Genomic DNA, 72,089 nt, shown 5'->3' on the forward strand with positions numbered 1-72,089 from the left:
TATTGATAACTAAGTTTATAACACATTCACTTCCTTTCAATTAAACCCTGTACATGCCATATAAACCTTAAGATGCATAATAAAATTTATCGAAGTAATCTGGATAGTGTGCCCTGATGTGTTGATCCGATCCACTGATTTCACGTCAATCTACAAAGAACATTTAATACACAAGAGTAAACTTATGAAAGTTTAGTAAGCTCATAAGCATAGAAAAATAAATCTTACCAAATATTGCACATAATCATATAACATTTAATTTCACTAAATCCTCTTGTAAATCACAAAATCGTTAATAAACTCATTTGATTGATTTCAATGTCATTATTCACCAATTCTTGATCTTTTGGATTTCTCATTTACTTTCTTAGTCAAATTAGGTAACGATTATGAAATTGAGTACTTCGTTATCATAATGCCATAGTAAAACTATGGTCTTGCACATAATCACATATTACACACTGAAGTTATAGCCCAGCTATGGTCTTCCACAGATCACATATCACACTGATGCCATATCCCAGATATGGTCTTATACAGAAGAACATATCACACTGATGCCATATCTCAGATATAGTCTTATACGAAAGCACATAATCACATCTCTCCGATGCCATAGCCCAGCTATGGTCTTATATGGAAATCACATGATCACATCACACTGATTCCATATCCTGGCTATGGTCTTATACGAAAATTACATATCACATGTTACCATATGGTCTTTTCCGTCTATTCGTCTTAGCCACTGAACGAAAGTATTCAAATCCGTTGTTCTACTTAATTTGTACTTTTATTCAAATATCATTTTACAACTATCACAGTTTAATAACATTCATATGCAATAATATACTATATCATTCATAAAATTTTCATGTCAAAACATTAAATTTAGCCATATAAACTTACCTGGGTAAATTCGCAAAAGTCATACAAGTTCAGGGATTAATCGGCTATTTTTTCTTTTCCACGATTCACTTCGGGTTCTTGATCTATAATTGTAAAATCATTCATTTATTAGCATTAATTTCAATTTTACTCTACTTCACAGTTTATACCCTTTAATTCCTAAAATTACACTTTTGCCCCAAATTTTATAGTTTTTATGATTTAGTCCCTGCTCAATTAACCCATCAATCGAGCTAATTTTTCTCAATTATCATTTTATTTATTCATTCTAAGCTACTACAAAAACTTTGAAAATCAGAATTTCAGCACCAAACCTTAATTCACAACTTTTTCACAATTAGGTCCTAAAATTAATTTCTATCAAAATTACTTAATAAAATCATCATATAATAAAATAAGAACTTCAATTCCATAAAAGTTCACCATAATCATATAGCAATTATTCATGGTAACTTTTAAAGTCACCCATAAAATCAAAAACTAATGAATTAGATAGTTGGATCTAATTGTAAAAGTCACAAAAACATAAAAATTACTAAGAAAAAGTAAAAATTGAACTCACATATGTCAAAATGTGAAAAACCAGCAACTTCCAGACCTCCTATGGCATTTTTGCTGAAGAAAAAGGATGATATCTCTAGATTTTTCAATTTTGTCTTTATTTTATATGTTTAATTTATAAAATTTCCAATTTTGCCCTTGTTTCTCCTTGTCTTTTTGCTGATTTTCTTGCCCAAACCGTCCAAACCATAGAATTTGGGTCTAATTCCTTTTAAATCTCTCTTTATTAGTCACTTAAGCTATTTAATCACTTTACCAAATTTTAGACTATTTTCAATTTAGTCCTTTTTAATTAATTGACTAGCCAAACGTTAAAATTTTCTAACGAAAATTTAATACTAACTTAATAACACTCCATAAATATTTATAAAAATATTTATGGCTCGGTTTATGAATCTGACGTTTCGATACCTCATTTTAACCCGATTTACCTAATTAATTCTTTTAAATCACAAAATTCACTAAATAATACTTCTATAATCACAGTTGACGCGTAGATATTAATTTATTAAATTTTCAACTCACTCACCTGATTTAGTGATCCCAAATCACTGTTTCTGACACCACTAAAAATTAGGCTGTTACAACTCTATTCTATTCTAATATGTTGGAATGAAGTCGATGGTAAAAATTTATATTAGACTATTCTTATGTTTCTATTGATTATGATTTTTTTTATACATGCGGGAAATATATTATCTCTGTTATGATGGAAGTCCAGAGTCGGTAAGCAGTGTTTTGCTTCTGGCTTTCTCTGAGGAATTATTAAGATCTTTATTATCTTCTTATGAGTTAGATGTGCTAGTGATTGCACGACCGTTACATAATATTTTTGAATTCATGTTCAAATGTCTATTTGTTAGCAAGTAAGCTGAACATTAAGAGCATTCAGGATTATTGTAGTCAGTGATAATACTAGTGTGTTATGAGATAGAATGGGTATAGATTTCGAATTGGGATTGTCATTAACATCGGAAAGGAAAATGTTACTTAGTTTATGGTTGATCATTGACAAAGAAAGATCCGTATGATCATTTCAGTAGGTACAAAGTTTTTATTTGATAGATCAGCTAAGTATATGTGTTCCTGAAAGGGTAATTTAGAATTTTGACAGTATGTTCCAACATTGTGTTCTAGAGTTCAAAGGTAACTGGAAAAAGATATTCGAGGTTAAATCGAATTGTGATTGTGAGAAGTTAGTAAAAGTGTTTCATGAGTGTTGAAAGAAACTTCTTCTGATAAGATTTTCGGAGACGAAAATCCCTAAAAGGGGGGAGAGTTGTAATAGCCTAATTTTTAATGGTGTCAAAAATAGTGATTTGAGATCACTATATCTGACGAGTGAGTTGAAAATTTAATAAATTAATACCTATGCGCTAAGTGTGATTATAAAAGTATTTTTTTAGTGAATTTTGTGATTTTAAAAAATTAATTAGGTAAATCGGGATAAAAATAAGGTATCGAGACCTTGGATTCATAAATCGAGCCATAAATATTTTTATAAATATTTATGGAGTGTTATTAAGTTAGTATTAAATCTTCGTTGGAAAATTTTAACGTTTGGCTAGTCAATTAATTAAAATGGACTACATTGAAAATAGTGCAAAATTTGGTAAAGTGATTAAATAGCTTACGTGACTAATAAAGAGGGATTTAAAAGGCAATTAGACCCAAATTATATGGGCTGGACGGTTAGGGCAAGAAAATTAGCAAAAAGACAAGGAGAAATAAGGGCAAAATTGGAAATTTTATAAATTAAACATATAAAATAAAGACAAAATTGAAAAATCTAGAGATATCATCATTTTTCTTCAACAAAAATGCCATGAGAGGTCTAGAAGTTTTTGATTTTTCATATTTTGACATATGTGAGTTCAATTTTTACTTTTTCTTAGTAATTTTTATGTTTTTGTGACTTTTACATTTAGGTCCAGCTATCTAATTCATTAGTTTTTTATTTTATGGGTGACTTTAAAAGTTACCATGAATAATTACTGTATGATTATGGTGAATTATTATGGAATTGAAGTTCTTATTTTATTATATGATGATTTTATTAAGTAATTTTGATAGAAATTAATTTTAGGACCTAATTTTGAAAAAGTTGTTAATTAAGGTTTGGTTCTGAAATTATGATTTTCAAAGGTTTTTTAGTAGCTTAGAATGAATAAATAAAGTTTTAATTGAGAAAAATTAGCTCAATTGATGGGTTAATTGAGCAGGGACTAAATCGTAAAAATTGTAAAATTTAGGGCAAAAATGTAATTTTAAGAATTAACTGTGAAGCAAAGTAAAATTGAAATTAATGCTAATAAATGAATGATTTTACAATTATAGATCAAGAACCTGAAGTGAATCGTGGAAAAGAGAAAATAGTCGATTAATTCCTGAACTTGTATGACTTTTGCGAACTGACTCAGGTAAGTTTATATGGCTAAATTTAAAAATTAGGCTGTTACAACACAGGCGTGCGACAAGCCCGTGCTCACTACTCGTGGTCAAGACTGACAAAATAACACAGACGTAGACAACCATACACGGGCGTGGGAGAAGCGAACGAAGCAGAACCCGGCCGTACGACATGGCCGTATGCATTAACACGCCCAAAGAACATAGACGTGGGCCGAATTTCAGATGCGCCCAAATTTGGAAATCACAATACACACGGGCTAAAATTTGGGCACAAGGGTGTGCCCCACAGCCGTGTGCCCCAATATCTATGTAAACCCGTCACTGTTCATCATCCCCTTCCCTAAAAACTCTTAACCCTAGCCGCCGTAACCCCTCTCCTACCGTCGACCGACCATTTTAGCTTTCCTTCTTCCTTCAATTTTCTCCACTCTCTTTCCCTTTCCCCCTCTTCCCATCCTTGTATGAGTCACATGACCTCACTACCACGCCCGTGGCTATCCCCAAACACAGCACCACCACTGCACCATTGCCCCTCCAGCCACCAATTCTCCACTAACAGCTTTCTCTTCTATTTTACTCTCTTTTTATGCTTACTCTCATAATAATCTTAATTTTTTAGCCTATTATATGCATTTTACTACTAATTGGTTATCATAGGAATTGGTTCATTTACTTTGTTTTATTTTTAAACCATGCTTAGCTACTTTCATCTAGTTCATTTTTAACTTAGTCATGCTATCACTTTACTATTTGCCATACAATTTCTATAATTGAATTTGATTGTTATTGGTTGAATATTGGTAATGTTAGTAGTTTAGATTGCACTTGTTAGTTTAATACATGTTAATCCCTTTTCGAGTTCGTTAGGATTTTCTATTTTTTCTATTCATTAGGCTATAATACTAGTCCTCCTATAGGTATACCATGTCAACTTCATGTGGCAAGAAGACCGCAATCCTTGCTTCAAAAAAATGAAAGGGACTCGGAGCCACATCGGCAAGCGTATCAGCTAAAGTACGCGACCTCTTCTCCAGTTTCCCTTGGGGCCCCAAGAGGAACCTTTTCAGATACTTCGGGCCAGACTCCTAGGTGCGGGCTGCTGCATTGACTGGGCCGCACTTGAACAAATCTAACTGGCTGACGCTGTCCGAGCCCTTCTGACGATTGACCTATGAGGGCTTTTTTCGAGATCATCGAGCCGACGTACCTCGAGCTCACACTCGAACTCTGCTCGACCTTCTATCTTCAAGTAGTTTTGACAGAGGTTGATGATCCCAAAACAGGCCAATTCTGCCTCGGTGGGTTGGTTCGCCAGTTGAGCGTACTCGAGTTTGGAATTGCACTGGGGCTACACACGGAGGAGTTCACGGACGACAACGAACTGGATACCCTCCATCACCACATCCACTACTCTTCTTCAAAGTGCTAGAAGGCCCTCGCCCCTGCCTCAGCCACCTACGACCCTAGCCACTCCAAGGCATCGGCTCTTGCCCTATCCCTGAGGTACCTAAACGCCATCTTGGCCCACACTTTGACAGGACGGCAAGAGAGCACCGGCATCGTCAACATTCACGACGCCTACTTTTTATGGAGTTTGGTGAACGGGCATGTCTTCGACCTTTCCTATTTCATTGCCCTCGCCATTCGCCATTAGACGAAGCGGTATAGGAAGGGAGTCATATCCATCGGCCCTTATGTGACTTGCCTGGCACGGTATTTCGACCTCCTCAACACGGCGATGCAAACATCTTCCCTCACCCTCATTTGTCAGATGTCCCCACAGGGTATCTCGAGCATGCTACATATGAGGATGATCGAGCGTCGACGTAGAGTTGACCCACCCCAGTACTGCTTGGTCCAGTCTGCCGAGGAGGAGGACCCAGAGGATATTACTGATGATGTCCCTCCACATCATGAGGAGCTACCATCTCAGCCACCACCCATCCATCGTCCAGTTCATGCGACTACTTCATACTCTAATATCTCTGAGCGCCTTACTCGATTTGAGTAGCAGTGTTTTTAGTGCTTTGATCACATTGATGCTACTCTACATCAGATTTGTCAGCACCTTTACATCTCATCGCTACCACCACCTCGAAACCATCTGGCAATGACGATGTTTAAAGACTTTTTATTTTCACTTTTATCTTTATTTATCTTCTTTAAGTACTTTTTATTTTATTTTCATTTAATACTATTTCATTTTTAGGTTTTATAATTTTTCTTGAACAATTTATAATTTCGGCTATTTCATTATGAGTAATTATGCTTCTTCATATTTCCTAAAGAGTTCTTGATTTTATCACAGTTATAAAGAGCTCCAAAGCTCATCATCACTTAGGAACTCGAAACTCCACTGGAAAAGGTTCTCCATGACTGCCATGTCCTGCCCGACCACCACAATAACCTCTTCACTAGACACTGTGGTTGTGGAACCCAACCTCTACCACTACCGGAGTATCCTTCTCCAATCTTATCATTGCCTTGGTCGATTATTCTCCATACCTCCTATTCAAGGATTCTATTCAACATTCAGGAAGTTTCACTTCTCTCCCTCTCCCTTATGATATTATCTTTATATCACTATTATATATCTTTGTACATTGAGGACAATGTACATCTTAAGTGTGGGGGGGATATTTATATCATTATCAGAAAAGTCCCTAAATTTTGTCTTGTTTTCAAATAATCTTATCATATCATTATTAGAATGAATTTTGATTAATTTATGATTTTTATTGATATGTCTTGAATTAAAACATAGGCATTTATGCATTGACTGTTTAAACTTTAAAGGAATTAGAGAATCAAGCATGATAAGTTGATTTTTTGAGAATTAAAAAAAATTAGGTTGTTTCCCTAAGTTTAGGTATTATCTTGAGTTGAAATTCACAGGTTTAACATCAAAAAGCCATAATTTTTGTGAGATCTTGAGCCCTTAGAGCATATATTATTTCTTTCATGCTCACTTTTATTATTGCTTTGAGTGCATCAATATCGAATCGTTATTCTAGAACTTGCCTGATTATGCATGTTAAGACCACACCATTGAATTGATATGTTGAGATGATAAAGGCACTTAGGTTTAACCCACTTATTCCATAAAAGCCTACCCTTATAATTAACCCTTAGTGAACTCCTTTGAGCCTAAAAAGCCATTAATTGATTTACCCTCAATATTAACCCATAACCCAGTATTGTTGAAATCCCCTAAATTAATTTGATCCCTATTTTTGTCGAGATTTGATTTGAATAAATTGCTTAGCTATGTTTTATTTTTGATAGCTAGCCTATGTTATTTGACTTGTTCTAAAAAAAAACATACATACATACATATTAGTAGTAATTCTTTTTTTTTAGCTTAAGTATTTAAATTCTTTATCCCATGAAGAAAAGCTCAATTCTAGGATTTTCTAATTAGAAATGTAATTTATCAAGTTCTAGTATTTTTCTAGTTAGGTAATTTTTCAATTCAATCTCGATTCTAACCTTCTTTTTCAGCTTGTAACCACACCCCCAACCAAAGCCACGTTACAATCCTCTAAAGACCTTTTGATTGATGTATCATCTCAATATATAGCGGTGGAGAATTGATTTTCACGCAAGCCTATGATAATAACTTTTCATATTAACTGTTGAGTGTTAAATTTCTTGTCTTTAAACACCTCGAGTGATTTGAGTGAATCTTTAGTGAGGAGGTTAAACTTTATGACATTTTGAATCAAAGGTAATCACTTAGATAAGGGGAGACACCTATGTTTTCATGATAAAATGCTCAACTTGGAATGTTTGAAACTTTGATGTTCTTCTAGTTGAATTCTCAATGTGTGTTTACTTATGGTTTATTTTTAGATATTACTGATAGGGATTATAAGTTGAGAATAATTTATTTTGATTGTAAGTTGAGGATTTTGCTTGAGGACAAGAAAACACTTAAGTGCAGGGGTATTTGATAAACCATAATTTATACATATTTTTACCTCATGCTTAGCATATTTTTGGATTAATTATCCTTAGATTTGGTGAATTCAATGCTCTTAATCCTTTAATTTCATGTTTTATACTTAAGTGAGCATAGGAGAGTAAAAAGAGAGAGAAACAGGCTGAAAATGGAAAAAAATGGACCAACATAGGAAATCAACACGGACTGGACTTCCTCATACGGGTAAGCCACACGGCTGTTTCTATTTTCCAGAATTGAAGCACGACTTACATGGGTAGACCACACGCCCATGCCTATGTAACAGCCTTGAACACAGATTGAAGAAATCGCACACAGGTGTGTCACACGAAGGTGTCCCTATCGAGCCCAAGTTTAGTTCTATTTGGAAAAGGCCACTTTTGAGGGATTTTAGGCATTATAAAGCCTATTTAAACACTTGATGAGGCACTTAGAGGGGACACACGAAGTAGGAGGTAGGGAATTACTCAAAGAAAGCCGATTGATCCATCTCAGAAGCTAGTTTCACCTTCAAGATTGAAGATCTCCCTTCAATTCCCTTCAAGAGTTCTTGCGTTTTCTTTATGTTTTGTTATCATTATTCTGTTGAGATGTTTTCTTTCATAAATATGAACTAAGCCCCCTAAATACCTAAGAGGAATGAAACCTAAGAAGGATCTTTTTATGATTATCTAAATTGTATAATTAATATTTGTGTTGTTCTTAATTAATATTTGAGTAGCTTGGTTTGGTAAGCTGTTACCCCCAGTCCCAGGGTAAGCAAGCTCAATTACAGTACTACTTCCAGCAATCCACTTTCCTTTCCTGGTGGGGTCAGAACCTTTGAGCGTTTGATATGATCACAAGATTCAATTGAGTCCTCCTTATGAAGCATGCTTATCGAGGTAGCATCTTGTCTAGTAAGAGTAAGTGATTGCCTTGGTAAGTCACATACCCGACTTATGTTATCCATAAACCGAGTAGAAGTATAACTGAAGTCCCCATTCTTTGCCTCACTGGGAAGCGTGAAAAAGATCATTCATCCCTAAATCTCGCACTCAATCGAAAGCAGGTTTCCATATAGGGGTTCCCTACAAGGGTTCTGAGAGCTTGGGTAGGGCACTAGTTAGTTAGTTAGGTTAGTTAGCCATTCGTCATAATTTGGCAAAGACCTATTATCCATGGGAAAGCACCCCCCTATGCTTATGCATAGGAAATAATATTTGTGTTGTTCTTAATTATGAATTCTTAATTTTTGCTTTAATATTCAAGGATATTGATTCAGGTATTGATATGCTTATTCAGAGGAGAAAAAGTCTCTGTCTAAGAGTGGATCTAACATAATTAAGCGGAGTTGATTGCAAGCCTAGAGATACAAGATTTTTCCGGATTAGGGTGAAACCTAATAAGGGTATCCATAGATCGAGTTAATGCAACACTAGGGAGTTAATTAGAAAGAGATTTCAATTAATCAATCTAGGGTTAGACGTTGTTAGTCTCAAGAGAGATAATAATATAAATTAGGGATTTCTACGGATCAAGTCAAGTGAATAAATCGTCTGATTCAGAGTCAATAACAAGTGAAGTCTAAGTGGATTTTTTTCTTTAGGTATTGTCCAAATCATTCAGTTTTCCCAAAAGTTATTTCCCCAATTTACTTCCTGTGCATTCTTAGTTTAGTAATTAGTTTAGATAAAACAAACCCCTTAAGTTTTAGGCTAGATAATAAAAAGAGAGTTAATACTAGTATTTTTGGTTCCTTTGGGTTAACATCCCGGTCTTGCCATAACCTATACTATAGTTCGATAAGGTGCACATGCCTTTGTCATGATAATAGTTAGTTTTCAAGAAGGAACATTCATAAATTATAAAACTTATTGCACGTATCACATCACACGATTACCCCTCAACAAGGCAACTTATCGACGCAGCCGCTGGTGAAAATTTAAACAACAAAACACCCGAAGAGGCTTATGAATTTATTGAAGAGAAGTAACTGAATAACTATCAGTGGCAAGTCATGAGAACGAAGCCGACGAAAGCTGCTGGTGTTTTCAACCTCGATGAGGTTACTATGCTATCTAACCAGGTAGAACTTTTAAATAAAAAGATTAACGGTTTGTATGGTTCTACTCAGGTACATCCAGTAATGAGGTGTGATTCAAGTGGAGGAGGAGTACACACAGATTATCCAACATTCAACCCTAGCACCAAGGAGGAACAAGTTCAATACATGGGTAACAATAACTATAGACCTTAAAAAACCCATACAGTAACACTTACAATGCAGGTTGGAGGAACCATCCCAATTTCTAGTGGGGTGGTCAAGGAAATCAAAGGCCACAACATCCCTCAAGTTTCAACAACCACCTTACCAGTAGGAAAAGAAGCCGAACCTTGAGGAGATGCTAACAAAATTCATCTCGATGTCAGAAACTCATTTTTAGAATACTGAGACGGCTCTTAAAAATCAACACGCGTCGATTCAGGGACTCGAAACTCAAATAGGACATCTCACTAAGTTGATTTTCGAATGACCACAAGGTAGCTTGCCGAGTAATACTGAAACTAATCAAAGGGAACAGCTTAATGCAATTACTGTTCGAGATGAGGAAGGGTTAGTTGAACCTGAATTAGAACTGAGACAAGGAATTGTGATAAGTAAAGGTAAAGGTGAGGTGGACCACAGTGAGCAAAGATCGGTAAGTAGAGAATATAAACCTCGTGTGGCATACCCCAATGCGACAAAGAAAGACCACACAGACGAACAATTTAGTAAATTCCTTAAATTATTAAAGAAATTATATATTAACTTACTGTTTATTGAAGCTCTTTCGCAGATGCCGAGCGTAGTTAAATTTTTAAAGGAGCTTTTAGCAAATAAGCAGAAGTTGGATGAGGCGTCGCATGTAGAATTGAACGCAATATGCTTAGCCATTCTACAGAATAAGCTACCCAACAAATTGAAAGATCCAGGGAGTTTTACGATTCCTTGTTTAATAGGTAGTTTAAATGTTAACAATGTTTTGGCTGATTTAGGGGCAAGTATTAATGTCATGACCTATAAAATGTTTAAACTACTAAATCTTGGGAAACCCAAACAAGCTAGGATGAGCATTCAACTGGCAGATAAAACAATCAAATTTACTAGAGGCATTATTGAAGATGTGCTTGTTGAAATTGATGAATTTATATTCCCAATTGATTTTGTTGTTCTAGACATGGAAGAGGATAGTGATGTGCCTTTAATTTTAGGAAGGGTCTTTTTAGCAACTACTAGAACTATCATATATGTTGGCACAGGTGAATTGATATTCGTGTAAGCAATGACACGATTACTCTCCAAGCTCGTTATTCTACAAAAATATCTAGTAATCAAGATGATTCGGCTAATTTAAATAATATTACAACTCAGACATCTTTGCAGGTGTCCTCTAGGGAGAACGTGATGGAGCCTCATTCTAATCCATGCCACAAAAATAGAGTGACTTACGAAGAACGATGGCTTCAGATTGATGGACTAGATGAATGGCAAACATATGTCAAGGAGAATCCAAAAGTACATGAAAAATCAAAACAACACCACGATGATCATAGGGATGAAACAAAGCAAATTAAAGTTGGGGACAAAGTATTGTTAGATAAAATGACCCCTGAATTGTTACTTTAGAGCACAGTATGGACAGAGCAATCCCTTTCACGATAATGAACATCTTCCCACATGGTACAGTCGAGGTAACACGTACTGTATTCAGAACTTTTAAGGTAAATAATACTCGACTTAGACCTTATTTTAATTAAGTTAGGGAACCACACGGGCAAGGCACATGGCCATGTGTTCAGACACACGGGCATGTAAAGTACCACACGGGCGTGGGAGAAGCGAAGAACCTAGCACACGGGCGTGCGACGCGACCGTGTGCACAACACGGCTGGGACACACGGGAGTGTCTTTAGGCCGTGTGACGATTACTCATTCAAATTTCATGATAAACACGGGCTAGACACGAGCCATACGGGTATGTGACACGGCCGTGTGGTCCAACAGGGGTCTCACACGGCCGTGCCCCTTTTTAAACCCCTTCCCAAACCCTGATTTATTTTCCTCTTTTTCTTCCCCAACCCTTTCCCCTTTAGTGTCCAAGACCCCCACGACGCCTTTGTTTACGGTCACCAAGCATCACCAAATAGGACACCCTCCTCCCCTACCTCTCCCTTTTTCTTTCTCTCTTTCCCCCTTATTTCTTCCCTTTCCCTTCCATTCCTTTCCCCATTTCTCTCTTCACCACCACGCACCGCACGGTCTAGTCCCCACGCTTGTGCCACCCCAACATCGACCGTGTCCCACCCCTGCTACCCACCGTCGGCTCATCACCATCCATATCTTTGACCATAACCGTACTAGTCGGTTTCCTCTTATTCTTTATATCTTTTACTTTATTTTTTTCAGTTTAATTCATTTTCTGTATTTATTAATTCTTGAAACTTTTGTCATTTGCTATTGATATTTTTCTAGTTTTAGTCTTATTATTCTTATTTGTTCTTTTTATTTATTCTACTTCTTGTTATTCATAATCAATGCTTTTGGATATTTGTGGCTTTGGTTAGTAGTTGATTAAGCAAGGATATTTCCTTTTCGTTTGTCTTTTCAACACGTTCTATTCATTTAATATTTCCCTTACTATTGCTAATTAGCTTATTAGGATTCATGGGTGCATATTAGTGCATTTAGGAATAAATCATATAGATTAGCCAATTTTATCATACCCAAGCATATCATATTTTGTCTTCTACACATCTTATTCAAAGAAATCTTCGACATTTTTGCTTGGTACTATTCTTGTCTTTTCTTTACTGATATTTGAATAGTATACTTCTGCAGGCATATTATGACCAACTCACGAGGTAAAAATTCTGCAGTTCTCGCTTCGAAAAAGTGGAAGGGTCCTGGCGCAACTTCATCGAGTGCCTCGACCGATGCTCATCATCCACTGCTTCAATTCTTCTCCAGCCCACAGGATGACCTGTTTTAGCTACTACATGTACAAATATTGGGAGTGGGCCGCTATATTGACTAGGCTACTTTGGAACAGGTCCAACTTGCTCACCTCGTTCGCTTCCATCTCGATACTGTGCTATGGGATCGGTTCTTTGCAATCATCGAGCCCACCTATTCGGAGCTAACATTGGAGTTTTGCACTACCTTCCACCTACAGCACATGATGAACACACATGACGAGGCTGATACTATCGTTTTTTGACTTTGTGGACTTGTCAGGCATATGAGTATACCTGAATTTGGAGCTGTTTTGGGCCTCTACATAGAGGAGTTCATGTCTGCTGAAAACCTTCTCCAGTTTCACCGACACATTCATCATTCCCCTTCATGCTGTTGGACTGATCTTACAAGTGGCCAGATTATATATGATGTGAGTCGCTCGAAGGCAACTTCTCTCCCTCCAGCACTTTGCTACATTCATGCCATTTTGGCTCATACTTTGAGTGGGAGGAGAGAGAGCACTGGAGTGGTTAGCACCACCGACGCGTACTTCCTATGGAGCATGGCGACTAGCCATGTATTTGACTTGCCATATTTTATCGCCCTCACCTTTTGCCATCAGACGGATCGCCATAGGAGGGACCCCATCTGCCTTGGCCCTTACATGACTCGACTCTCTCGACATTTCGGCCTCTTTGACACTCTAGAGATGTCATCGACACTCACATTAGTTGGCGAGATGTCTCTGCAGGAAATTTCCAGTATTATCCACATGTGGATGATAGAGCGACGCTGTGGATTCGACCCCCTCAATACAGACTTGTCCAGTCTGATAAATAGGATGAGCCAGAGGACATTACTGATGATGTCCCTCTCCCTCACGAGGATCCACCACAGCTTCCACCATCGAGTCAACGTCACGCTCCTTCTACTGCCAACTTTTGAGGTGTGTCATTCGAGGAGTTTACTGATTTCCGTTAGTGCTGTGCTCAGAGGTTCGACATTATTGATGCAAGGTTTGACAGTATCGATGAGACTTTACGACAGATTTGCGAGCACCTCCGTATCGCTCCTCCAGCGCCACCTGCTCACGACACCGATGATGATGACCTTTGAGTCTATTTATTTTATTTCTATTTTTATTTTTATTTTTATTTTTATTTTCCTTCATTTATTTTTGAAGACTTATGTTTTATATTTTTAAACTCTGCTTATCTTTATGATTGTTATCACATTATCCCTTAATTCTCTTTTACAATGGTCTTTATTTTCTTATTAGTACCTCAGAATCATGCCTTTCATTCAGTTTTCTCTACAAATTTTTGCTCTCGTTACTCCAAGGATCTCATCTAAATATTCAGGGCAGTTTTGCTTCTCTCCCTCTCTTTTGATATTATGCCTATATTGTTATTAACTATCTTTGTACATTGAGGACAATGTACATCTTAAGTGTGGGGAGGTTATTTATGTGATTATCAGAAAATCCCTGAATTTTTATCATGTTCTCCAATAATTTTCTCATATCATTATTGGAGTAAATTTTGATTGATTTATGATTTTTATTGATATGTTTTGAATTAAATCATAGGTAATGTGCATTAATTGTTTAAACTTTAAGACATTAGAGAATCAAGTATGGTAAGTTGAAACTTTTGAGAATTAAAATTGCTAGGTTGTTTCCCTGAATTGAGGTACTATCTTGAAATTTTGAATTTACAGGTTTGATGTCAAATACCCATAATTTTTATGAGATTTTGAGCCTTATAGAGCATATATCCTTCTTGCTCACTGATTTTATTGGTTATGAGTGTGTCAACGTTGATTTGTTATTCTAGAACTTGTATTGATTATACATGTCGAGACCACACCTTTGATTTGATATACTAAAATGATAAAGGCACTTAGGTTTTAACCCATTTACCCCATAAAAAGCCTACCCACATAATTGACCCCTAGTGAACCCCTTTAGGCCTTAACTATTTTTTTTAATTTTCCCCTTAATAATAACCCACAACTTAACCCTTTTTGATTCATTGAGAATTTTTCCTAATTTATTGATTCCCTTTTTTTCGAGATTTGATTTGGTTAATTGTCTAACTATGTTTTTTTATTCGAATCATATAATTATCTCTTATTCTTGTACTTATCCTTATTCTTAAAAAAAATAACACATATACATACATATTAGTAGTAATTCTTTGTTTTTGAGCTTAAGTATTTAATTCCATATTCTAAGAAGAAGCTCACGTTTATTCAATTGATGATTAGTTATTTTTCCAGTTAGGTAATTTATCAAGTTAATCTCGATTCTAACCGTTTCTTTTTCAGCCATTATCCATGTCTTAACCCAAAGCCGTACTACAACCCTTCAAAGACCTTTTGATTAGTGTATCATCTCATTTATAGTTGTGGAGATTTGATTTTCATGCAAGCCTATGGTAATAACCTTTCATGTTTGACTAATGAGTGCTTAATTATTGAACCTTAAACACACTGAGTGATTTGTGTGAACCTTTAGTGAGGATGTCAACCATTGTTAATTTGGAATTAAAGATAATTACTTAGATAAAGGGGATGTAACACCCCAAACCCGGCCTAGATGTTATGGCCAGATCCAGCGTGTCACATTGAAGTGTTTTATCGAAAACCTTGTTTTCATCGAAAACCCTTCTTTAAAATAAAAACCTTGAGTAAAATCTAAGCTTGTATTTGTTGCTTTCAAAGTAAGGTGCATTTAAAAAAAAAAAACTATTCCTTCTTGTATGGTAATAATTACTTTGTAAAATCTCTTTTCAGTTGCGAAAGATTTATTTAAAATAGATAACCTATGAAAACTTGTCATTTAAAAATTGAGTTGCAGAAACGTAGTATTTAAAAATAGTTATGGTTTTAAGAAAACCATGTTCTACTTCTAGCAGATATAAAGCATAATAATAATAAATATAATCCTAATTTGAATAATAACCAGAGGAAAGGCCTTATTACATTCCAGACCGAAATAACTTTAAATACTAGAAATTATTGGCTTAAGAAAGCAAGTCCAAGTCGTCTTGCTAGCTAACCACCTCAGAGCCCCTCCAACCGTCGAACCACCTACTGAGGATCACCTGAGAAAAATAAAAGAGGGGTGAGTTTTCAAAAACTCAGTGTGTACAACCCTCGGCAAATAGAAAAGCATGCAATAGCAAGTCTTTTTGGGCCTGAGCCCAATTCAATATCAGAACAGATGTAAAGCAATCAAATATGCACGGATCCCACCCATATAACCACTACACGCCATCTCCATCCCTCAATACACACCATATGGGGATATAAATATCGACCCACCCATCTGATACACTCCAATGGTAGCCCGATTGTGGCACTACCCTCATTGCAGCAAGCTGCTAATCAAATATTGGGCTTAATAGCCATCAGTGGATCCACGATCGTCAAGCAACCATGCGGTCCTCATATACTTGCTCCGTTCCATAATTCCCAACCCATATGCAACCTAAATAGAATATCATATGAATGAAGCAGGTACACATGTAACATCCATAAATCTTACATTCCACACAAAGGGGTATTATAGTTATTTCCGCCCGTAGAGGTACTTTTGGTAATTCCTCTTTATTATGGGTTTATTACTTACCTTGGCCCGTTAACAAGTCCTCATTGGCTAAAGTGAATAGATACTATACACCAGGTAGGATTCCAAAGAAGTGGACGTGAGTCATCAAGACCGCCTAAGTACCAAGCTCTCTCTAGATCCAATCCTAGACATGCATATACCTATTACCACACTTTAACCTTATGTCTCGTCCATAGTTGTAATTAATTAATTATTTAATTTTTATGCCTGATTGGGTACTTACCAAAGACTGGGTCCACAACCCCTTACTAAACACTAACAGATCCATACTTATTCATTTGGCCCCTTTAGGCCCAATCTCATTCATATGGCCCATCGGGCCCAATCACTTTCATATGGCCCATCAGGCTCAATCACTTTCATATGGCCCGTCAGGCCCACTCACATTCATAGTCATGCAATCATATGATTTTTCATCATATAGTATCAAATTGCCAATTTTGCCTATTATGGGCCCTACAGCCCATCGGGCCTATTTAGCCCATTCTAGCCCGGTTGGCCAATACACGACTCAAGTCCATGGAATCGCTCATAGGGCCTCTGATAAGCTATCTGTTTCCCCCTAACGAGTGTTCGCGCACTCACAAGACTATTGTAGCCAAACTTCTGGCTTTTCAGCATTTTGGCTTTTCGGTATTTTTGCTCTTCGGCATTTCGGGATTTACCAATCTACTATGTGTGTGCAGTGTATGTACACACCAGGTACCAAACATGCTACGATCCCCTTAGCCACGAACCTAAAAATGATATCAGTCAACGATTAATCACACACTTATCAAATACGATCACCAAAAGCCGAAAATCTCACATTTGCCTTACCTTGAATGACAAGCCTTAACAGCCCTTCCTTGATCACTAATCACGAGTATTTCTTAAATCTGCATCAATCTTAATCATTAAGAACCAATGAACAAGTGACTCGCAATCATCTTAAGTCACTCTTAAATCATCCATGACCATTCGGCCAACCTTAACTAATAAAAGAGGAATACTTACTCAAAACCTTAAAACGCCTAAGGAGCAATTCGACAGAGATCTGAAATCTGAGATTCGATACTAATCCCAGAAGAATTGGGATAATTAGAGGGAGTAGTGGCGGCATAGAGGGTCTTTAGCCAAAGAGGTATTTGGCTTTTGAGATTTGTACGGTGAAAGGGCTTATTCGGCACAAATAATAAGAAGAGAAGAAGGAATCAGCTAAAACCAAAGGTGAATGAAAAGAGAATTTGAGAAGAGTAAGAATGGAAAATCGGTAAGCAAGGAACACGGAATTCGAATTCTGAGCACTTAGAGAGAAAAGTGTTTCGGCAACACAAAAAAAAATCAAGAATTCGTCTAAAGGAAGAGAAGCAATTTTGGCATTACCCTGGAATCCCCAAAATCGGTACCTATATATACTATAGCCGAATTTACCTATCCCAAAATTCCCTATTCTTCTCCACTTCTCTAGACCCCTCATCTCCTAAGTTTTCTCCCTGATAACTCCTTAATCCCTTCCTTAAATTTCTCCTCTGATCACTCCCTTCAGAGTTTACATCCAACACCTCTACCGGCCATTTATTGAGCAAAAATAAATCCTTCTTTTGAGTAAGGAGGGATTCGAACCCCAAACCTCCTTGCCATGCATGTGACGCCACCTCTAAGCCCCACATGTGACGCTACTTGTCACTTCAACACAAGGCTCCTTGTGTCCAGTTCCTCCTTCATTTATTTAAAACCCAAACTACTTGCCATCAAGGTTCTTTTAATTGTTAAACTATAATTTCCTTCACTCCAAAGTTCGAACTCTAAACTTAACCAAGGCCTATTATCACATAAATAACACTTGACTAGGAATATTTAGCACACCTTTTATCAAAACCATCATAGAAAGAAAGTTTAGGATTTTTGGGGTGTTACAACTCTACCCCTAAAAGAAATTTCATCCTCAAAATTTCCAACTATCAGTACAGCTGCATAACACAGACTACCACAGCACACTCCTACTGCATACTCTAATTCCAAACTAAGTAAATAGCACACTATGGGTAAAGTAAGAACCAGTATTCGCCTCTGGAACGTCTCCGTCCTCTCGAGACGTGCTGCTTAGACCAACGCTGGCTGTCTTACCTCAGTATGACCAGTACCTCTGCCCGGTGCTCCATAGCCCAAACCGTTTCCACTTTCAGCCTAACCATGGCCTCTAGGCAGCTGCTGACCACCCCTCGGTGGCTGTCCATTACCTCTACCAAAGACTTGCCTCTGATCGGGTCTTCTGGGACATTCTCTGAGACGATGCTCCATGGAACCACAACTCAAACAGTCTCCTGTTCTCCTTCAACACTCTTCTGCATGACTTTTTCCACAAGTAGCACAAGGTGGCACCCCTGGATTGACAGCAAGGGGCCCTGCTATAACTGGCCCATTAACTCTGGCCCTAGCCCCAAGCCTCTGTCCAACACCAGGAGTCTTAGCCTCCCTTTTATTCTTACCCCTTTCTTTTTCCTAATTCAGGCGCTAAGCGTGCTTTACCTCCTCTACTATCTTTGCTTTCTTTACCAACTCCGAGAAAACTCGCTTCCTTTGTGGAGCTATCAATACTCTGAGGCTATCCTTAAGACAATCCTCAAACCTAGCGCAACGATCATGGTCCGTTGCCACCATAACTCTTGCATACCTACTAAGGCGTAGAAATTTCACCTCATACTCCGCCACAGATCTGTTTCCCTGGGTCAAGTTCAGGAACTCCTTCCTTCTAGCATCCACATAACTCGCACCCACATACTTCCCTTGAAACATAGTTTTGAAGTGCTCCCAAGTGACTTGCTCAAGTTGGGTGCCCTCTTTCACTGTCAGCCACCACTGGTAAGCTTCTTCCCTAAGCAGTGACACTACCCCTTTCAACTTTTGTTTAGGTGAACATTCCAAGTCCTCCATTATGCTTTCAGTGGCCTCCAACCAATATTCAACCATGTTAGGAGCAACACTAGCCACGCCCTTAAAGATCTCAGCCCATTTGATCGAAGTCGCTCCGGAATTGACCCCCGATCTCCCGTGCCATTATTGGGCCCTGCGACCCTTTCCAAAATCCTCAGCATTGCCTAGACAATGAATCATCCCAAGCGGCCTGATCATAAGGTCCAGTCTCAGCCACGGGTGAGGCCGGAGCCTCTCCTACCCCAACATTGGGCATATGGCCCGATGTCGATGATCCAGCCCTAAAACTTTCACGGCCTCGGCCATGGCCACTTACACCTTTTCTAGCAATCATCGTTGATTCACGCATTATCTGGATTAGAAATTTTATGAAGTTTTAGATATTTTCAATAATTAAGCCGATGTTTTATGAAAGTTTTAAAAGAAAGTTGTTTTCGTAAATCCTCTACAGTTTCAAGGCACTACGAGCTTTAGTTCCACTCTAACTAAAAGCCTCAATATAATCATTTAAAGTAGCCCACTAACTATCTACAGTCTATCAAATTAAAAAAACTTAAAAATAAAAGAACTTACTTGGCTCGACATCGAAGACTCGGTGTGCCGCACAGTAAGATTTTTTCTAAAACATTGTGATCCAATTCTTTTTTTTAAAAACAAACCCAAATAATAAGGCCCACTTCACAGCCCGAGTTTTGCAACTTGGCTCTGATACTACTAAATGTAACACCCCAAACTCAGCCTAGACGTTATGGCCAGATCCAGCGTGTCACATTGAAGTGTTCTATCGAAAACATTGTTTTCATTGAAAACCCTTCTTTAAAATAAAAACCTTGAGTAAAATCCCAACTTGTATTTGTTGCTTTCAAAGCAAGGTGCATTTTAAAAAAAACTACTCCTTCTTGTATGATAATAATTACTTTGTAAAATCTCTTTTCAGTTGCGAAAGCTTTATTTTAAATAGATGATCTATGAAAACTTGTCATTTAAAAATTGAGTTGCGAAAACGTAGTATTTAAAAACAGTTATGGTTTTAAGAAAACCATGTTTTACTTCTAGCAAATATAAAGCGTAATAATAATAAATATAATCCTAATTTGAATAATAACCAGTGGAAAGACCTTATTACATTTTGAACTGAAATAACTTTAAATGTTATAAATTATAGGCTTAAGAAAGCAAGTCCAAGTCGTCTTGCTAGCTGGCCACCTCGGAGTCCCTCTAACCGTCGAATCACCTACTGAGGATCACCTGAGAAATATAAAAGAGGGGGTGATTTTTCGAAAACTCACTGTGTACAACCCTCAACAAATAAAAAAGAATGTAATAGCAAGACTTTTTGGGCCCGAGCCCAATTCAATATCAGAATAGATGTAAAGCAATCAAATATGCACGGATCCCACCCATCCAACCACTACACACTATTTCCATCCCCCAATACACACCATGTGGGGATATAAATATCGAACCACCCATCTGATGCACTCCAATGGTAGCCCGGTTGTGGTACTACCCTCATTGCAGTAAGCTGCTAATCAAATATTGGGCTTAATAGCCACCGGTAGATTCACGGTCGTCAAGCAACCATGCGATCCTCATATACTTGCTCCGTTCCATAATTCCCAACCCATATGCAACCTAAACAGAATATCATATGAATGCAGCAGGTATACATGTAACATCCATAAATCTTACATTCCACACATAGGGGTATTATAGTTATTTCCGCCCGTAGGGGTACTTTTGGTAATTCCTCTTTATTATGGGTTTATTACTTACCTTGGCCCGTTAACAAGTCCTCATTGGCTAAAGTGAATAGATACTATACACCAGGTAGGATTCCAAAGAAGAGGAGGTGAGTCATCAAGACCGCTTAAGTACCAAGCTTTCCCTAGATCCAATCCTAGACATGCATATACCCATTGCCACGCCTTAATCTTATGACTCGTCCACGGCCACAATTAATTAATTATTTAAATTTTATGCCTGATTGGGTAGTTACCAAAGACTGGGTCCACAACCCCTTACTAAACACTAACAGATCCAAACTTATTCATTTGTCCTCTTTAGGCCCAATCTCATTCATATGGCCCACCGAGCCCAATCACTTTCATATGGCCCATCAGGCCCAATCACTTTCACATGGCCCGTCAGGCCCATTCACATTCATAGTCATGCAATCATATGATTTTTCGTCTCATAGTATGAAATTGCCAATTTTGCTTATTATGGGCCCTATAGCCCATCGGGCCTATTTAGCCCATTCTTGTCCGGTTGTCCAATACACGACCCAAGTCCATGGAATCGCTTATGTGGCCTCTGATAACCTATCGGTTTCTCCCTTACGAGTGTTGTGCACTCACAAGACTATTGTAGACAAACTTTTGGCTTTTCAGCATTTCAGCTTTTCGACATTTTGACTTTTTAGCATTTCGTCTTTTCGGCATTTCGGGATTTGCCGATCTACTCTGTGTGTGCAGTGTATGTACACACCTAGTACTAAACATGCTACGATCTCCTTAGCCATGAACCTGCAAATGATATCACTCAATGACTAATCACACACTTATCAAATACGATTACCAAAAGTTGAAAATCTCACCTTTTCCTCACCTTGAACGACAAGCCTTGACAGCCCTTCCTTATCACTAATCACGAGTATTTCTTAAATCTGAATCAATCTTAATCATTAAGAACCAAACAACAAGTGACTTGTAACCATCTTAAGCCACTATTAAATCATCTATGACCATTCGGCCAACCTTAAACAATAAAAGAGGAATACTTGCCCAAAACCCCAAAACTCCTAAGAAGCAATTCGACAAAGATCTGAAATCCAAGATTCGATACTAATCCCACAAGAATCGGATGAAGTAGAGGGAGTAGTGGCAGCACAGAGGGTCTTCAGCCAAACTGGTATTCGGCTTTTGAGATTTTTATGGTGAAAGGGGTTATTCGACACAAATAAGAAGAAGAGAAGAAGAATCGGCTAAAACCAAAAGTAAATCAAAAGAGAATTTAAGAAGAGAAAGGATGGAAAATCGGCAAGCAAGGAACAAGGAATTCGACTTCTAAGCACTTAGAGAGAAAAGTGTTTCGGCAACAGAAAGAGAAAAATAGGGAATTTAGCTAAAAGAAGAGAAGCAATTTTAGTATTACCCTAGAATCCCCAAAATCGGGACCTATATATACTATAACTGAATTTACCTATCCAAAATTCCCTATTCGAATCCACTTCTCTACACCTCCTCATCTCCTAAGTTTTCTCCCTGATAACTCCTTAATCCCTTCCTTAAATTTCTCCTCTGATCACTCCCTTAAGAGTTTACATCCAATGCCTCTACCGACATTTATTGAGCAAAAATAAATCCTTCTTTTGAGCAGGAAGGGACTCAAACCTCAAACCTCCTTGCCATGCATGTGATGCCACCTCTAAGCCCTACATGTGACGCCACTTGCCACTCCAACACAAGGCTCCTTGTGTCTGGTTCCTCCTTCATTTATTTAAAATCAAAACTACTTTCCATCAAAGTCCTTTTAATTATTAAACTATAATTTCCTTCACCCTAAAGTTCGAACTCTAAACTTAACCAAGGCCTATTATCACATAAATAACACTTGACTAGGAATATTGAGCACACATTTTATCAAAACCATCATAAAAAGAAAGTTCGGTATTTTTGGGACGTTAGAAGGGGATGCCTATAATTTCGTGATTAAAATGCTCAACTTTGACTATTTGAAACCTTATTGTTCTTTTAGTTAAATTTTCAACGTATGACTACTTGCGGAGTATTTTAAAACATTATTGATGAGAATTATAAGTTGAGAAGAATTTATTTTGATTGTGAGTTAAGGATTTTGCTTGAGGACAAGCAAATGCTTAAGTGTGGGGATATTTGATAAACCGTAATATATACATATTTTTACCCCATGCTTGGCATATTTATGAATTATTTTTCCTTGGTTTTAGTGAATTTGATGCTCCTAATCCTTTAATTTCATGTTTTATACTCAGGAGAGCTTAGGATAGCAAAAAGAGCAAGAAACAAGCCAAAAACGGACAAATTGGGCCTAAATTAGTGTTTCACATGGCCTAGGAACTTCCACACGGGTGATCCACACGCCCGTGTGTGAAAAATGGGTAGACCACACGCCCGTTGTCATGGCCATGTAAACTAAGAACCAACTCAGTATTGCACATAGTCTGAACACCTACACATCGACGTGGCACACGATCGTGTCTCTGTCAAGCCCAAGCCTAGTTCTATTCGGAAAAGGGCACTTTTGGAGGTTTTAAAGCATTCTAAAGCCTATATAAACACCCTAGAAGAGGATTAGGGGGGACACATAGAGTTGAAGGTAGAAAGTACTCAAGAAAAGCCATTGGAATCACTTCGGAGCGACGATCTACATGAAGACTAAAAACTTCCATCCAATTTCCTAGAAGCTCTTTGGGTTCTTTATGTTTTGTTGTTTACCAAACTTTGAGATGTTTTCCATTATTATTATGAACTAAACTCCCTAAATACCTAAGGGAGATGAAACCTATGACAAATCTTATTACTATTTGAATTATATGATAAAAACTTATTCTTATTCTTAATTGTGAGTTCTAAATTCTTGTTTTAATATTCCAGGGTATTAATTCAGATTTTGATGTGCTTATTCAGTGGAGAAAAAGTCCCTGTTTAAGAGTAGATCATTCATAATTAAGCAGAGTTGAATGCAATCCTAGAGATAGGACAACATAAATCTTCCGGATTAGAGTCAAATCTAATAAGGGAATCCATATATCAAGTTAATGCAACAATAGGGGTTTTAATTAGAAAGATATTTCAATTAATCAACCTAAAGTCAGTTGTTCTTAGTCTCGAGAGAGATATTAACATAAATTAGGGATTTCTACGGATTAAGTTAAGTGAATAAATTGCCTAATTTGAAAGTAATAAGTGAAGTCTAGGTGGATTCTTCCTTGGGTATTGTCTTCTCCATCGGTTTTTCCTAAAGTATTTTCCAAACTTCATCTTTGTCATAATCATAGTTAATTAGATAATTAGTTTTAGTTTAAAAACATAGTTTAATTCTTAGGCTAGATAATAAAAAGATAGTAATTACCAGTACTTTTAGTCCTCGTGGATACGATATTTTTGACCTCACCAGAACTATACTACTATTCGATAGGTGTGCTTGCTTTAGTTAAATTTATAGTTAGTTTCACGACCGTTAGTGATGAACAAATATGTCTCTGCTTTAGTGCTTAAGTGTTCTGGTTGTGTGTTTGAGGTTTTAGGTTCGTGTGTCTGTGTATGTAAGTACGTTGATCTAGTTTAGAGGTTAGATGTGACAACCCGAATTAGGGCCTAATCGGAATAGTGGTTTCGTGACCACAAATCCGAGATAGAAATAATTGTTTTATAATTATTTTGGGGTTTATGATATTATTGCATGATTGTGTGAAAATTTCGTGATGAAATTCTATGCCTAAAGTGCTTAAATTGAAAGTAGGGACTAAATCGAATAAGTTGCAAAATTTGCATCCCGAAGTTTTAGTATGAAATTGTTTTGGAATATTAATTAGGAGGTCTTAAATAGCAATTTGACCAATTTTAAGTTCATGGACAAAATTAGGACATGGAAGGAATTTTGAAAGTTTAGTAAGGAGGGCATTTTGGTCATTTGGATATTAAATGAAATAAAATGGGAAAAATAACACAAAATTGATCATCATCCTCCTTAGTTGCTGCGAATTCTCCCTCTCTCCATAGCTAGGGTTTCTTCAATTTTCAAGCTCCATAGTAAGTGATTCCAAGCCCGTTTTAATGTTCTTTACGTTTTGGAATCCGGAAGCTCGATTAAGCTTATGCTAGTAATAATTTAACCTAGGGTTCACATTTGGAAAAATACCCATAGGTGAAATTTGTGTATTTTGATGTTTTATGATAGAATATGAGGTTTTAAATTATGTTAAATAACTTGTGCTACTCGGTTTTAAGTGAAAACAGTAAAAGCAGCATAATCGGTAAAAATACCTATTGTTCATAACTATATGATAGAGTGAGAATTTGATGTTGTTATAGAAGAGAAAATGTTCAGCATATCATAAAATATAAGAATAAGGGCTGAAATTAAATTCCGAGCCTAGGGAAAAATTGTAATTTTGAAAAGTTAGGGGCAAAATGTAATTTTTCCATGATGTGATTTTTGGATTGAAATAAATAGTATGAGTATTAAATGAGCTAAATGTGTTATTATAGATCAAGAAAGACGCGGAATTGATCTCGAGCGGGGAAGGAAAAAGTTTTGGACTAAATTGCAAATTTTCCACATTTTGCACCAAGGTAAGTTTGTATGTAAATATTACAATAATTTCATGTACATTCTTATATTTCAGCCTATTATATAAATATACTAGCTGATGTTAAAATATAAATCGACTATTGGAAGAATGGAAATAAATATAGAGAGAGATCCGGTTGAACATTCGAGAGATCGAATGAAATAGAGGGCGTAGCTAGGTCACATGTATGATCTTGAGTGCACATCATGTGTACAAGAAAGCTACGAGACACCCAGTAGTAGCTAGGTCACATGTGTGATACGAGATGTATCCCATGTAGACAAGAGAGCTACGTGAAAGATAAATGTAGCTAGGTCGCATGCGTGATTCCAAGTGAAGGACACCATGTAGACAAGAGAGCTACGTGAAAGATAAATGTAGCTAGGTGCATGCGTGATTCCAAGTGAAGGACACCATGTAGACAAGAGAGCTACGAGACAAATCGGTTGGGTCGCATGAGTGGTACTAAGTGTTCACCATGTGTACAAGAGAGCCGAACTAAACGAAGTATGATGGTGGGGTGTGTTTGAAACCATTAAATATCGAGGATTGATCCGAATTGTTCAACGGGATGGTTTTGTGGTGATATTGTGGTTTGGACCTACACTTATGGTGAATGAAATGTGGTGAAAATGATTTGTGGTATATACATATATAAGATAAAATGAGGTTAGCATAAAGAATGTGTGAAAGAGTGAAATTAGCATTAAAACTGTTTTTAGATGGTAGCAGTGACGTGATTTTGAAAAATCACCAAAATAGGAGGAATATAATTAGTGGTTGAATGAGATGTGAAATTAAATTTTAATGAGTCTACTTTCATATAAAAGAAACAGAGCAAGCAAAGGAATTCTATATTTTGAGATATTTACAATTGTATGTGACTTGCTCAGGATGAATACGTGATCCCCTGTTCCAACTTTGAAAAATCATTAAAAATTGTACAAAGAAAATTAAGAAATATAGTTTACATGCCTAAATTCCTTATTGAGACTAGTTTTAAATGAAATAGACTTCAGGATTGTTTGAATTTTGTACTGAGAGAAATTCAATTTGTAGTGAACAGAGGTCAGATCAGTCGAGCTGTGTAATAGGGGAAACTTTAACTAATAAACTGTACTAATCGGCTGAACCAAAAATTATAGAAAAAAATTAGCAAAAATCTTTATGAGTCTAGATTCAGGGAAATTTTACGGATTTGAATTTTGAGTTTTGTAACTCGAGTTATGATTTATTTAGTGAATATGACGCAGCAGAGACAGCTTAATCAAAGTGGAATGAATAGTGAAGTTAAAGTAGATATACTTGAATTGTTGTGTAAACATGTTAGATTTTTTTTATTAGTATTTACATACTTACTTACTAAGCTATAAGCTTACTTTTTTTCTCTCTTTTGTCTTATAGTGTTCTTCGGCTTGCTCAGGAGTTAAGGATCGTGAAGATCTACCCGCACTATCATACTTTAGGGTATTTGAACTAAACGTTTTGAATTATGGCATGTATAGTAGGCTTAATTATTTTGTTACGTGTCATATTTGTCTAGGTTTAAAATATTAGTTCTGAGACTCGACCAGCTAATTTGTACAAGCCATTAAAGTTGGCTAATATTGTTCAAGACATATATTATACGATGCACTATCAAATTGGATGACATATTTATATTTCGGTTATGTTTAATGGTATGTGTTATGTTCTGGTAATACCTTGTATCCTGTTCTGGCGACGGTAACGGGTAAGGGGTGTTACATTAGATGTTCAAGTTATGGGTGTGAGATTTAAATATTTGGTACGGTAGTGCTTCGGGTTTAGAGTGCGCAGCGGGAGTGTAGTGGTAGAGTTTGTGTTAGACAACTATTCTATTAGTGGGAATTTTCAGGGATGAAATTTCTTTAAGGAGGGGTGAGTTGTAACACCCCAATTTTTAGGGTTAGAAGTTTTGAGATTTATAGGTAGGGTCAATGGTTAGATCAAACAACTAGGTTTGTTGTGTTTTAATGTTAGAATGGGCCTGCTGGTCTGGTGGTTGGTAGTGTGTTAGTATGCCTTTGGGTCTCTGGTTTGAGTCCTCAAGAGTGTTTTAGGGGACTATTTTTTTTTTGTTTTATTTGGAAAGAAGTCAAGTTCTTTTTCACGTTCTTTTCTTCCTATGCATACGTTTTCTTCTTTTCTTCTTTTCTTCTTCTCCCACATTCTCTTTAGCACGTTTTTGTTTTTTTTCTCGATGTTAATTGGAAATTTTTTCCTTTAATTCTACTCCATTTCTTTTGCGTTCTTGTGTAATTTCATCGACAGGGGTTCCGAAATTGGTGGATTTGAGACTTCAACAATGTGTTTAGTAAAATTATTTCCAGATCACTTCAGTGACCAATGTAACCTCTGAGATCTGGTCCAAACTTCTAGGCTGGGTGTAGGGGCATTACATATGTATTGTATTTTGTTGAACTAAATGGTGATTGTTACTCGAATGAATAATGTCCTATGCTCATACACCGTTTGACAACAATTTGATAATCGCTATGTAATGATATGAAATTCTAATGATGGTTTTGTGTTCTTTTGTTAATGCTAATATTTTTCAATGTATTTGATATTTATGTTTTTGTTCATTTAAATAATTGTTTGACTCACACTGAGCTTTTCATAAGCTCACCCCAAAAAGTGTATAGCCTTTCAGGTAAAACTCAAAATTAGGACCGGACTCAGCATTTGGAGAATCACCTTGAACATCAGACTATTTTTAATTAGTATTAATCAGTTTCTATTGGTTTTGGTTTGTAATTTTTAATGACTTCTAGTCTGTGGCTTGCTAACTTTTCTTCTGGGATTTTTACATGCATAAATTACTCAAGCATAATAACCGAATAATGCAAGATATTGGACTTAAGTAAAATTTGATATCGTTCCCTAGTTTCCGCTGCATTTCAAAGGAACCATTTTTGAAAAACAATTGATAAGGACAACTAAGTTTCCAAAATGACTTGAAAAATGGTTTTTCTACTACATTAGTTGAACATTGAGTTTTTTTTTTCTTAAAAGAAGAGTGACAAGAAAATGATTTTTCTAAAACAACTCTATGAACAGTAAAATGAATCCTAAGTATACACGACCTAATGAATGAATGCTTTTAAGCTAACTCAAAGTACAACTATGGTTTCCTAAAAAATGAGTTTATTTAAAGTCTTAAAAAGGAACATAAGTTAGCTTAGCGATTTTGGTAGCTAATGTAGCCTTCTCATTCTAGCCATAACATCTAGGCTGGGTTTGGGAAGTTACATTACTACCCCTTATTTTCTCCTTTTTCCAAATTGGTCCTTATTGTTCAATAAAAGCCAATTTCAAAATTATTTTTAAATCCAATCCCGTTTTTAAAGTCTATTTTAACCAAATTAATTCTCAAACACTCAATTTTAATTTCATAACCTAAAAACTCAATTTACACAGTACACAAAGACTAAGAATGTAACACCCTAAACCCGACCTAGACGTCTAATCCAAATTCGTGAGTTTCATTATCTATTCTAAAGATCACACTAGCATAACGCAATCAAATTAAACCATTAATCTCATACATTCAACATGACGGTAATTTAAAGACAAAGTCTTCCTAAATTCATAACATCATAAAGCAAATATTTCTACTAATAATAATAATACTAGGAATAACATTTAACATTGGACTGAGCTTCCGTGACACAGACCCAATCAAGCCTGATTACCACCTGAAATTCAACAATAATTGGATGATTCATGAACTTAGTGCATAAAAAAAATGAAATGCAACAAAGGTAATTTATAAGAATTCCCAATCCAGAGATTCAGTTCAACACAAAAGCGTGTTCATTCTAAGTTCAGAGCAGAGATTCTACATATGTATATATGTATTATTCCAATTCAGGAGTAGTTCAGATCAAACTCGAGTGCAATGTTCCAAGTCCACTCGCTACACACCAACTTCGGTCATCCCAGCACAACATTATGGTCATTTAATGCTCATCCATCCCTGCACACCTTTATAGTGTTCAATGACTCTTTCACAGAAATGCAGCTTAGCTACTAGCTCAATCAAAGACAAGCACTAGAATCAGAATGTTACATAATATGGCATAGCCACGATTTTAGTACAAACTCCCATGTTCTTCACATTCTCCCACCACATGTTGATGCAGAATACAGTAGTACATATCACATGTTCAGTCATGCCAATATAGTACATAATTAATTATGCAGTTCATTAACAGAGTAGTAGTACAGTGCACATTCAAGTATGTGACTCACAAATCAATGTCATATAAGTAAATTTAGTCATTCGTATATTGAGTAAACCAATATAAAAGTTAGGCAACCTTTTCAACCTCAAAAATAGTTCTCGAATCCAACATATTACCATACGGCCTTGGCACACGCCTATGTGCCTTGCCCGTATCGATTTTAATTATCAACAATGAGTCATACAGCTTGGGCACACGCCTGTGTCCTTGGTCGTGTGGTTTTATACCATTAACAGTGAGTTACACAGCCTGGACACACGCTCGTGTCCCTGGCCGTGTGGTTTTATACCATGAATAGTGAGATACATGGCCTAAGCACACGCCCGTGTCCTTGGCTGTATGGATTTACTCCATGAACAATGAGTTACACGGCCATTCGTATGGCCTGCGACATGCCCATGTGGCGCACACAGCCTAACCACAAGCCCATGTTCCTGGCCATGTGACGTTGCTACCTCCATTTTTGGCGATCTGAAACTTGAAAAGTAGAGTTTTCGATACGCACTTGAGATGATTCCAATTTAGTAACAACGTAGAGGAGTTCTGAAGCCTAAAACAACCATTCAATAATGCAATCAATCAAATTTATCAACAATAACGCACATTTATTCCTGAAATACTTATGTAACACCCTTAATCCATATCCGTCGTTGGAACAGGGTTATGTGGCATTACTGATCAAATGCAAAAATACAAATATCAATAACGCTTACCTAAGTCAAACCCATTATATATAAAAATAATATAGTCAACTTACATTTCCGTACATAAATTATTTTTCACATGGTAAACAAATACCTTATCAATTCCAAACTAATACTTACTGCAAATAATGCGTATTTATATATATATATATATATATTTTACAGCAATAATCATCAATAACAAGGACAAACATACTATTAAATCACTTATGAAATTTTGCAAACACCACCAGATATCACATGTATATTCATATATTTTAATAAGCCATAATACATATAAATAAAATAACTAACATATACAACTTAAGTTTAGATCAATTTTGAATTTGCATATTTTTCCTTTTATTCAAATTGATACATTCATTCGGCACTAACCATACATTACCACATACTTCATTTAAAATATTAACCACTAAAGACTATTCACAATTATTTTAGGTCATTAAATCATGTACATTTGGCCTTAGTAATTTAATCATTTTATAAATACATACCACCTAAAAGAACTCTTATTACCTATGCCAACCGATATGATGAAGAGCACATACACAATAACCAAACAACGGTTACCATTCAGACAACTTAAACTTGAGTTTACTTATTGACGTTTGATACCCCACTTATTTAGCATAATCATGATATCTAAATTTAAGCATGCAACATAATCTACTAATTTGACCAAATATACTTATCAACTAAATGAGATTATATTATTTATTACAAAACACAAATCACACATAAACATACTCAAAGCATAAATCTTGCACATATCACGTGTGAAACAAATTGAGTCAATTTACCATAAGCATAAATAATTATATAAACATATGCCAAATCGCAAGATAGTCATAACCATCTTTATACCTTTATCTTATCATTTTCAACTAACTCATAATTCAATTTATACTTCACAAAAATAAGACTTTGACCACAAAAAGACATATAAACAAATCAAGAATCTTACCGCCATGTAATAACCCAAACCAAATTCAAACCTAAAAATTAAGCCATTTTCGTTACATAAAATACCTACCACAAATCAAACCATAATCAAGCATAATCGCATATATCAAAACCAAGATCATAAACATTATAAGTAAGCACACATAAAATCAAATTTAAACATAAATAGAAAGCCATTTTCGCATGGCTTTTAATACATAACCAAAATCAACACTTCAGGAATATGTTCCAGCCTATACATGCCATAGTTCCCAAAATGCAATTTATAAAATAGCGAAGGTGGCTGATAGTGTGATAGACTTTGCTAACGATCCCCGAGCTTGTAACTTTATCCAAAATATATAAAATAGAAACACATATAAAACAGAGAGTAAGCTTTTAAAGCTTAGTAAGTTATAAGCAAACAAGCAAACCAATAATATAATCAACTTAAGTTAACCAACCAAATTACAACTTCAATAAAAATATACCCAACACATATCTCTATTAGCTTGGCCGAATATTCAAAAAGTTAAATCATCAAATCATAGTTCAATTTTCAAAAGCCAAATTGTCTTAATATAATCTAACATACACTTACACAATTATACAAGTTCAAAAATCATAATTTAATATCATGCACTTATACCACTTATATGGCCGAATATACATGATCACTTATATATGCATATCCAATAATCAATTCCATAATATACATACCATTTGTTCAAAACCAAATACACTTGTTTGATTCATGCATATTTAACCTTGCATCACATATAACTTATCAACTTTCAACTCACATACATACCTTATTATCGATAGCTAGCAAGCTAAATCATACCTGGCCTTTTAGCCCACTTTACACATTCAATCATGATTTACCTTTGCCCGATGAACAATTCAAAATCTGATAGGACACTCGAATAATCACATATATCGTACAATGCTAATGTCCCAGACATGGTCTTACATGTAGTCACATAGCGATGCCACTTTCCCAGACAGGGTCTAACTCGTACACATATATCGGAATCACATATCGATGCCATGGTCTTACTCGCACACATATATCAGAATCCTATGTCATGACATATGTATTCTAGCTATTCCGAAGGTTCATACGAGGCATTCAGACGTCGTAACTCGGTCAAAACGAATGCTCGAACATGATTACCAAGCTTATACACATTTGGAAATGGCATATATAAATTCATATTTTCCATACCAACATAACATTTAGCATTTCACTACAATTAGATATGTCTATTTGCTTATAAACTTACCTCGGACGTTATAAAACAAGACAGGGCTATTAGTCGACAACTTTCGTTTTTCCCGATCCAAATCTGATTTCTTTGGTTCTTGATCTAAACGTATTCAAATTAAGCTCATTCAAACATATTTTCATTCAATTTAGTCCAAGAACACAAAAATGGGTAAATTACCAATTTACCCCTGACATTTATAATTTTTACAATTTAGTCCCTATTGCACAAAACAGAAAATATTCAAAATTTCAAGGTACCCATGTTTGGCCGAATATTCCTAGTGTTCATACAAGCCTATATACTTCGTTTATTTCACATTTTAGTCCCTCAAATTATTATTTTTGCAATTTAGTCCTAATTACTCAAAATCATCAAAAACTCCAATACAAGATATGTTAATCTAAAACATATCTTTCATATTTCATCATCAAACAATAAAAATCACAAGCTATCAACAATCATATAACTCAAAATATTCATCAAAATCAAAACTTAAAGCTTGGGACTTGAAGATTACTAAGCAAACGATCTCAAAAAAGTAGAAATTATCAAAAATCGAACAAAATCAAACCTTGATTGAGCTTCACAAAGTGCCGAACCCTAGCCTTTGTTTTCTTTCTTTTTCTTTGTTTTAGTTTCGGTGCAAGAACATGAAATAAGAATGATTATGGCTTATTTTATGATATATTGTCATATATATTAACTTATTACTAATTTACCTAACTAACCTTAATGAAATAATAGTAAAATTATATAACATATGTCCATTACCATCCACCCATTTTAATAATGGCCTAATTATCTCTTAAAGGATTCTATTTTAAAAGCCAAGTGCAAATTAGCCCCTTTTAGAAATAACCACCTAATTTTTATTTTACGTGATTAAATCCTTTTATTTAATCGGAAACCTAAACGACAAAATTAAATCACAAAAATTTCCCAAATATAAATTCACACAAAATAAACACAGAAAATAATTTTAAAATATTTTTCTGACTTGGATTTGTGGTCCCAAAAAACACCTTCCGATTAGGGTCTAAATCGGGTTGTTACATGTTGAAAATTTCGACACAACTTGCAATAGAATCCATACTTACAGAAGATCAATCAATGATTACTCGAACCAACGTGATGAAGTTTGTGATTCTCAGTATCCCCGCTTATTAGGGAACCAAACAATTGACTATCAGAGATTCTCGCAACTCATTCAAACCACCATTTCAATATATACAATAAAATGCAAGAAACGAAACCTGAAGATTTAATGAATTAACATTAAACTTACTCAACAACCTCCCAACAACGGAAGCTAACAACGTAACATCAATTATTCTGAATTCCTTACCACAATTAAAGAGGGAAAAGGGAAAAAGAGAAAAAAAGTGAAAATGAAGAAGGAAGAAAGGAAAAGGAAAGAGAATGAAAAAGAAAAAGAAAAAGAAGAACTAATGATAATTGATTACAAATTAACTTCCATCTAGACTTCCAGTGGTTAGAAAAAATATTCTCCCTATGCATAATATGGGATTTGAACTCGGAACCAGATAGAATACACACAGATTTTTAACCAATGAACGAGCAGGCTCATTTTTGCTACCCTTTCACAAAGAATTGAACTTAAGCAGGTAGTACATGCTTGTGGATTGATTCTTAAACAACAAAACTTTTAATGTTACGATTCAAACTCAGACCTAAAACTCAATTGCAAAACACAAAACCACAGTTACAGAAATTAATTACTGCAGATTTTCACAAAGAAGTTCTTAAGATTTTGGGGCGTTACAAAGAAAGTATACATTCATAATAGAGTAGAAAATTCCCCAAAACAATTGATTAAAACCTAAAAAATAGTACTTACCCCCTTAAGATCCTGATTACATGAACACAACAGCACAACCAAAATCTTGAAAAGTGGGAATTGGCAAAAATTCTTGGAACCAAAAGGGATGACTCAAAAATATTAAAATATTTGTAGCAAATGAACAGTAAAACCCAGAGCAAAACAAAAATAATGGCTAGAGAGAAAGAAGAATCCTATAGCCATAATAATCCCCAAGACTCCAATTGGAAAAATAGTGAAAAGAGAGGTTTACATGAAAAGAAGACATGAACACAATTTTTTAAGAGTATTTTCTTTTCAAAATACTAAAATAAATAAGATTTTAACAAAATTGCATTAGTAATTTAAAGAAAAAAATTTAACTCAAACAAAATATTTTCTACTAAGCATATTAGCGGATTCAAACACAAGACCTAAGGGTAAATTAGCAAACACCTAACCATTGAACCACTAGGCTCATCATTGTCTTTGAAACACCAAAACTAACTTAGCAGTCCATCTGAACCATTGACCCAACCAACAAATCTTATTACTTCTAACCCCAAATTCAGAATGTTACAAAATCAAGTAATATATTGAGATCTTGATTCAATCATTTAAATATCAAATTGAAATTACAAATCTTGATTCAATCATTTAAATATCAAATTGAAATAACAACTCACTTAGTTTAATCATAAAAATTTAGAATCTCACCTAAATTTTGCAAACTCTATGAGCTATGGAGCTAATTTGAGCTAAAATATGTGAAGATCTCTTCAGGATTTTAAGGATGATAACATGAGTATTCCTCAAAATTGAAAAGAAATTTTGTGTTTAGAGAGCTTAGGAATAAAAAAGGATGAACTAATTTTGGAAGAAAAACTTTAATTTGGTGTTTGGAAAATTTTTGAAAGAAGAATGGGAGGGAAGAAGAAGACGTGGGGTTTGTTAAATACGCATCAAATTTTTAAAAATTTAGCCACTACCCATTTAACAACCCCTCGGTTTCTCCCTTTTCCAAATTGGTCCTTATTGTTCAATTAAAGCCAATTTCAATTTTATTTTCAAACCCAATCTCATTTTTAAAATCCATTTTAACCAAATTAATTCTCGAACACTCAATTTTAATTTCTTAACCTAAAATTATTAATTCTATTTAATTTAAGATTTTATTTAATTAATTCCTAATTATTTTTAATTATCTATCTCAATTATGGTTTTCGATTCACTAACCCCTAATTTACTCTCCCGACTTTTGGGATGTGACAATTCTACTGCGCCTAGGGGACATTGCCAAGACTATGCAAAGGAAGAGTAGTATTGGGTTATTATGCAAACAGTAGAAATGAGGTGTAGTCTAGGGTTACACCTTATGTGTTTATTTTTATCAAACTTGTACTTTGTAATAAGTTGTGATAAGTCTACAGTAAAAAGTTATTTTAAATACTTTCCTTTATTTTTTGGATTTTAAGTTCTCCAGTTAAAGAAATAAATAAAATGTAATATTTAAAGTGTTAAACTGAATTAAGTATTGTGTTTCATAACAGCCGAGATCTGAGTTTGACGAATCGGGTCGAGTTAGGGTGTTACAAAACCGGTGTCAAACAAGTATTTAACAAAAACATTAACCACCATTCCATTCAAATCAAGATAGAAAGAAATAATTTAAATAATTCATATCAATCCACAAATGGTTTTTCAGATGATTTGTTCAAATGTGTATTCAAAATAAAATTTTAAAGTAATCATATACAAATCCAAAATCAAATCGCAATTGTACATTAAGACAATTTTTAAAATAAAACATTTAAAAGTAATATAGAGTAGTTTTTTTTTAATATATATAACATTAAATTATTTTATTTTTCAACCAAAAGAACCTGAATTATAAATTGACTAGAGAATCCACTTATAAATCTACTCTTTTGAAACACACAAAATATAATTATATATTCAGTCAAGAGTAATATATATAATAAATAATTTTTACAAACTTATTTAGATAAATTTAAAATATTATTATGAATGATAAATACGAACAACATTGAAAAACAAATTTCATGATTCTATTTTTTGTTTTTCTAGAATTTGTCTTCATCTTCAAGATTTCATGCAATGTATGCTACCATTATAAAATTATTCTAAAGATAAAGCTTACACTCAATTTATAAGAGAATAAAAAGAAATTAAAGTTGATATTGAACTAATTGATCCCTCTGAAAAAATTGAAGCAATTTAATACCTATTAATTTTGAAACTAAGGAAAATTAAGTATTAACCACTAAAATTAATATTTTCCATCAATTTACATAATTTTGATTGACATAATAACAAATTAAACCCTTAACATTTACATATTCGAAGACCAATATATACGGTACTTCATTGTATACTAATTTAATATAGGTTTTAGATGCTGATTAAAAAACTTAATACAAATTGAACTAGTATGACAGTACTCACCTGAATACTATATTGTCGATTGGTAGCATTGGTGAGAAATGATAATTTGTGTATTTATATATTTTTATAAATCTCAAACATATAATGATTGTGTTTATTGTAAAATATAATAATTCAAATTTTGTAAGTTCATAATTTATTTTATATTTCTTTCAAAAATAATTATATTATATTAATTTTCAGTATATTTCATATAATATTCTATTTGCATTAGTTTCAAATATAAATCATGATTTAGGCGAACCAAGTTAGGTAAAAGAAAGATATTAAAAGTATTAATCATGTTGCATTAATATGCAAAGATTTCTATATTTATATAAGAAAGATACTGTAATATATTATCAAAAAATACATTAACTTCGACACCTAGTGAGTTTTGAGCAGCCACGATTTCAAGGATTAACAGCTTCTTGGAGAAGGCGACGGTAGGAAACAAGATCGGAGACCTCTGGACGGTGGATTGCAATAGCTGCATAGATTGGGATCACCTCTTCCATCACCACATGCCAATTAGAGCCAAACAAATTAACCATGTTTTCATGTTTGAGACGCCTATGATTAATCTTTGGTTTCATTGGAATAATTTTGATATCACCTATTTATAGGGTTTTGGAATGAGACCCTATTCTGAAAATTACGTCAAATTAGGTGATATTGTTTTGACTTTTTCTTTTTTTTACTTTCTTGGTGTTTAATTTGTAAAATCTGTTAATTTTTTTCTTAAAGAAATACATTTTAGAAATTGGACCCGGTAATCTAAGGTTTTTTTCCCAATTAGTCGAATATTATGGAATGTGTTTGTTGGTGCACGTGTGTGTGTGTGTGTTTTGAAAAAAAGAAAGATAGTTGAGCTCTAATCTAAATATGATATAATGTCAGTTAGACTATATCTTTCCTATGTTTCACATTACTTATCACTTAATAAGAAACAAAATCTATCATCTAGTGGTCAGGAATGTAAGCGAGTCTCATTATTCCATGTATAATATACAAATATGTTGTAGTGTACTTTCAAGTAAATAGTTTAGTATGAATTTTTTGTTTATACATAAAAACAAATTTATATTGTTTTATCATTACCTCTAGCTTCATATATAATTAGTTTTAATGCAAGATGAGAAGAAGGTGATTTTAGACATTGTTGAATATTATTAAAAATGATAGCATATTAAAGCATTTGTAGCATATTCATTGAGGAATATAGTTTTATTTCATCTAATTAATATCAAAATAATAAGTAATTAAATTAATTAAAATAAGCAAATTATTTAAATAATTCAAATATATTACTAATAAAATATTTATAATATTTATTGAAGTATTTATGAAAATATAAAATTGACATATTGTAAATTAAACCTAACACTATTCAATTTTATTTTTTCTTAAAAGTAAATAAATTGATCATAATAATATGTAGATAATATATAATTAATATAATGTATTTATGTTAGATTATTTCAGATTATAAAAATATATTAATTATTCATAATTTTTATATACTAAATATAATGTTACTTATTACAATAATAATTAAAATTTACTAGTAGTATATATTTTTCTTAGGGTGTTTGAAAACTAAGTTTCTATGATAAATCCATTTTCATTTAGTTACTTTTCTTATCTCTTATCAATTCCAAAATCCTTACTCGTTTAATCGATTATTTGAAACATAATTCGTTGTCGAAGCTTTTAAAATTGTTTTGAGTAAATCGTGTGTTTAGATTGTCTTTTTAAAAACTGAGTTTTCCTACGTCTAGCAGTTATAAATCCATAAAAAAAATAAAACCAAATTAAAGCAAAAGTCCTCAAAAGTCCCCAAATTACATCCAAATAAACAACGGTAAATAAAACCATAAATCACAAATTATAAATCGTAAAAGTCCCAAAAACTGTGGTCACCATCGAGTCCTCCGCCGTCCGATTCGTCTATGTTTGGCGATTACCTGTGCACATTAAACAGAGAGATGTGGGTTTACGTAAACTCAGTGTGTAATCCCACAAAAAACAAACAACAGTAAACACAGTGCACAGTCATAAACAGTCTTGGGCCTAAGCCCCTTTAGTATCAGTATCAGTATGCACAAGGGCCTTTGCCCATCATAGTAACAGTAACAGATATACAATATTCAGTAACCAAGTCCTACCCAACCAGCCTCTACACACTATCTCCATCCAACCCTACACTCCATGTGGGGATTAAATCAACCCAGCCATCCCTACACTCCAAGTAGTACCGAATGCGGCACAAAACAGTAGTTTGTAGTTGAGCTGCAAGTATATTAGGCTTAAGAGCCTTTCAGTACACTTCCTCCAAATAAAATCCACCCAACCCTATGCAATGAAACATACAATACATGACATGCTATCTCATGATACCAGTACATATAATCAGTAAATGTATACATGCATACTATCATCATACTCAATATATATCCATTAATCAGTCAGTTCACATAATTAGAGGTCTAAGTAATGCTTACTGACCCTACAATAGGTTCAAAGTTGACTTGGGTGACTCGTGCAACCTTAGCAATCAATTCGATAAAAATGGGCTCACACGCCCATGTGGCCTGCCCGTGTGGGCCCACACTCCCGTGTGGCCCACACTGCCCCAATTGGCCTTAGCCGTGTGGATCACATAGCCTGGCCCAAAATCTAACACGCCCGTGTGGTTTACTCGTGTGGACCCATATGCCCGTGTGGCCGACAAAGCCCAAATCAGTCTAGCTCGTGTGTCGCACATGGCCTACCTGGCCAACACACGGTCGTGCCTTACGTTCACGGCCTGGCCTCATCGATCACACCCCTGTGTTAGGGCACACAGCCTACCACACGGATGACCATATCACACTCCCATGTTAGGGCACACGGCCTACCACGCGGATGACCACACGCCTGTGTAGCGTCAACAGTGGGGTTTTTTGGCTTTTTACCAAACCTCGTTTTTTACATTTCGGATGAGATACGGGCACTATGAGTTCCTTGTCATGCCCTTTGGCTGAACAAATACCCCCACCGTGTTAATGGACTTGATGAATCATATTTTTCTATAGTACTTGGATAAGTTCGTGGTTGTTTTTATCGATGATATTTTAATTTATTCCCGTGATAAGAGTGAGCACACAGAGCATTTAAGAACCATTTTGAAGATATTAAGTGATAAGTAGTTATATGCTATGTTTAGTAAAAGTGAGTTTTGGGTCTGAGAGGTTGGATTCTTGGGACACATCGTGTCAGGCGGTGGAATTAGAATTGACCTGTGTAAGATCTCGGCTATTGTTGAGTGGCAACCACCAAAGAATGTATCGGAGATTAGAAGCTTTCTAGGCTTAGCAGGCTACTACAGATGTTTTATTAGAGGATTCTCCATGATTGCTACTCTGATGACGAGGTTACTACAGAAAGATGTCAAGTTTGAATGGACAGAAAAGTGCCAGCAAAATTTTGAAAAACTAAAAGCACTATTGACTGAATCACCGATCTTAGTGCAACCGAAACTGGAAAAGAATTCATAGTGTATAGCAATGCATCTTTGAATGGATCAGGGTGCGTGCTTATGTAAGAAGGTAAGGTGATAGCGTATGCCTCAAGACAATTGAAGTCGCATGAGAAAAACTATTCGACTCACTACTTAGAGTTGGCCGCTATAGTGTTCGCACTAAAGATTTGGAGACACCATCTATATGGCGAGAGATGCGAATATTCACCGACCATAAAAGTCTAAAGTATTTGATGACTCAAAAGGAATTGAACCTTCGCCTACGGAGATGGGTAGAGTTGATAAAATATTATGAGTTGGTAATTGACTATCATCCAGGAAAGACGAACTTGGTCGCAGATGCATTAAGTAGGAAGTCATTGTTTTCCTTGAGAGCTATGAATACTCAGTTGCCTGTAATCGAGGATGGTTCGATTCTAGTAGAGTTGAGAGCTAGACCTATGTTTCTTCAAGAGATTTGTGAAGCCCAAAAAAGTGATAAATATTTGCAAGCTAATATGACTCAGTGTGAGATAGTTGATGAATCAGATTTTTGGATTAGTACCGACGGTTGTTTGATGTTCCGAGATAGGCTCTGTGTACCTAGAGATGATGAGCTTATTTGGAAAATTCTTCACGAGGCACATAGTAGTTGTATGTTAATCCATCTGGGTAGTACTAATATGTATAATGACTTGAAGAGATTGTATTGGTGGTCGGGCATGAAAAGAGACATCTTAGAGTTTGTGTCAAAATGTTTAATTTATCAGCAAGTGAAAGCCGAGAACTAAGTACCTTCGAGTTTACTTAAGCTTGTGATAGTTTCGGAATGGAAATGGGATCGAATTACCATGGATTTTGTGATGGGATTGTTGTTGTCACCTAGAAAGAAAGATGTTTTTTGGGTCATAGTTGATCGACTAACGAAATCAGCTTATCTTGTTCCAGTGCGTACTGGCTATTCACTCGATAAGCTAGCCGAGTTATAATTTTTAATGTTGTGAGATTTCATGGGGTACCTTTGTTTATTATTTCGGATAGAGATTCGAGGTTTACTTCGAGGTTTTGGAAAAAGTTACAAGAAGCTTTGGGGACAAAGTTAAATTTTAGCACAGGTTTCCATCCTCAAATTGATGGCCAGTCGGAGAGAATAATTAAGATTCTTAAAGATATGTTGCAGTGTTGCGTCCTAGAATTCCAAGGCAGTTGGGAAAAATATTTACTGCTGGTAGAGTTTGCCTACAACAATAGCTACCAGTCGAGTTTGAAAATAGTGCCTTGTGAGGTTTTGTAGAGGCGTAAGTGCCGAACGCCCTTGTACTGGACTGAACTCAGAGAAAATAAAATTCACGGGGTTGACTTGGTCAAAGAGACTGAAGAGAAAATGAAGGTGATTCATAACTATTTGAAGGCTGCTTCAGATAGACAAAAATCTTACGTAGATTTGAAACGAAAAAATTTGAGTTTCAAGTCAGTGATAAGGTGTTTTTGAAAGTATCTCTATGGAAGAATGTCTTCAGATTCGGTAAGAAAGGAAAATTAGGTCCACGCTTTATTGGACCTTATGAGGTGATTGAGAAAATTGGACCGGTAGCTTATCGGCTAGCCTTGCCATTCGAGCTAGAGAAGATCCACAATGTTATCCATGTGTTGAAGTTACGCCGTTACCGTTCTAACCCTTCGCACATTCTTTCGCCAACAGAGGTTGAGATTCAATTAGACATGACTTATGACAAAGAGCTGGTTAAGATTTTACCTCAAGCGGTCAAGTAACTGAGAAATAAAAGTTTAACACTCATTAATGTACTGTGGCATCGACATGGGGTTGAAGAGGCCACATGGGAGCCCGAGGAAATTATGAGAGACCAATACCTAAACCTTTTTAACGGTAAGATTTTCGGGGACGAAAATCCCTAAGGGGGAGAATTGTAATAGCCCGATTTTGGGCCTAGTCAGAACAGTAGTTTCAAAATCACTAACCTGAGGTCGGAGAAATTATTATAATTTTATGTGTTATAGCAAGTTTATATGAGTACATGAAAATTTTGGTGAAATAATTCTAGCGATTGTATGCTTAATTGCGAAAAAGGACTAAATCGCATAAAGAGCAAAAGTTTTATTTTTCTAGCAAATGGTGTTAAATAGCTAGAGAATCATAATTAGGGGTCTTTAAAGGGAAAATATACCCATTTCAATAGGGATGGTCAGCCATAGGGACAAAGATGAATAAAAAAATTCAAATTTGGTAAAGTTGGTAGCTTATTTTGACTAGAAATAAGATTAAATAAAACAAAAGACTTCATCTTTTTCATCCCTTCTTTCACCATCGAAAATTTCAGCCATTTTAAGGGTTTTGGAGCTTCAAAATTTTAGCCACTCTTTACCCTTACAAGTAAGTGATTTTGATGGCCTTTATTGATAATTTTGGTACTTTTGGGACCCTTGTAGCATAATCTAGCTAATGAGTGGACTATTTTGCAAAATTGTTGAAATTCTACGGTCTTTCCATGAGAGTGTTCATGTTTTTGTTTTTTGCTAAATTTTTATGGAAGAAAATGAATCATGGTTGTTAAACAAACAACTTTTGTGAAAATCCTAAGGACCATTTTGCATAAGTTATAAATCATGTGATAAATGTGTGAAATGATGGGAATTGTGGGCTACTTCTTGTATAAAAAGAATTTGGCTAGGCTTGGTTAGTGAGAAAATTTGATAAAAATCGATTTACGATCCTAGGGGTAAAATCATAATTTTGTGAAAATTTAGGGGCAAAATGGTCATTTTGCCAAAATATAATTTATGAAATGCATTAATTAATATGTTGATTAAATTAGTGAATTTTTATCATTTTAGATCAAGAAATACGAAATCTGAACCTAGAACGGGGAAATCCCAAGCTAGTGGACTAAAGCTAATTAGTCGTCCACCTTTTGTATACCGAGGTAAGTTGCACGTAAGTAAGGTAACTTTATCGTTATTATGTGTTGAATGATTTATTTTGCATAATATGATTATGAATAATGTATGATAAAATTAATGCGATAAATTCCCGGTTGAACCTAGGAATAGATTGGATATCCATGACATGACATTTGGGTGATATGTGTGCCAGTATAAGACCACGTCTGGGACATGGCATCGACCACGATATGAGAGCCAGTGTAAGACCATGTTTGGAACATGGCATCAGCAATGTTGTGAGAGCCAGTGTAAGACCATGTCTGGGACATGGCATCGTCATTGATATGTGCGCTAGTGTAAGATCATGTCTGGGTCATGGCATCGGCCACATTATGAGAGCCAGTGTAAGACCATATCTAGGACATCGCATCAGTATTGAGACGAGAGCTAGTGTAAGACCATGTCTGGGATATGGCATCGGCATCGACATGTGAGCCAGTGTAAGACCATGTTTGGAACATGGCATCGGTAACTCACCCTCTTGTGTAAAGCTTGTCAGATATCCTTTAGTATTCCAAATGGTTTCACGGGTTATTTTAAAATCTTATGACAATGATATGGAACGATATAATCATTTTGTGAGTGGTACAGGTTTTTATTCGAAACGCATGAGATATGAGTCTAGTTATGTTGCCTTGATGGTAAGAATGACATGAGTAAGTTCTAACTATGAAAATGGTCTTGGGACGATATTGAAATCTTTAGGTTATACTTGTGATATATATAAGCATGTAGTGATATTTACCCATGTTCACTCAAGAATGTTGTATTGATTTATAATAAGCATGGTTGATGTTGTTACTTATTTATATGCAACTTACTAAGCTGTATGCTTACTCCCTCTCCTTTCCATTTTCTTATAGTGCCACCAAGTTAGTATCGGGGATCAAGGGACGTTGGACGCATTGATCACACTATCATATGAAACTTTGGTATAGCTAATTTAATATTTTGATTTTGGCATGTATAGGGACTTGAATCCTTTGTTTAGTGTCTTTTTAGTTTAGCCACATGAGTTGGCTCATATGATGGGTGTGATATTCATTTTGTATAGACCATTAATGTTGGCTAATATTGATTATTATTAAATGCATTTGATGCAAATTGCTTATGGTTGTGGTTGTTTTGGTTATATGTGTTATGCTTGGATTGGTTTTGGTTGATGTTGTGTAGGTTGCTGCAAATAAGGGTGGCAAAAAAGGCTTGGTAAATAGCCTTGTTTTTGTCCACACGGGCGTGTGTCTAGACCGTGTTTGACACACGGTTTGCCTTACGGGCGTGTAGTCTGGTTGTATGTCCCCTGCACCTCAATTTTTCAAGTCAGTATGCATGGTAGTAAACACACGTGTAGAGACACGGTTGTGTGTCTCAGTCGTGTGGAGGACACAGTCTAACACAAGGGCTTGTGCCTTGGTCGTGTGCCCTTAATTGATTGATGATGTCAGAAACAGAATGTCAAGTTTTTTGTACACGGGAAGAGACAAGATTGTGTCATTGCCGTGTGAGGACATGGGCCACGGACACGGGCGTATGTTAGGCCGTGTGAAAACCCGTGTAGGTTTGAATCGAAAAATAAATCCACACTGGTTAGGGACACGGGCATGTCCAAATATGCCCAGGCCGTGTGAGCTACACGGGCCTTCAGTACGATCATGTTAAGATGACACACGGGCATGTCACTTTTCTACATGGGCGTGTGCCCTGTTTACCTTGAAATTTTTTAAAGTTTTCCTAAAGTACTCAGTTAAGTCCCGAATCATTTTCGAAGTGTGTTTTGGGCCTTGTAGGCTCCTATTAGGGACTTTATGTTTGATTTTCAAAAAGTTTTTATTTGGAAGAAAATTTATGGCACGAAAATGTTTGTAAGCATGTGTTTAAGTATAGTAACACCTCGAATCTTGTCCCGACGTTGAACACGGGTAAGGGGTGTTACAGATGCTATTAGAACTCTTTAGGGAATTTCTTAGAATGATTATCAATATCCTATCTCTAGAGCTGCACAAGCAAAAGCAACTTTGGGGGTTATTGAATTTAATGCAATATCTGCACTTAGTGCTCAAGTTTCTTATCTTGCAAATATGATAAAAAAATATGCAAGGGACTAGTGACGTTGCACCTATACAAGTCGCTCAACAAGTTGATTTTTCTACTTTTTGTTGTGAGACTTGTAGTGACAACCACGGCTATAAAAATTGTCCACAACACGTAGAGAATGCCTTTAACATCCGCGACAATTCTTATGGCACCTCTTATAATAATTCTACACACAGTCAATAGTCTTGGGGAAATAAGAATGCTGGATAAAATGTTGTGACATTCCGGTATGGGAATATATCTACACAAGGCAATTATTATTCAAGACAAGGGAATTACAATCAACAATAGAAAAAATACAATCAGCACCTTCAGATGCATCCACAACAAAGTCAAATGCATCCACACAAGAATCAGATGCAACCACAACACTTTTCAATTTTGAATCAACATGTTCAAGAACATGGGCGATAACAGTACACGCAAACTTCTCCTTCTGACTCGTTAGCAGCTCTTTGAACCTTTAATGCGGGAACATATGACTTGCACAGAAGCTATTGTGCAAGGGAATTCATCTTCTATTCGGGTTTTGGAGGCAAAATTAGGACAGCTTGCTTTGAATCTGAATACTTGACCACCGGGCACACTACCTAGCGACATGAGAAATCCTAGTCGGAGTAGGAAATAACACTGTAAGGCTATCACTCTAAGGAGTGGTAAACAAACTGGCAAGCCTACTACATACTTTACTATAGCACCTTAAGATACTTGTGAAGTGATCCCTATTGAGAAGGTTGAATCTAAAAAGCTTGTCGATGTACTAGACAAGGAAGTTCCACAAATTGTCACTCATATGCCTAATGTCCGACCCTCAAAATTGTCGATGAAATTAGATGTATTAATCAGTTTCTATTGGTTTTGGTTTCTAATTTTTAATGACTTCTGGTCTGTGGCTTGCTAACTTTTATTTTGGGATTTTTTCATGTATGGATTACTCAAGCATAATATTCGGATAATGCATGATGTTGGACTTAAGTAAAATTTGATATTGTTCCCCAGTTTTCGCTGCATTGCAAAGGAACTATTTTTGAAAAACAAATTGATAAGGATACTAAGTTTCCAAAATGATTTGAAAAATGGTTTTTCTACTACATCGGTTTAACATTGAGTTTTTTTTTTAAAGAGAGCGACAAGAAAATGATTTTTCTAAAACAACTCTATGAACAATAAAATGAATCCTAAATATACAAAACCTAATGAATGAATGCTTTTAAGCTAACTCAAAGTAAAACTATGGTTTCCTCTAAAATAAGTTTATTTAAAGTCTTAAAAAGTAATATAAGTTAGCTTAGCCATGTCGGTGGATAATGTAGCCTTCTCAATCTAGCCATAATGTCTAGACTGGGTTTGGGAGGTTACATTTAGTGGTATTAGAGCCTTGGTTCAAAATCTCGAACTGAGTTTTTAAATCTACTTAAGTAAATCTGCATGCATGCATACATGAAAACGGGGAAATTTGGGAAAAACAAGCCACAGAGAATTTTGAAAATGATATTCTATAAAGAAAAACAGGTTCGAGACCCCGATGCTGATTGCCATAGAAAAGTTACTGTTAAATTATAGGTAAACACTTGATGTGTATTATTGTAGACAAAGAACTAAAATAGTTAGTATTTAATTTTTCTTTGAAACTGAAAATCGATTGAAGTTAGCTAGTGATTATTTTTTCTGAAACTGTAGATCAAATTTAAGACCATATGATACATAATTAACAACTTTAGAATGAGGAACCATGGGGCTCAATGTCGAGCTACCCAATTTTAGTCATTTTCTTCTCAATAAATTATGCCTCATTTTCTTCATTTTAGAAAAGGTTTTCAAGGTTATGGTTGAAAGGACTAATATGGAGGAAGAGACTAAATGCTTGGGGTACAAAAGAAAGGAAAAGAATAAGGTTTGAAAAAGGAAAGAGTCTACTTCCACTGGATCAAATCTGTGACCTTTAAAGTGGGCCAAATGAGTCAGACCTCAGCAAAAGGTTGTAGTAGTTATTATTAGAGAAATTGTTAGATTAGCTAGGATTTTGATTTGTAAATATTATGGTAAGCATAATCCAGTATAGTTTCTATCAAAATTGGGAATTGGGGTAGAGGAATCTGGTAGTAATGTTTCCTTAATTAGATATGCAAAATATATGTTGGGAATTTAAGGAGACACATTTGTTTGGAATTGTAGTTGAACTAGAGTTGCACGGTGAAAGCTTGGTGGCCTGGTTTGAAGGAAAAGGAGTAACAGATTTTGTGACCAAGAAAATTTGGAGGACAAAATTTCCTTAAAGAGGGGAGAATTGTAACTTCCCAAAAATCGGGGGTTAGTAGAATCAAGTTTGTGAATCGAGAGAGAGTGATCATGCCTTAATTTTTTAAAATAAATATTTCATATTATATCAAGAATGAGTTATTGGTTTGATGGTTAAACATTAGTGAATTTATCCTTGAGGTCCTAACTTCAATTCCTTTCCTATGAAAATAATTTAATTTTTTGACAAAAACCCCTTGTTTTAATATGTGGGCCATCCATGCCTAGTTAACCTAGGTATAAATATTAATTTTCACTAATAATTAGCCTTTAATCCTCCTCCTCATTTCCCTAGCCTTTCCTCTCATCCTCTCATTCTCTTTGATTTGAAATTTTTTTCCTTTCCTCCATTGTTGTCATTGCCTACACCTAGTTTTACCATCCCTTTCTTTTTCTTTTTTCTACAAGATTTGTTAACATATTCTCCACCATATTGCTGTCATTTTTCCTTATTAAAATCAGTCCCAAATCTGAAATCTTGAACTTCAAGATCGATCTCGAACATTGCTAAGAAAGTGTCATTGTCGTTTCTCTCGACTAGCTTGGGTAAGGTCTCTTCTCTCTTCAATTTCTTAATTAATCTTGTACATTAAAAACATAAATTTCTAGATCTGGAATTTGGGGATTTTAAATGATTTCAAAGGTATTTTTCTAGAATTTAATGAGATCTCAAACCATTTTAAAATTCGGCCCCAATTTTGGCCACCATGGGTGATGGTGTGTGCGCCTATGTGCAAGAAAGGGGGTTGTTTTGTTTCTTGGTTCTTGCCTATATTTTTCCAGAATTAATTTGAGTTCTTGAACCCTCCTAATCAGCTTTTGAACCCATTTCAATTAGGGAAAAATGTTCTTGATCAATTAGCCATTCGGATCCCATAAATCGTGAAGTGTAAATGCAATTAAGGGTAACTAGTTTGTTATTTCAACATAATTTTTGGGTAAAGTGTAACACCCCTTACCCATACGCGAGATCGGGATAAGGTATGTGACAGCCCTAAACTGACCCTAGTCAGAAAGTAGTTTCGGGACCACGAAACCGAGTCCTATAAGAAATTAAAAGATATATTCCGTGTTTATAATGTGAGTAAATGCATGTGTGAAAGTTTCATGCATTAATTTGATTATTTTTATGTGAATTTAGTTAAAAAGGACTTATGTGAAAAATATTGAAATTGTGGTAGGTTGAAGTGTAGTGGTCAAATATGGCATGGCTTAAAATATGGGGATTTGCATGTCAAATTCCCCATTTTTATGTAAGTGGCCGGTCATGATGATGGTTGAATAGCCATATATGCATTATATATTATATTATAATAGTTAATGGTTTAATTTTTAAAATAAAAAAAAGGGGAAGCCATACATCCTTGCCTTGTGCTTGCCAAATGTTGAGAAAGAAAGAAGAAATATAATTATTAAATGATATTTGGCCACTATATAGGTAAGTGGACGGTAATGGACCACCATTAAAAAGGTTTTGATATTAAATTACAAAGATTAATTTAGTAATTGGCTTATTAAAATGAAATATAATAGAAGATGGTGATAAAAACAAAGTTACACCCATCCTTTCTTGCATTTTTGCCGAAAACCATAAAGAAAAGAAAATGGAAATGAAGCTAAGGCATTCGGCCATGGTGAATGTATAGATTAAGGTATGTTTAATGCTCTTTCATTGAAAATCCTTGTATATTTGGAGTGGTCATCAAGTATAGAAGTCAGCTCATGGCAAAAATTTTGTAAATGGATGAAGATGACATTTGGTCATGGATGTTTATATTTCTTTGATGTTGGTTTTGATGTTTTGTGTATTGAGGGTTGATAATAGATGGAAGTCGAATGGTTGTTGTATGTAGATAGCATGCATGCTAATAATGTTTTTATTTTCTACTTAATATCTTATTGATTATGAGTTAACATGAATATTTAGTTGAGCATATACCTTGAATTATGTTCAAAATTTTAATTGATTAGTTGTACTCTTCTTTTCGCTTTTGAATATTGAAATATTGAAGGTGAAAGGCTAGAAAATTTCAAGTTGAAATGTTGTCCAAATGCTGGAAATTTAGCATGCATATTCTTTTATTTAAATGCTTTGACCGAATGTTGAAGTTAACTTGCATGCTATCTGGTTGCTGCATGAGGGAGTTAAAATTGAACTTAAGATAGTTTATTACTAATTAATTTGCTGCTATAATGTGTAAATTATTGGTCATCAAATTAGGACAAAATCATGGTGTTATGTGCTAGCATGATATGTATGTGTGATTTAAGTGAAAAATGTTTAGATGATTTATAGTAATTGGCTAATGTGTTTTTGTGGATATAGATGTTGAATGTGGACTCAAGAAATTAATTGGAAAATTTGTTGTTTGTTTAGGTGATAGAAAGTATGAAATAGTCTTATGTGATACGTGTATATAAGTAGATGGATGTGAAGTGTCCTATATTTTTGTGTATGGGATTAATTGCATTTTGATTTTAATGTGCATGATTATTACTATGTTTAAAATGTGTGAAAGCCGAATATGCTCATGATACAATGCTTGATTAGTTGATTAACAATAAGTTAAATTTGTGTAATTCAAGCTCAAGAGCATAAGGAGCCAATTTTGGATAAAGGGAAAGCGAAACTAATCGATTAGTCAATCCGTAGTTATTCGATAAAATCCAAGGTAAGTTTTGAGTAGTCACCTTTAATATATAATTGATGATGCCTTGATATGTGTATATTAGATGAATTGTGACCTTTTGGTTCTACTTGAATTAAGTTGTGTGATAAATAATTTATGTATATGATTTATAGTTGAATGGTCACTATGGGTTAAGCTTGAATGATGAAATGGATATGTGATATTTATGTATGACTTTTGAACCAAAATGTAAATGACGGTGTTCATATTGAGATTATATCCGAATGTAGCAAATGACTACGATGTGATATGTTGAATGAGATGTGTTAATATATGATTAAATAAGCATGAAATCGAATCATGGCATGTTTTATTAAATATGATACATATTGAAATCTATTGTTTTAGATGTAGATTAAATGATATGTGATTGCCAAATGTGATTGTTAAGTGAATAATATTAGTTAAGTACTTAAGCAAATCTATTGTTTTACTTAAGCTTAAGAGCAAAGAGGATCAAAGTCGGATAGGGGAAAAGAGAAAGTAAACGAATAGCCGTGAATATCTAGTCGTCGACCACTTCCGAGGTAAGTTTTAAGTGATTAAACATTGAGTAAATTCAATCATAATAGGACATAATGAGTTGATTTAATAAGGTATGATGTGGCCATGATATGTCTTAAACTCAAATGGTAAGTTCATAAGTGTTTGGACTTGGAAATTTAAGAGCAAATTGTAATAATTTGCTTAGGACAGCAGCAGTAATGTGATTTTAGAATATCACTATAAATTGTTGGTGTGGAATTATAGGCTGAATAAAATATGTAATCAAAGCTTAATTAGTCTAGTTTCTTATAAAAGAGACCGTGTAAGCAAAGAAATTTCCTATAAAGAGATATTTAAAGTTGGGTGAGACAGTGTCAGAATGACTCCGAAATCCCCTGTTCTGTTTTTAGAAAATCATTATAATTTGTACAAAAATATTTATAAGATAAAATTTATATGCTTAGACTCCTTAATGAGTCTAGTTTCAAATTAAATCAAATAAAACATATTTTGAATTCTGTACAATGAGAAATTTGATTCGTAGTGAAGAGTGGTCAGATTAGTGAAACAGTGAAACAGGGGAAATTTTAAGAAAAATCTCGTATTGATTGGCCAAACCTAAAATTCTAAAAATTTTATGGATGGAAAATATATGAGTCTATATTCAGGGAAAATTTACGGAAATTGATTTTGAGTTTTGTAGCTCCAGTTATAAATAATTTTGTGATTATTGCTCAGGAAAAACAGCTTGTAGTGAATATGTGAATTTGTTGAAAACATTGATGAAACTATTTGAGTTGCTTATAAGCTATTGCTGAAATTGATGCACAAGATAAAGATATGTATATGTGGTAAAGCCGAATGGCTGATGAGAAATATGTATGAGATATGTATATGTGGTAAAGCCGAATGGCTAATGTGAAATATGTATGAGATATGTATATGTGGTAAAGCCGAATGGCTAATGTGATATATATATATATGAGATATGTATATGTGGTAGAGCCGAATGGCTAGTGTGAAATATGTATGAGATATGTATATGTGGTAAAGCCGAATGGCTAGTGTGAAATATGCCTGAGATACGTTTATGCGGTAAAGCTGAAGGGCTAGTGTGAAATATGTAGGAGGTGTGGGTATATTGTGGCCGAATGACCAAATGTGAAAGGTGTGTATTATTAGATATTTGATGAGGCAAATGAATTACAAATATGACAGTCGATGTGAATGTCGTAACATGTGATTAAATGTACATGAAACTTGGAAATATATTCCGGGTAAGACCCGATGACTACGTGTGGAGATTATGTCCGGGTAAGACCCGATGACTACGTGTGGAAATATATTCCGGGTAAGACCCGATGACTACGTGTGGAGATTTTGTCCGGGTAAGACCCGATAACTTCGTGTGGAGATTTCATCTGAGCTAAAGGTCTCGCCGATAATCCGAGTAGAGGTCAAAGCTATAAGACTTCGTAATAAGAATTGCTTATAAATATATTCAATGCGAAAGGTTAAACAGGTATGTACTCCAAGTTTATATGTGAGCTTGATTTGAACTAAATCATAAGGTAGTTATGTGATGCATATGTAAGCAATCTATGAAACTATTCCTATGATTATGTGACATCGGATCAGTGTGAGAGGTTATGTGAAATTATGCAATATATCTATGTCACATGAGCTCACTTTTATGTGAAAATTTATCTGCCTATTGCATATGCTGAGATGTGCATATTCGGTAAAGGGATGGTATGCCCGAAGGAAGAGTGAAATAAAAATACGAACAACTATGTTATAATTTGATTGTTATCTGTTGACACTGCTTAAAACTTACTAAGCATTGTAATGCTTACTCCGTTTACTTTGTTTTTTTTTTCTGTTTTATAGATCCCATTTGGAAGCTACAGTGCTCGGGGTCGCCAAGAACTAGTCACACTATCACTATCCTTTGTTTGGTACTTGCTATGTTTTGGATTATCTTATGGCATGTATAGAATAGAATAGTGGCGGAAGAATATTTTGGTTAATGTATATAAGCCATGCGAAAATGGCATCTTTTGAATGTTTACTTAGAGAAGTTTAAATTTTATCCCTGGCTGTGCTTAGTACTTATCTAAATGAATGACCTTTATTTCAAGAAAAAGTTCAAAATTTTACGGTTCTGACATGAGTTACAAGTCCGGTAATGCCCCTTACCTATTCCAGCGACGGTCACGGGATAGGGGTGTTACAAGGTACGAGGCATTACCAGACAAACATACAAACATTAAACTAAAATACAGGTCATAAAATTTCATTCATATTTCAAAACGTTCATTCACTTACACATAGTCCCTTATTTGAGTCTACGAAGCCCAAAACATACTTTAGAAAGGGTTTAGGACTAAACCGAGAACTGGCAAAAATCTTGGAAATATCATGCTTTAAGGCTCCACACACGCGTGTCCCAAAGTCGTGTTCCATACACGGCTGAGACACATGGTCGTGTCTCTACCTGTGTGGAATATACCTAAGCTATTTTCCAAGCTTTGGTCAACCTTAATCTCTTACACACTTATACAAAATCAAAAGCATATAACATGGTATTCATTTAATGATTAAATATTCTCAATTAAACCACAAACATAGCATTTGTATATCATCATACATGTGTCTCTCACACTCATTTTACCTTATTTATTGTAGTACCACTTATACATTTATACCAAGATTATCATCTTACCAAATATCTTCAGCTTAATCATCAAGCATTCATATTTAAAACTAGATCATATCTTTATAAAATACCACAATTCAGATCCGCAAAATAACATGTTTGCCTGAAACATTTCAATTCAACTCCATACCCAACAAGCATTACATTGAGACTAGTCATATATATATACATGTCATGATACATATCATTCTCTTTCTGTTTTCTTATAAATACATATCATTTATTTCATTATATCAATATTTTATATACCATAGTTTCCATGTATTCCACATATATTTATTTCCCTCCTCCTCCTATCCATTCCGCATCCTTAATGTATATAGCATACTTGTAAGTACGATTTCACAATTTACTAATAAATGCTCACATCAAACTATCCACACGAGTCACAGTCACTTACTTATTTATAATTAGAGCTAAAGAGCTCCAAATTAAGATCCGTAAATTTCCCCTGAAACTAGACTCACATATCTTTCCACCATAAAATTTTCATAATTTTTGGTTTAGCCAATTAGTACAGTTTATTCATTAAAATTTTCCCTGTTTCACATTCTAATAGTTCTGACCTCTCTTCACTAAAAATTAATTATCTCACAGTACAGAACTCAGATAATGTTCTTGTTGATTTATCTTGAAAATATACTCATTAGGAATTTTAAAAATATAAGTTTAAGCCTCTAATTATTTTTATCAAAATTTTTGTGATTTTCCAAAGTCAGAACAGGGGATCACGTAATCATTCTGAACCAGTCTCACAAAAACATAAATATCTCAAAATATAGAACTCCTTTTCTTGCTCTGTTTCTTTTATATGAAAACAGACTCATTAATATTTAATTTTATATCTCATTTAGTCTCTGATTCAATTTCTACTATTTTTGGTGATTTTTCAAAATCATGTCACTGCTACTGTCCAAAACAGTTTTATTACTAATTCACTCTTTCACACTTTCTTTGTATTAACCTCATTTTAACATACATATCACAAATCATTTTGACCACATTTCATACATCACAAGTATAGGCCCATGATCACAGGGCCACCATATGTGACAGCCCTAAATTGACCCTAGTCGGAAAGTAGTTTCGGGACTGCTAAACCGAGTCACCAAAGTATTTGAATATGATATTTATTGTCTAAAGTATTTGAATATGACATATAAGCATAACAAATAAACGGTGATATAATGATTCTACTTGAATTATATATTGAGGTGATTAGTTTATAGTTGTGACGGGTAGCCGAATGTGTATAGAGATCATGTTATAAAGCCAATCAAAATCATGCTCTTTGTATGTGGCTATTGAGCCGAAATTGGTAAGGTTTGATAAGTGTCTTGTGTTTGAGCTTTAGTAATGAAAATGAAATATGGATGTGTCATGATTTATTGATATATGTACATGATTATTGAATGTATCCGGCTAAGTCTCAAGAGCATTCGTACTCTTGATGTATCCGGCTAAGTCCCAAGAGCATTCGTGCTAGTGATGTATCCGGCTAAGTCCGAAGAGCATTCGTGCTAGTGATGTATCCGGGCTAAGTCTCAAGAGCATTTCGCTAGTGATGTATCCGGCTAAGTCCCAAAGAGCATTCGTGCTAGTGATATATCCGGCTAAACCTCAAAGGCATCCGTCTTTGGAATCATGAGGCACCTTTGTGTGTGCAAGTTCTTCAACCGAAAGCACTACGTGTGCGGATCGATGAGTTGAGGCACTATGTGTGAGTTCTTTAATCGAGCACTATGTGTGCGAAATCAGTCAGTGGGCACTGCGTATGCGAAGTGTGTTTCATGTATGACCTTGTGTGAGACAATGGCATTGATTTGTAATAGTAAGTAAGACCTAAAGAGAAAATTCGTTAAACGGACTAACCACTGGTGAACTAATTAGAGTCGGAGATTATACAACATTATGCCAAATTGGTAATGAAATAAGTTCGAGACATTAAATTGACAAGGTATGTGATATATATATACATTATAAATACGAGATTCTCGGTATATGCAATTATATGTGCTATTGTGAGTAAACACTATTTTGTTAATCATGTTCAAGAAATTATTTTGACTAAGTTTTGACATTTGAAAGTTGGTAAGAATTTCTGATGAATGGTGATAATTTTGGATATATGAGTTATGTGCTAGAATAAATCTCATGCCAGAATATTATACTAGGCTTTATGCTTATTCGACTGTATACGGGTAACGTTAACTATGAAAGAATGTGCTAAATGAAATAAATGTTCGTGCGTGGAAGTTGATTTTCCTTTGGAAATAAGTTAAGTTAAATATTGATGCAAGATGTTAACATAATCTCGTATCAGCTTATATATGTTGCTGAATTGAGAATTTAAAACCTTCAGCTATTGTATCAGTGGTTACTTGAAATAGTCGAAGATAAAGGATAGTATTAAATTCTTATTGATAGTGCTTTATTGATGAATGGGTGTGTGAAAGATTATCTAAGATACATGTGTAAAAAAAAAAAAATATATATATATATATATATATATATATTCACAAGATGTTAAAAGAGTGTTGTCATGAACCAAATGAATATATATATATTTGAGTTATTCAGGCCTTGTGCCTAGTAGGTTTGGGACCGGTGAAGTGTATACTAGGCTAATAGCCTAATTAGTTGATGGCTGTCGAGTTTATTCGGACTTTGGGATTAAATAGGCTAGAACCTGTGTGTGGGGTTCGAGCCTATACCTAGTAGGTTCAGACCGATGAGTAAATTGTGTTATACCTATGTGTGTTATTGCCGAAATGAAAAGTAAGTGAGTAAATGTCAATTTTGTGGATCTCTGTGATTTATTATGATCAAACTAAGAAAGTTTCGTTAGTTAGAGCACTGAAGCGTAAGTTCGGAGTTGAGGAAACTAGGTGGGATATAGAGAACTCAACAAGAGAAAGTTACCCTATCTTATTTGCTGGTAAGATTTTCGGGGACGAAAATTTCTTAAGTGGGGGAGAGTTGTGACAGCCCTAAATTGACCCTAGTCGGAAAGCGGTTTCGGGACCGCTAAACCGAGTCACCAAAGTATTTGAATATGATATTTATTGTCTAAAATATGTGAATATGAATGTGTGTAAGTTTTAAGCTTCGATTTAGTCGATTGCATGTGAATTTAGTTAATAGGACTTATGTGTGACACTTTTGAAATGTGATAGGTTAATCCATAAGGACCTATTAATGCATGTTGTATAAATGATGGGTTTGCATGTCAAATTACCCAAATTTTAGATAGTGGCCGACCATGGTATGGGTCATTGATGATAATATGTATTTTTCTATTAGCATTACTAGTCTAAAAAATAAAATAATGTATTAAGAATAATAAAACATGTGGTGAATGGGGGGAGAAACAAAAGTTGTTTCAACTTTGCTCCTCATTGCCGTAACTAGAAGAGAAAGAGCTTGGAGAAATTCGGCTATGGTGGTTCACTAGATTAAGGTATGTTGAATGTTGCTTTGGAAGTTCATACATCCTTTGGATGATTAGTCTAAATTCTAACTATTTTCATGCCGATTTGGGGTTGTATGGACGGTCCCATTTGTTGCATTATCTTTGTCTAGTTTAGGGACCAATTAATTGAGTTATTACAGGATTAAAAAGAATGGATTTTGTTGTGATGAGCTAATAAATTTTAGTACTATTAAGTGTGTTCTTGCGGGATATAATTTTTGTTGCCTTGTGCTGTCCAAAATAGGACATATTGAATGTGCTTGTGAGTGAGTTTTTCAAAGGAGACTTTGTAAATTCTTATGTTTAAATTCCAATGTTTGCATGCAGGTAAGTTATGGTTATAGGGGTTTATAAATTGAGTTAAATAGCTAAAATATTATGTTATTCTTACTAAGTTTCAATTGTTAGTAGTGACGTAACAATTTGACAATTAAATGCGTAAATGACTGCTGGAAACTGCAGCTTGAAAACAAATTGTTCCAGCATGTAAATGCTGATTTGAATGTGCTGTAATATGTGGAGGAATTGGTCTGCTGCATGTTTGAAATAAAAAGAAAACAATAGTTGTTAAATATTAGTTTTGTTGCTAATCGAATGGGTTTAATTCATTGTTCAAGGGGCTATTTGTGACATCCCAAAATTGACCCTAGTCGGGATGTGGTTTCGGGACCACAAAACTGAGGCATAAAAATAATTTATAATTTATTTTGATGCCTATAATATGTGTTAATTCATGTGTGACATTTTTGATGTTTCGATTTAGAGTTATAAATGTGAATTTCACTAGAAAGGGCCTAGTAGTAAACATTGAAAGTATGATGGGGAAATGTGGGATGACTAGTTGATAATGCATGCAAAAATAAGGATTTGCATGTCAAATTTCCCCTTAACATGAAGTGGCCGCCATGACAAGGAATCATGGGCTAAACATGTCATGAAACATGTTTTGTTGGTGCACTAGGGAGAAACAATAAACAAATGAGTATGGGTAATAAAGAAAGAAAAAAAAAATGTGTGTGTGTGAGTGAAACCCCCCTTGCAGTGCATTGTGGAAGAGAAAAGAAAAATTTTGTTCATCCATTTTCTCTTCTTTGGCCGAAAATACTAAGGAAAAAGGGAGGATTTTTGCTTCATGCTTGGTTTAGAAGAGAACTAGAAGGAGATTTGGCTATACTTGCATCAAGATTAAGGTATGTTTGAGGTTGTGTCATGAGATTCATGCTTGTTTTGGTTGCTAACTTGATGTGCATGTTAGCCATGGTTCAAATCCTTGTTATGCCATGGAAATGGTATTTGGCCAAGGTGGATTTTGTGTTAATGCCATTGCATGTTAAATATGAAGCTTGTTAATGGTGTATGTGATGGGGATTGATGGCTCTTGGACTTTCTTTTTAGTATTTTGAGTGAGACATTAAGTTCTTTGCTTAATCATGACCAAAATGATGGTGTTGTGATGTATTCGGTCATGGTATATCCACAAGTATGATTCATGCATGTTGCATGGTAGGTAAGATTTGAGCTTTGAATATGTGTTTGCACATGATGAATTGGTATGACATATATACTATTTCAAGGTATATATTTGCTTGGGATGATGTTTTCGGTTATGTAGTACATGAGAGATGTGTATTGAGCTACAATATGTAATGCGTTAGTTAGTAAAATGCATGCTGTTTTTGTGTGGTATTAAGTGCATAATCGGCCTCAACATGGGCATGCATATTCGCCACATGAGGGAAATTGGTGTGCATGCATTCGGTTAGAGGCAAGCATATTGATGCCTATTCTTGGCTTAGAAAATTCGCTAAGAGGAATACTAACTAAGGTGTTGAGTTCGATTCATGATTTTGTACATATGCGACTTTGATGCCTAATGAGTAGATATTTATATATTGGCTAGGCATCTTGAATTCCTCTTCCGATGCTCAAATGATAAAACCAATTTATTTGTTAAATTTAGCTCAAGAAGCTAGAGGTGGAGAATCAAGCAAAGGCAAAGGAAAGATAATCGAGTAGTCGATTGGAAATCGTTTCATCCAATATAAGGTAAGTCATAAAGCATATATTTGGCATTGATTTAAATGATCATAATATATATATGCAATTGTGTTTAATGAATTGATGTGTAAGTGGAAATGTGTGTGTATGGAATGATGCCATTGTTGAATGTATAAAGGTAGTAAAATGCATAACGTATTGGTCTTGGCACTAAGTGTGCGGGTATAAATGGACACGGTGACAAGATTGGCACTAAGTGTGCGGATTTAAAATTTGTACAGCACTAAGTGTGCGAATTTGATTATATAGCACTATGTGTGCGAGCTGATTATATAGCACTAAGTGTGCGGACTTATTATATGCTTTTGCATCACTATTGGCACTGAGTGTGCGATATTATCGAGTTGATCACGGACAGCGGATCGGGTAAGTACCTCGAGCTCATGATGAATAGAAAATACGTCCATGCTTGGGGTTGAATTGGTAAGCCTTAAATCTATGTGATGATTGAAATTGTATGGTTGTGCTGGAAAATGAGTTAATGTGTAAAAATGCTTGATTATCTTGTTGTGTAGAATATGAAATGTGGATGTATGAATTGGTACGAGATTGGACCGAAAGGTTCGAGGTATTATGGTATGGATTCGATATGGACGAGTACCTAGTTTCATTTGTTGTACATGTAGTAGTAATTTTATCGATTGGATTGACGAATGCTTATGACTTACTGAGTTGTAAACTCACTCGGTGTTTTCTTGTCACCCATTTTAGGTCACTGGGACTCGTCATTGTTGTGTGCTCGGAACCGTCGTTGAAGTCATCACACCGGCTGAAATCTTGTGGTATTACTTTTTTTTGTTGTTGAAGAACATTTGGCATGTATAGGCTATTATATTTTGTCGATTTGTGGGATTGTAAACTTTAAGCCATGTGAAAATGGCCTATGTGGTCGTCGAGTGGGATGCTAGAACCTATAGCCACGAGTCTTAGAAACTCAAATTTTGTTAAGGTGGCCATAATTTGTGTCATGTATGATGGATGATTAAGGCCAAGGAAAAATTCATGAAATTGGCATAGTCTACTGCAGTAACTGTTGCGGACAGCAGCAGTGAGATGAGATTGAAAATCACTAAAAATAGTATAAGTAGAATTAAATAGTGAGTAAATTATGGAACTGATCCTTGATGAATCTATTTTATATGGACGAAACGAAACGACCATATGAGCAGTATACTGGGAGATATTAAAGTTCTCGTGAGACAGGGCCAGAACGATTTCTGGGTCCCCTGTCGTGACTTTGAAAATTTACCATAAATTATCCAGAAAGAATTAGGAGTCATGCCTTATATGTACAGATTCCATTTTGAGTCTAGTTTCATTAGAAACAAACGGCACCAGTATTAAAGCCCTGTACAGAAAGATATTCAAGTTGTAACGCGCGGAGGTCAGAGCAGTCGATCCCTGTAACATGGGTGACTTTAACTAATAAACTGTACCAATTGGCCCAACCAAAATTCTAAAAATAAATCCATGGATGGATATATGAGTCTAAATTCAGGGAAAATTTACGAAACCAGTTTCCGAGTTTTGGAACTCGAGATATGATTTTTAAGGCGACGGTGACGCAGTTTTCCAGCCTGTCCAGAAATGCCAAATTGGTCGGTACTTTAAGAGGATTTGTCTCGTTAACCCTCGTGTCCGACACGGCGCCGGTCACGAGTTAGGGTGTTACAATTTTATTGGTATCAGAGCTATGGTTTAGTCGGTTCTAGGACTACCATAGCGCGTGTGAGTCTAGCTATACATGCCAAATTGATAGTGCTTAATAATGTGATGACTTGACGGTTGAAATTTTTGTTTTAATTAGCGATGGAACCCGGGTAGAGAGACCCTTGGCGGATGACGTTGAAAGTGTAGCGGCTGCTCTGCGCAAGGGACACCGCCTGTTGAGCCTCATCATCCGCGAATAATCAAAATGAAGGCGAAACAAGCCTTCTTCACTATGATGAATGAGTGGGTCGCGCAATATGCCCGAACCAACCCGGCTGTCCAACCATTCCGAATTTAAACACTCCACCCCAAGAGCCCGCAATGCCTCCGATTCATCGATCCTGTGAGGTGAGTAAACCACCTGTGGACTTGATTAGGAAGCGTGGGGCCGAGGAGTTCAAGGCCATAGTTCTTGATGATGCCGAAAAGGCCGAGTTCGCTCGATAACACCATTAGAGTGTTAGATGAACTATCATGCACCCCGACGAATGTCTTAAGTGTGCTATATCCTTGTTGCGAGACTCACTTACTATTGGTGGAGGACTTTAATTTCCATAGTCCCAAATGAACGAGTTACTTGGGATTTCTTCCAATCCAATTTGAAAGAAATACATTAGTCAACGGTTCATCGATCGAAGCGTAAGGAATTCTTGGAACTCAAGCAAGGCGGATGATCAGATGTCGAATCTGAACATGAGTTCGTAAGACTTAGTCGGTATGCTCGGAGTGTGTGGCTGATGAGGTTGCGATGTGCAAAAGATTTGAAGAAGGATTGAATGAAGAGTTAAAGTTACTAGTGGGAATTTTGGAGATAAAGGAGTTCGTGACACTAGTCGAACGAGCCTGCAAGGCGGAAGAACTTGGGAAGGAGAAGAAGAAGGCTGAATTTGAAGCAAGAGATTACCGTAAAAGATCGACGAGTAAAGCTCCGTTCTCGGCTACAAAGAGGTTCAGGGAGGACACCAGTAAGTCGAGAACGACTGCGGGAATTTCCATTAGAACCCGACCACTGACGGACTCCCGAGCTACTTCAGTAGCTAGTGTGGGCAATAATCGTCAAGAGAGACCTGAATGCCCCCAATGTGGAAGACGACACCTAGGTGAATGTTGGGGTAAGTCATTAATAGGGCTGTTATGGATGCGGTTCAAGGACCACTTCATTAGGGATTGCACGAGCTAGATGAGAAGAATAAGATGCAAGGTGCGAGATCTAGTGGGCGACGGCTAGAGGTAGACCCGAGGGTTTCAGGAGGTAGGGCGGTAATCGAGGGGAGCCACTGATACGGCTGTTCGATCCGAGACCCGAGCTCCTGCTAGAGCATATGCCATCCGCGCACGAGAGGAGGCATCCTCCCCTGACGTTATCACTGGTACTTTTACTCTCTTTGATACTAGTGTGATTGCATTGATTGACCCCGGCTCTACTCATTCATATGTATGTGAAACTTTAGCATCCAGTAAGACTCTACCTGTTGAGTCTACTGAGTTCGTAATTCGAGTGTCAAACCCTTTGGGTCAATACGTACTCGTTGATAAAGTGTGCAAGAGATGCCCCCTAATAATTCGAGAATCTGCTTTTCCTACCGATCGATGCTTTTACCATTTAATGAATTCGATGTTATTCTTGGTATGGATTGGTGACCGTACATGATGCGATGGTGGATCGCAAAGGAAAACCATTGATTTGAGGAGTACAAATAATGAGGTAGTCCGAGTCGAGTCTCTCGATTTAAAAGGAGCGCCAATGATGATATCTTCTATGACCGCTCGAGGTGCGTGAAAAGGGTGTGAAACATACCTTGCGTATGTGTTTGGAAGTAAAGAGACGGAAAGGAAACTCGAATCGGTACCAGTGGTTTGTGAGTATTCGGATGTTTTTCCGAGGAGTTACCGGATTGCCACCGGTTCGAGAAGTGGAATTCGCATCGGTTGTACCGGTACTACGCCGATTTCAATAGCCCCGTATCGTATGGCATTAACGGAATTAAAGGAATTGAAGGTTCAATTGCAAGAACCGACGGATAGAGGTTTCGCTCGACCGAGTTTTTCTCCATGGGGCGCTTTTGTATTGTTTGTGAAGAAGAAGGACGGAACCATGAGGTTGTGCATCGACTATCGTCAACTCAATAAAGTGACGATAAAGAATAAATATCCATTGCCACGAATTGACGATTTGTTTGATCAATTAAAGGGAGCCTCGGTGTTTTCAAAGATAGATTTGAGGTCGGGTACTATCGGTTGAGGTCCGAGAATCGGACATACCCAAAACCGCTTTTAGAACGAGGTATGGTCACTACGAATTCTTGGTGATGCCGTTTGGGCTCACCAATGCCCCTGCGGTGTTTATGGATTTAATGAATAGAATTTTCAGGCCATACTTGGATCGGTTCGTAGTTGTATTTATCGATGACATTCTGGTCTATTCGAGAGATGAAACTGAGCATGCTGAACACCTGAGGCTAGTGTTGCAAATCTTACGAGATAAGCGATTATCACGCAAAGTTCAAGAAATGTGAATTTTGGTTGAAAGAGGTTAGCTTTTTGGGGCACGTGGTGTCCGCGACGGTGTCGTGGTGGACCCGAACAAAATTCGCCATAGTCGATTGGAAACCACCAAGGAATGTTACCGAAGTTAGGAGCTTTTTGGGGCTTGCCGGTTATTACCGACGATTTGTAAAAGGTTTCTCGACAATAGCCACGCCAATGACAAAGCTACTCCAAAAGGATGTTAAGTTTGAATGGACGGAGAAATGTCGAAAAGTTTCGATCAACTGAAAGCTTATTTGATGAAGCCCCAATTCTAGTGCAACCCGAATCGGGCAAAGAGTTTGTCATTTATAGTGACGCATCCCTACTTGGGTTGGGTTGCGTATTGATGCAAGAAAGGCGAGTTGTGGCCTATGCGTCGAGGCAACTAAAGCCACATGAGAAAAATTATCCGACCCATGATCTCGAATTGGTCGCCATCGTATTCGCCTTAAAGATATGGCGACATTACTTATTTGGTGAGAAGTGCCATGTGTATTCGGATCACAAAAGTCTCAAATATTTGATGACCCAAAGAGACTTGAACTGCGACAAAGGCGATGGCTCGAGTTGTTAAAGGATTATGAGCTCGTCATTGATTATCACCGGGAAGGGCTAATGTGGTTGCGGATGCCTTAAGCCGAAATCACTATTTGCTTTATGACGATGAATGTACACTTGTCTATTCTACCCGACAATGTGTTAGTAGCGAATTGAAGGCCAAACCATTGTTGGCTCATCAAATTCGGGAAGCTCGTAAAGTTGATGAGGAGTTGCTTGCAAAACGGGTGAGTGTGTTCGAACAAGGAATCGAGTTTCAAATTGATGATGACGATTGTTTGAGGTTCGAAGTCGTCTGTGTGTTCCAAAGAATTGAACTTATTTCGATAATTCTAAATGAAGCCCATTGTAGTCGAATGTCAATCCACCGGGTAGTACTAAAATGTACAATGACCAAACGCCAATTTTGGTGGCCCGGTATGAAACGAGACATTTCAATTTGTTTCAAGGTGTCGATATGTCAACAAGTGAAAGCGGAACATCAAGTGCCATCGGGATTACTTCACCGATCATGATACCCGAATGGAAATGGGATCGAGTCACAATGGACTTTGTATCCGGACCGCCATTGTCGATGAGTAAGAAGGATGCGATTTGGGTCGTTGTCGATAGACTAACTAAGTCGGCTCACTTTATCCCGCACGCACGGATTTTTCAATGGACAAATTAGCGGAATTGTACGTTTCTCGATTGTGAGATTACACGGGTGCCTATTTCTATCGTGTCGGATAGAGACCCAAGATTTACGTCGCGATTTTGGAAGAAATTGCAAGATGCTTTGGGTACCAAGCTGCATTTTAGCACCGCTTTTCATCCCCAAACCGATGGTCAATCCGAACGGATAATTCAAATACTCGAGGATATGTTGAGATGTTGCATCCTTGAGTTTAGTGGTTCATGGGAACGGTATTTACCTTTGATTGAATTCGCCTACAACAATAGCTTTCAATCAAGCATTAAGATGGCGCCTTACGAGGCTTTATACGGTCGTAAATGCCGTACCCATTATTCTGGTGAACTTAGTGAAGGTAAATTCTTGAGGTTGATTTGGTTAAGGATGCCGAGCAAAAGTTCGAGTAATTCGTGAAAGTTTGAAAGCTGCCGGATCGCCAAAAGTCGATGCGGATTTGAAAAGAAAAGATATTGAATATCGGGTTGGAGACAAGGTCTTTCTCAAAGTTTCACCTTGGAAGAAGGTGCTTAGATTTGGTCGTAAGGGCAAATTGAGTCCGAGGTTTATCGGGCCATATGAAGTATCCGAACGAGTTGGGCGATCGATATCGATTAATTTTGCCCCGAGCTCGAAAGGATTCACAACGTTTTCATGTCTCGATGCTTGACGATCTGTGTCCGATCCATCACACGTAATTGCTCCATCCGAGATTGAGATTCACCTAATTTGAGCTATGAAGAGGAACCGGTTCGCATTATGATGCGTGAAGTAAAGGAGTTACGCAATAAGAAAATCCCGTTAGTGAAGGTGTTATGGCATAAACACGAATTGAAGAAGCCACTTGGGAACTTGAGGACTCTATGAAAGAGCGATACCCGAGCCTATTTACGGTAAGATTTTCGGGACGAAAATTTCTTAAGTGGGGAGAGTTGTGACATCCCAAAATTGACCCTAGTCGGGATGTGGTTTCGGGACCATTAAAAGCGAGGCATAAAAATAATTTATAATTTATTTTGATGCCTATAATATGTGTTAATTCATGTGTGACATTTTGATGTTTCGATTTAGAGTTATAAATGTGAATTTCACTAGAAAGGGCCTAGTAGTAAACATTGAAAGTATGATGGGAAATGTGGGATGACTAGTTGATAATGCATGCAAAAATAAGGGATTTGCATGTCAAATTTCCCCTTAACATGAAGTGGCCGGCCATGACAAGGAATCATGGGCTAAACATGTCATGAAACATGTTTTGTTGGTGCACTAGGAGAAACAATAAACAAATGAGTATGGGTAATAAAGAAAGAAAAAAAAATGTGTGTGTGTGAGTGAAACCCCCCTTGCCGTGCATTGTGGAAGAGAAAAGAAAAATTTTGTTCATCCATTTTCTCTTCTTTGGCCGAAAATACTAAGGAAAAAGGGAGGATTTTTGCTTCATGCTTGGTTTAGAAGAGAACTAGAAGGAGATTTGGCTATACTTGCATCAAGATTAAGGTATGTTTGAGGTTGTGTCATGAGATTCATGCTTGTTTTGGTTGCTAACTTGATGTGCATGTTAGCCATGGTTCAAATCCTTGTTATGCCATGGAAATGGTATTTGGCCAAGGTGGATTTTGTGTTAATGCCATTGCATGTTAAATATGAAGCTTGTTAATGGTGTATGTGATGGGGATTGATGGCTCTTGGACTTTCTTTTTAGTATTTTTGAGTGAGACATTAAGTTCTTTGCTTAATCATGACCAAAATGATGGTGTTGTGATGTATTCGGTCATGGTATATCCACAAGTATGATTCATGCATGTTGCATGGTAGGTAAGATTTGAGCTTTGAATATGTGTTTGCACATGATGAATTGGTATGACATATATACTATTTCAAGGTATATATTTGCTTGGGATGATGTTTTCGGTTATGTAGTACATGAGAGATGTGTATTGAGCTACAATATGTAATCGTTAGTTAGTAAAATGCATGCTGTTTTGTGTGGTATTAAGTGCATAATCGGCCTCAACATGGGCATGCATATTCGCCACATGAGGGGAAATTGGTGTGCATGCATTCGGTTAGAGGCAAGCATATTGATGCCTATTCTTGGCTTAGAAAATTGGCTAAGAGGAATACTAACTAAGGTGTTGAGTTCGATTCATGATTTTGTACATATGCGACTTTGATGCCTAATGAGTAGATATTTATATATTGGCTAGGCATCTTGAATTCCTCTTCCGATGCTCAAATGATAAAACCAATTTATTTGTTAAATTTAGCTCAAGAAGCTAGAGGTGGAGAATCAAGCAAAGGCAAAGGAAAGATAATCGAGTAGTCGATTGGAAATCGTTTCATCCAATATAAGGTAAGTCATAAAGCATATATTTGGCATTGATTTAAATGATCATAATATATATATGCAATTGTGTTTAATGAATTGATGTGTAAGTGGAAATGTGTGTGTATGGAATGATGCCATTGTTGAATGTATAAAGGTAGTAAAATGCATAACGTATTGGTCTTGGCACTAAGTGTGCGGGTATAAATGGACACGGTGACAAGATTGGCACTAAGTGTCGGATTTAAAATTTGTACAGCACTAAGTGTGCGAATTTGATTATATAGCACTATGTGTGCGAGCTGATTATATAGCACTAAGTGTGCGGACTTATTATATGCTTTTGCATCACTATTGGCACTGAGTGTGCGATATTATCGAGTTGATCACGGACAGCGGATCGGGTAAGTACCTCGAGCTCATGATGAATAGAAAATACGTCCATGCTTGGGGTTGAATTGGTAAGCCTTAAATCTATGTGATGATTGAAATTGTATGGTTGTGCTGGAAAATGAGTTAATGTGTAAAAATGCTTGATTATCTTGTTGTGTAGAATATGAAATGTGGATGTATGAATTGGTACGAGATTGGACCGAAAGGTTCGAGGTATTATGGTATGGATTCGATATGGACGAGTACCTAGTTTCATTTGTTGTACATGTAGTAGTAATTTTATCGATTGGATTGACGAATGCTTATGACTTACTGAGTTGTAAACTCACTCAGTGTTTTCTTGTCACCCATTTTAGGTCACTTTGGGACTCGTATTGTTGTGTGCTCGGAACCGTCGTTGAAGTCATCACACCGGCTGAAATCTTGTGGTATTACTTTTTTTTGTTGTTGAAGAACATTTGGCATGTATAGGCTATTATATTTTGTCGATTTGTGGGATTGTAAACTTTAAGCCATGTGAAAATGGCCTATGTGGTCGTCGAGTGGGATGCTAGAACCTATAGCCACGAGTCTTAGAAACTCAAATTTTGTTAAGGTGGCCATAATTTGTGTCATGTATGATGGATGATTAAGGCCAAGGAAAAATTCATGAAATTGGCATAGTCTACTGCAGTAACTGTTGCGGACAGCAGCAGTGAGATGAGATTGAAAAATCACTAAAAATAGTATAAGTAGAATTAAATAGTGAGTAAATTATGGAACTGATCCTTGATGAATCTATTTTATATGGACGAAACGAAACGACCATATGAGCAGTATACTGGGAGATATTAAAGTTCTCGTGAGACAGGGCCAGAACGATTTCTGGGTCCCCTGTCGTGACTTTGAAAATTTACCATAAATTATCCAGAAAGAATTAGGAGTCATGCCTTATATGTACAGATTCCATTTTGAGTCTAGTTTCATTAGAAACAAACGGCACCAGTATTAAAGCCCTGTACAGAAAGATATTCAAGTTGTAACGCGCGGAGGTCAGAGCAGTCGATCCCTGTAACATGGGTGACTTTAACTAATAAACTGTACCAATTGGCCCAACCAAAAATTCTAAAAATAAATCCATGGATGGATATATGAGTCTAAATTCAGGGAAAATTTACGAAACCAGTTTCCGAGTTTTGGAACTCGAGATATGATTTTTAAGGCGACGGTGACGCAGTTTTCCAGCCTGTCCAGAAATGCCAAATTGGTCGGTACTTTAAGAGGATTTGTCTCGTTAACCCCTCGTGTCCGACACCGGCGTCGGTCACGAGTTAGGGGTGTTACACTATTGATTGGTGTTAATTAAGCTATTCGGACATGGTCTATGAGTGTTTGCAAATCCGGTTTAAGTGCATAGGTGCTAAATACCTTGTATTGGAAATTTTGATGTATAAGTAGAGATTAATTAAGATGATATTGGGTAAATTCTTAGCTTAGTTGTGTTAAGTATTCGGCAATATTCATAATAATGAATGTGAGAGTGTATATATATACGTGGTTGTGCATAACTTAAGTAATCGACTACAATATATATACTTATATATATGTTAGTGCCTTATGTATACACCTTGTGTCATTGAGACATTCGAAAATAAATATGTCTTAAAGTTATATTCGTAGTAGTTTAATGTGACTTACCAAGAACACAAATTTGAAAGCGAAATGGTGATAGACTTAAGTAGTAAATTGATTCAAATGAATTGGTTCTAAAATGTATATGAATGCCGTATGATTGTGTTTGGTTGGGAAGTAAATTCTTGATTTAGCTCAAGAGCTTAGAGGATTAAAGTTGGATAAGGGAAAGGAAAAAGTGATCGAATAGTCGTTGAAATCGTTCGACAACATCCAAGGTAAGTTCTTAAGTATTTGAGTTTGATTCCTTTGTAAGTTTTAAGTTTTTAAATGGGATGAATATGAATTAAGTATATACGTTAAGGTCAATGACTTTTCTAAATGACGGCATATATGATATTATGTTTTAAATATGTGAATGAGAACTTTACAGAGTAAATTGTATAAATTAGCTAGGGACAGTAGCAGTAGCGTGTTTTGGAAAAATTACCATAAATTGTGGGAGTTGAGTTAAAGGCTGAATAAATTATGTAATTAAAGCTTGATGTGTCTAGTTTCGTATACAAGAAATCGTGTAAGTAAACGGGTTGCCGATAATGAGATTTTCAAAGTTGTGTGAGACAGAGTCAGAATGGCTCCGAAATCCCCTGTTCAGTATTCGGAAAATCATTATAAATTGTACAAAAATGATTATAAGATAAACTTTTATTCTTAGACTCCTTAATGATTCTAGTTTCAAACAAAATAAACGAGAACATATTTTGAATTCTGTACAATGAGAAATTAAATTCTTAGTGAAGAGTAGTCAGAGTAGTCAAGCAGTGAAATAGGGGAAACTTTGAGAAAAATCTGGTATTGAGTGGCCAAACCAAAAATTCTGAAAATTTTGTGGATAGAGGATATACGAGTCTATTTTCATGGAAAATTAACGGCACATAATTCGGAATTTCGTAACCCCAGTTACAAATAATTTAACGACTGTTGCTCAGGAAAACAACTTGTAGAGAATTTGTTGTTATGTTGTAAACATGGATAAAACTTGTTTTAGTTGCTCATAAGCTATTAAACTCATACGTGAATTCTAAATTGTGATATGATTTAATGATATATGAGTGTTAGATGGATCTTTGATATTAAAATTTGTGAAATTGTAAGTTTATAAGTATTCGAATATGAAATGATAGTATGGCTTGAAATTGAATTATTCATTGGAAAATGATAGATGTAGATTCAGGCAAGGCAAATGTGATGAATGTGAACATGCATATGTGTGATAAGGCCGAATGGCCAATGTGATGAATGTGAACATGCACATATGTGTGATAAGGCCGAATGGCCAATGTGATAAATGTGAACATGCACATATGTGATAAGGTCGAATGGTCAATGTGATAAATGTGAACATGCATATATGTGATAAGGCAGAATGGCCAATGTGATGAACGTGGAAGTGTATATATATGTGGTAAAGCCGAATGGCTAATGCGAAATGTGTATGAGATGGATATGTGGTAAAGCCAAATGGCTAATGTGAGATATGTATGAGATGTGTATATATATATATTGTGGCCAAATGACAAACGGCGGAAGGTGTGTTTTATTAGATATTTGATGAGGTAAATGAATTACAAATATGATAGTCGATGTGAATGTTGTAACATGTGAATAAATATGTATGAAACTCTATGATGTAAAACCGGGATTAAAGACCAGATGACCATATGTGGTGGCTATGTCTGGGTTAAGACCCGCTGACTTCGTGTGGAGATTTCATCTGAGCTAAAGGTCTCGCCGATAATCCGAGTAGAGTTTAAAGCTATAAGACTTCGCAATAAGAATTGCTTATAAATATATTCAATGCGAAAGGTTAAACAGGTATGTACTCCAAGTTTATATGTGAGCTTGATTTAAACTAAATCATAAGGCAGTTATGTGATGCATACGAGAGCAATCTATGAGACTATTCTTATGATTATGTGACATCGGATCAGTGTGAGAGGTCATGTGAAATTACACAATATATCTATGTCACATGAGCTCACTTTTATGTAAAAGTTTATCTGCCTATTGTATATGATGAGATGTGCATATTCGGTAAAGGGATAGTATGCCCGAAGGAAGAGTGGAATAAAAATACGAACAACTATGTTATAATTTGATTATTATCTGTTGACACTGCTTAAAACTTGCTAAGCATTGTAATGCTTACTTCGTTTACTTTGTTTCCTCTGTTTTATAGATCTCATTTGGAAGCTACAGGCTCGGGGATCGTCAGCAACTAGTCACACTATCACTATCCAACGCTTGTTCTTTGTTATGTTTTGAATTATTTTATGGCATGTATAGAATAGACTAGTGGCGGAAGAATATTTTGGTTAATGTATATAAGCCATACGAAAATGGCATCTTTTGAATGTTTACTTAGAGAAATTTAAATTTTATCCCTGGCTGTGCTTAGTACTTATCTAAATGAATGATCTTTATTTCAAGAAAAAGTTCAAAATTTTACGGTTCTGACATGAGTTACAAGTCCGGTAATGCCCCTTACCTATTCTGGTGACGGTCACGGGATAGGGGTGTTACATTTTATTGGTATCAGAGCTACGGTTTAGTCGATTCTAGGACTAACGTAGCATGTGTGAGTCTAGCTATACATGCCATAAAGTGATAAAATGATAGTGTGATGATTTTTGACAGTTAAAATGTGTTTTTCGTATTATAATAAATTTTGATCCTAAACGAGCTGTGGCAGATGGTATTGAGAGCATTGGAACATGCTTATGATGTGTCAAAATTGAGAAAAGAGTGAATTACGAATATGATATGCTATGTGAAATGTACTTGTTGATTTTGCT

Source organism: Gossypium arboreum, chromosome 7, assembly GCF_025698485.1.
Source record: "Gossypium arboreum isolate Shixiya-1 chromosome 7, ASM2569848v2, whole genome shotgun sequence".
NCBI classification, from domain to species: domain Eukaryota; kingdom Viridiplantae; phylum Streptophyta; class Magnoliopsida; order Malvales; family Malvaceae; genus Gossypium; species Gossypium arboreum.